At 35.8% G+C, this 55254-nt stretch overlaps 1 protein-coding gene across 2 annotated transcripts; it reads left to right on the top strand.

Moving 5' to 3' along the window:
• Window positions 1–19162: 19162 nt before the first annotated feature.
• Window positions 19163–45726, top strand: LOC149786811 (uncharacterized). Of its 2 annotated transcripts, none has more exons than XM_089978264.1 (10): window positions 19163–19236; window positions 22314–22555; window positions 23133–23236; window positions 27308–27406; window positions 30706–30847; window positions 33430–33551; window positions 34648–34773; window positions 40295–40354; window positions 41633–41699; window positions 44865–45726. In XM_089978264.1, exons 2-10 carry the CDS (start codon window positions 22325–22327, stop codon window positions 44973–44975), a joined length of 1062 nt encoding a protein of 353 aa, XP_089834390.1. In that variant the 5' UTR covers window positions 19163–19236; window positions 22314–22324; the 3' UTR covers window positions 44976–45726. The 2 variants fall into 2 exon arrangements, with proteins under 2 accessions (XP_089834390.1, XP_089834389.1); XM_089978263.1 differs by having other exon boundaries at window positions 33391–33551; window positions 44865–45722.
• Window positions 45727–55254: the final 9528 nt, after the last annotated feature.

The following is a 55254-nucleotide window of genomic DNA, read 5'->3' as shown; positions in this document are numbered from 1 at the left end:
ACTATATGAATCATATGTACAATGTGAGCTATGCGTCCTATATAAACTATATGATTCATATGTACAATGTGAACTATCCGTCCTATATAAACTATATGAATCATATGTACAATGTGAGCTATGCGTCCTATATAAACTATATGATTCATATGTACAATGTGAACTATCCGTCCTATATAAACTATATGAATCATATGTACAATGTGAACTGTCCGTCCTATGTAAACTATATGAATCATATGTACAATGTGAGCAATGCGTCCTATATAAACTATATGAATCATATGTACAATGTGAACTATCCGTACCATATAAACTATATGAATCATATGTACAATGTGAGCTATGCGTCCTATATAAACTATATGAATAATATGTACAATGTGAACTATCCGTCCTATATAAACTATATGAATCATGTGTACAATGTGAACTATCCGTCCTATATAAACTATATGAATCATATGTACAATGTGAACTATCCGTCATATGTAAACTATATGAATCATATGTACAATGTGAACTATCCGTCCTATATAAACTATATGAATCATATGTACAATGTGAACTGTCCGTCTTATGTAAACTATATGAATCATATGTACAATGTGAGCAATGCGTCCTATATAAACTATATGAATCATATGTACAATGTGAACTATCCGTCCCATATAAACTATATGAATCATATGTACAATGTGAGCTATGCGTCCTATATAAACTATATGAATCATATGTACAATGTGAACTATCCGTCCTATATAAACTATATGAATCATGTGTACAATGTGAACTATCCGTCGTATATAAACTATATGAATCATGTGTACAATGTGAACTATCCGTCCTATGTAAACTATATGAATCATATGTACAATGTGAACTATCCGTCCTATATAAACTATATGAATCATATGTACAATGTGAACTGTCCGTCCTATGTAAACTATATGAATCATATGTACAATGTGAACTATCCGTCCTATATAAACTATATGAATCATATGTACAATGTGAGCAATGCGTCCTATGTAAACTATATGAATCATATGTACAATGTGAACTATCCGCCCTATGTAAACTTTATGAATCATATGTACAATGTGAACTATCCGTCCTATGTAAACTTTATGAATCATATGTACAATGTGAACTATCCGTCCTATGTAAACTATATGAATCATGTGTACAGTGTGAACTGTCCGTCCTATGTAAACTATATGAATCATGTGTACAATGTGGACTATCCGTCCTATATAAACTATATGAATCATATGTACAATCTGAATTATTCGTCCTATATAAACTATATGAATCATATGTACAATGTGAACTATCCGTCCCATATAAACTATATGAATCATATGTACAATCTGAATTATCCGTCCTATATAAATTATATGAATCATGTGTACAGTGTGGACTATCCGTCCTATATAAACTATATGAACCATATGTACAATGTGAGCAATGCGTCCTATATAAACTATATGAATCATATATGTACAATGTGAGCAATGCGTCCTATATAAACTATATGAATCATATGTACAATGTGAACTATCCGTCCTATATAAACTATATGAATCATATGTACAATGTGAACTATTCGTCCTATATAAACTATATGAACCATATGTACAATGTGAGCAATGCGTCCTATATAAACTATATGAATCATATGTACAATGTGGACTGTCCGTCCTATATAAACTATATGAATCATATGTACAATCTGAATTATCCGTCCTATATAAACTATATGAATCATGTGTACAATGTGAACTATCCGTCCTATATAAACTATATGAATCATATGTAGAATGTGAACTATCCGTCCTATATAAACTATATGAATCATGTGTACAATGTGAACTATCCGTCCTATATAAACTATATGAATCATATGTACAATCTGAACTATCCGTCCTATATAAACTATATGAACCATATGTACAATGTGAGCAATGCGTCCTATATAAACTATATGAATCATATGTACAATGTGAACTATCCGTCCTATATAAACTATATGAACCATATGTACAATGTGAACTCTCCGTCCTATATAAACTATATGAATCATATGTACAATCTGAATTATCCGTCCTATATAAACTATATGAATCATGTGTACAATGTGAACTATCCGTCCTATATAAACTATATGAATCATATGTACAATGTGAACTATCCGTCCTATATAAACTATATGAATCATGTGTACAAGGTGAACTATCCGTCCTATATAAACTATATGAATCATATGTACAATGTGAACTATCCGTCCTATATAAACTATATGAATCATATGTACAATGTGAACTGTCCGTCCTATGTAAACTATATGAACCATGTGTACAATGTGAACTATCCGTCCTATATAAACTATATGAATCATATGTACAGTGTGAACTGTTTGAAACTATAGCACCGATAACAAACGGTTCCAATCATATGTGACAGCTGAGAGAAGACGGAGCGAGAGAGCAAAAAGAGAAGATAAGACAAATATGTAGCAATGTAAAGAATGTACATGCAATAAGAGAAAGAGCAAAGGCTACAGTTTAGCTTGCTAGTACATTAAGAGGGTAATCAATGTAAATTTTCTAAACGAGGTTAAATTTTGTTCTTTCTATGAGCACCGGAGCACTAAAGTACGTATACAATTATGTCAAATTTAATTCAGAGGAGAATCGGATTGAAGAACATCGAAAGAATAAAGCAACATTCTTTAAAAGTAAAGATTAGTTAACAAGATCAACAGTCGATTTAATGCGTGACTGTAATCGTTCTGGTAGACCTGACTGAATGGGTAAATCTAGTCATCCTATTTCAATTGTAACCAATGAGATATGTCGGTAAAAATAGGCATTGAAAAAATGCAAGCATAATGGCAAACACATACATGTACATACCTTTCACAGTAGATATGGTATGTCATGAGTGTCCACTGAAAATATAACCTGTAACAAGTGTAATAAAAGGGCAATATCACATCTGAATTACGATTACTACATATTATTTGCCAATGTTAAATGTTTTGTCCGATACGTCTCCAGTGCCGCTGAAAACAATTTCTCCAAATGGATACCAGCGTCAAACAGTTACCAAATGCGTATCTTGATCCTTGTCCACGAAAACAATTCCAGTATACCCTGGTATTACAAAGGTACTCCTAAGCATATACATGTATCATAGGCTAATTCTTCACATACATAATATTAGAAATATTCAAACATCACACTCTTGAATTTAACAGTGATGATTCATTTAACTAATTCACAACTCAGCGTCATGTGTCCTTTAATCAGACCAGTCCAATGGTCTGCATGGTGTGCAATGTATAGATATGGAATAAGTTATTAGCATTTGTCAGATTAAAGCATTCTAGAATTAGTTAATCTGTTTAAAATGTTCATAATTACTTTCAAATTAGAAAACTTATATCTGAATGTTCAATACATTTATCAGAAGATCATTCATTTTAATTCTAATATTCTTAGCATAAACAATAAACAAATTTATATTATATGTAAGACCTTTAATATTCGAGCACATCATTAATAAAGACACCTAAAAGAGAAGAATTTAACCTTTATTGATGTTTTTAAAAAAATAGTACAAAATAGAAATCAAAATATATAATGGTGAGATAAATAGACAGGAAAGATGTGACTCAGACAAATGGTGGAATAGAGAATGGTGGGAACGATATTGTCCTGAACATGATATCTATTAAACAAGAACTAGAGAATTAATATGTTGTATGCAAGATAACAACGAATTAACAAAAGAAGGAACAGCAAAGATTAATCAATTATTGTGGGATATCTATTCTGCTGCTGGAGTTCCTAATTTGTCAAGTCTAATACAATTCACTATACTGTACAAGATACAGTTAACAGTTAATATATTCCTTAATAATGAGCAAGCAATGTTATGATTCAGGTGAAAGCATGGTGAGTACATTTCAGCAATATTAAATGGCCCCATAACTTAAACTATAAGTAGTTAGTGTATCGTGCTCTTGCCTAGCGATATGATTATGTGGTTATTGTATCGTGCTCCTACCTAGTGATATCATTATTTGGTTTTTTGTATCGTGTTCTTGCCTAGCGATATCATTAAGTGGTTATTGTATCGCGCTCCTACCTAGTGATATCATTATGTGGTTATTGTATCGTGCTCCTACCTAGTGATGTCATTATCTGGTTAGTGTATCGTGTTCCTATCTAGTGATATCATTATGTGGTTATTTTATCGTGCTCTTGCCTAGCGATATCATTAAGTGGTTATTGTATCGTGATCCTACCTAACGATATCATTAAGTGGTTATTGTATCGTGCTCCTACCTAGTGATATCATTATTTGGTTATTGTATCGTGCTCTTGCATAGTGATATCATTAAGTGGTTATTGTATCGTGCTCTTACCTAGTGATATCATAATGTGGTTATTGTATCGTGCTCCTTCCTAGTGATATCATTAAGTGGTTATTGTATCGTGCTCCTACCTAGTGATATCATTAAGTGGTTATTGTCTCGTGCTCTTGCCTATCGATATCATTAAGTGGTAATTGTATCGTGCTCCTACCTAACGATATCATTATGTGGTTATTGTATCGTGCTCTTGCCTAGTGATATCATTAAGTGGTTATTGTATCGTGCTCCTACCTAGTGATATCATTATGTGGTTATTGTATCGTGCTCCTATCTAGTGATATCATTAAGTGGTAATTGTATCGTGCTCCTACCTAGTGATGTCATTATCTGGTTAGTGTATCGTGTTCCTACCTAGTGATATCATTATGTGGTTATTTTATCGTGCTCTTGCCTACCGATATCATTAAGTGGTTATTATATCGTGCTCCTACCTAGTGATATCATTATGTGGTTATTGTATCGTGCTCTTGCATAGTGATATCATTAAGTGGTTATTGTATCGTGCTCTTGCATAGTGATATCATTAAGTGGTTATTGTATCGTGCTCTTGCATAGTGATATCATTAAGTGGTTATTGTATCGTGCTCTTACCTAGTGATATCATAATGTGGTTATTGTATCGTGCTCCTTCCTAGTGATATCATTAAGTGGTTATTGTATCGTGCTCCTACCTAGTGATATCATTAAGTGGTTATTGTCTTGTGCTCTTGCCTATCGATATCATTAAGTGGTAATTGTATCGTGCTCCTACCTAACGATATCATTAAGTGGTTATTGTATCGTGCTCTTATCTAACGATATTATTAAGTGGTTATTGTATCGTGCTCTTGCCTAGTGATATCATTATGTGGTTATTGTATCGTGCTCCTAATTAGTGATATTATTAAGTGGTTACTGTATCTTGCTCTTGCCTAGCGATATCATTAAGTGGTTATTGTATCTTGTTCTTGCCTAGTGATATCATTATGAAAATTGGTAGTGTTTTTAAGGTACAATAACAATAAGGAAAACTCATCAGATAGTTCCGCTTTAAGATTAAATAACATAAATACTGATGCAGCGAGAGAATTTGTTAGGAATTGCTGATAAAAAGGTGTAATAATTCGTAAAAAGGTTGAAAATGAACCAAAACCGAACGTCAGTAAGGATTATGTAGACAGCATGACAGGATTTGTAATAGTCTAATATGGTAAGAACTCACGTTAAACCAGATATACCAGATTTAAGCCAGAATAAATATCACGTGATACAAAAGCAATTGCTTTAAACAATTTACGAATCAACTTGCCTGACTCCCGGGACAAGCTCATGTTCGGTTCGGCAAGCTCAAATTTGCAAGCCACTAGCCCGCGGGCAAGTGCCTACAATTCAGAGAGAGATACAAGATACAAGAATTTTTATTGAACATCTATATCTGGGTAAAATATAGCAACTCTGCACGAGCTAATTTACTGACAAGGGGTCCCATTCAGATTATAATGGTTTGCGTTTTCGCCACAATACATATATCAACACTTTTATTTAGCGTTTACATATATAATTTATTCTTCTTCTGCATAAAACTGGCTACAGTTTATTTGATATATTGTATGTGTCATGTATATATTGTAGTCAATGTCAATGTCAGTCATTTCCGCACGAAGAAGACGCGATAAAACAAATATTTACTATTTAAAGCAAGTTTTGATAAATAAGGGATCAATACTTATAATTTAACTATTCGGTTACATTGAAATCGTAATATTTCTAGGGATTCTCCGACTTTCATGGTATAAGTCAACGTCAGGCAGTTTGTCAGAGATTTTCAACGATTGTTTTGATGCACGTTGCCGTTTTTGTAGCGAATAGGTGCTACTTGCTAAAAGTACAAATCGTGAAATGTCCTTTATATATCCCATATTTGTCTTATTGATTTACTCATCTTGGAATATTATATTTTGGGACAAGCTCAAGTTTTCGAAAGGCAAGTTTAATTTTTTAGTCAGCTTGGCCCTTGCAATCTGACTTTTATAAGATCTGTAAATCCCTTGCTTATATGGGTTATGATCGTAATAGAAGCTGGGGTGCTTAGAGTTGTTAAATAAGGAGACCTCTTCATATATCGAGATTTCAAAGGTATACTAAGGGAAATACACTAAGATCAATTTCGTTTAGTAGCAATAATCACAACCTTAATGCCTTTGGCAAATGCCATATAAAGCGTTTGATCTCGTTTACCAACAATAACCACACCCTTAATGCTATGGCAGATACCATACAGAGAGTTTGATCTCGTTTAGCAACAAAAACCACACACTTAATGCCTATGGCAAATACCATACTGAGCGTTCCATCTCCTTTATCAACAATAATCACAACCTTAATGCCTATGGCAAATACCATATAAAGCGTTCGATCTCGATTAGCAACAATAACCACACCCTTAATGGCTATGGAAAATACCACATAAAGCGTTCGATCTCGATTAGCAACAAAAACCACACCCTTAATGCCTATAGAAAATACCACATAAAGCGTTCGATCTCGTTAACAACAATAACCACACACTTAATGCCTATGGCAAATGCCATACGGAGCGTTCGATCTCCTTTACCAACAATAATCACACACTTAATGCCTATGGCAATTACCATATAAAGCGTTCGATCTCGTTTACCAACAATAACCACACCCTTAATGCCTATGGCAAATATCACATAAAGCGTTCGATCTCGTTAACAACAATAACTACACACTTAATGCCTATGGCAATTGCCATATAAAGCGTTCGATCTCGTTTACCAACAATAACCACACCCTTAATGCCTATGGCAAATACCATATAAAGCGTTCGATCTCGATAACAACAATATTCACACCCTTAATGCCTATGGCAAATACCATATAAAGCGTTCGATCTCGATAACAACAACAATCACACCCTTAATGCCTATGGCAAATGCCATATGAAGCGTTCGATCTCGATAACAACAATAATCACACTCTTAATGCCTATGGCAAATAACATATAAAGCGTTCGATCTCGATAACAACAATAATCACACCCTTAATGCCTATGGCAAATGCCATATGAAGCGTTCTATCTCGATAACAACAATAACCACACACTTAATGCCTATGGCAAATACCATACGGAGCGTTCCATCTCCTTTATCAACAATAATCACAACCTTAATGCCTATGGCAAATACCATATAAAGCGTTCGATCTCGATTAGCAACAATAACCACACCCTTAATGCCTATAGAAAATACCACATAAAGCGTTCGATCTCGATTAGCAACAAAAACCACACCCTTAATGCCTATAGAAAATACCACATAAAGCGTTCGATCTCGTTAACAACAATAACCACACACTTAATGCCTATGGCAAATACCATACGGAGCGTTCGATCTCCTTTACCAACAATGATCACACACTTAATGCCTATGGCAATTACCATATAAAGCGTTCGATCTCGTTTACCAACAATAACCACACCCTTAATGTATATGGCAAATACCACATAAAGCGTTCGATCTCGTTAACAACAATGACTACACACTTAATGCCTATGGCAATTGCCATATAAAGCGTTCGATCTCGTTTACCAACAATAACCACACCCTTAATGCCTATGGCAAATACCATATAAAGCGTTCGATCTTGTTTAGTAGTAATAATCAGACCCTTAATGCCTATGGCAAATACCATATAAAGTGTTCGATCTCGATGACAACAATAATCACACCCTTAATGCCTATGGCAAATGCCATATGAAGCGTTCGATCTCGATAACAACAATAATCACACCCTTAATGTCTATGGCAAATAACATATAAAGCGTTCGATCTCGATAACAACAATAATCACACCCTTAATGCCTATGGCAAATGCCATACAGAGAGTTCGATCTCGATAACAACAATAACCACACCCATAATGCCTATGATAAATAACACATAAATCGTGTATGTCTACACCTAAGTCCCCCTTCTTCTAATGCTTTTCGGTGACCCCTGTTTTAGCACCGCTTTTAAAACTTCATGCAAATAATTATCCTACTTTTAAGCATTGTGATAAAACATAGTAATAGAACATAGTAATAGAACATAATAGAACATAGTAACAGAACATCGTAATGGAACATAGTAATAGAACATAATAATAGAACATAGCAACTGAACATAGTAATAGAACATAGTAATAGAACAAAAAAAATAGAATATTTTAATTGAGTGTAGAATTAAAACATAGTAATAGAACATAGTAATAGAACATAATAATAGAACATAGTAATTGAACATAGTAATAGAACATTGTAATAGAGCATAGTAATAGAACAAAGTAATAGAACATAGTAATATAACATAGTAATGGAACATAGTAATATAACATAGTAATAGAACATAATAATAGAACAGCAATAGAACATAGTAATGGAACAAAATAATAGAACATAGCAATAGAAAAAGTAATAGAACATAGTAATAGAACATAGTAATGGAACATAGTAATAGAACATAGTAATGGAACATAGTAATAGAACATAGTAATAAAACATAGTAATGGAACAAAGAAATAGAACATAATAACAGAACATAGTAATAGAACAAAAAGTTACAAAAACTAGACTTAAATTGCGCATATTTTAATGAATTTTAATTTTAAAAACCATTTTCCTTAATAGTAGGAGTGCGACAAAAAAGTGATATCTTTTGAAGAAAAAAACAAACAAATTTAAATCAACAGCAAATAAGCTTCAGTGTATATTTTAGTTAAAACACACCATTCTGGTGGCCGATCGCTCAGGTGGCCTAGTGGTTTGAGCGTCCGCCTTGGATGCGGGAGTTCGCGGGTTCGAATCCGAGTAATATCAGAGACTTATAAAAATGGTACTAACAGCTCCCTCGCTATGCGTTCAGCATTAAGAGGTTAGTATCAAGACTGGTCTATAGAAGACGTGCAAACGATGAGAGAAACATTTGACATCACCGATGGAAAAGTGACTATACATATGGCATATCTTGTACTTCCATGGGAAGAAGACGATTAATGCACTTGATCTGCGTACCGATAAGTGTACCTAGGGAGTGCGTGATGGGAAATATCTACGCTGGGACACAAATGGTAACTGACCAGATTTTTAACAACGTGTGTGACGGATATAGAGAGAAACATGAACTTTGTACTCTTTGATTGGTTGTTACTTGTTTTGTTCTAGTTTTTCTTATAATGAACATCAAATGTAAATACGTGCATATGAAGTGATTTTAGAATGGAGTGAACTTTAATTTTAAACAGTAGTTTACTAGAACCAAGAACTAAATAACTCGTAAATAGGTTTGTTTCATGTCCAAATGTTAATGTATTAAATGGATAGTGCTTAGGTGCCAAAGCACAGGCCAGAGAGCCCCTATATATACTTGAATAAATGTTTTGAACCCATCTTGTTTTTTGAGTCTCTATTCTATCTGTGAGTCTTTCTTTAGAACATTTCTGTCCTGTTTTCTGTGTGTTTGGATGTGTATTTATTTGTTCTGTATGTCTATGTTTGTCCCTATCAACCTTTTGTCCCTACAAATACATTTCACCCTATAAAAAGTTTTGATCCTATAAACCCTATAACGCCACCCAATGTTTAATTCCCATTCACCTCCACATGACATTCCCATGTTAAATTCCCATTGGCGCCATTAAGGGTTGCTTTTGTAGATCTTGAAGAAAATAACTGGGTGAAGGAGTGGTCACTGATGTGGTGGTGGCTGAGACTGTGTTGAAGGGCATGATGGTCACTTCTTTTAATAGTCGAGACTTGCGAAGAGTCGATCCAAGAATCAAAACTGGGAGGATATCCTTTCCAACGTACTTTGACTTCTTTGACACGGCGTTTTCCTACTTTACGGGTTCTTCGATCGAAAATGCTTTCGCTGTGGCACACTTCTTCTTCTTGTTTGGTCACGCGTTGTAACTCAGGCAAGTACAACGTTCCTTTTAACACATCCCGGTTCATGTATTCCAATTATTTAAAGGCAGGATGACGGCCACGTACTCGTCCAGTAACACGAAACAAATCGGTGGTCCAGTTGGGTAAGTAACCTTTGTCGAAAGTGCGTTTGGTTTTGCAAATGCGCACCCAATCTCCTGCTGACAACACTCCACCTTTCTTGGGGACAGCAACAGTCGGGAATGTACCAGACAGACGCTCAAAGATGGTTACTTCGTTGTCAGAAGTCACTTCTTGGGGAAAATCCGATGTTCCGATGGTAAGATTGGTTGTACGCTTAAATCAAGTGCGGGAAGACGTCGATGTACTTGAAAGTGTGTTGAGGCGTAAAATATTTCCACATGCGTTCTATAAATGTGCGTTGAAAACGTTCCACGATACTGGCTTTGGTTTCGGGATTCTCGCTGGTGAAAAAATGAATGTCTCGTTTCTTTAATTCATTTTGGAAAGCTTGGTTCAGAAATTCGGTGCCTTTATCGGTTTGCCATCGAAGGAGGTGGAGACAGCTTTGTTTCAGCACCAGTTTAAGGTTTGCACTAACTCAGTGCTCGATTTGGAAGTCAATGGCACGACCCAGGCAAATTTGTCAAAGACGTCGATGACACAAAACAAATATTTTTAGCCACGATTGTAGATAGCCAAATGAGAGAAATCGTATAAATCGGCTCGTCATTGATGATGGATGCCCTCCATTTGGGTACGACTTCTGGAACATTTTCGTCGAATGGATTTGGGTCAGGTGTACGTGGCTTGTTCTTGTAACCATCGTAGCACTTGAGGTAAACGGACACTTCTGAGTCGGGTTTTTGACAGCACGATACATTTTTTGAACCCTCCGTAACCCGCAGAATGGGATGGATTGTAATAAATACTGGCTAACACCTTCTCCGTCAGGAATATTTTAATAAGTCACCCACTCTTCACTGATGCTACTCTGAATAAGGTGAGATGGTGGTTTGGAAACGGCTTTACGTGTCCAATGTGCCAAGGGAGTAGAAGTCGAGGGTAGTCGTTGCGGGGGTGCCAGTGGTAATGGGATGGCTTTGGTCTTCCTTTCTTTTTTCACTTCTGGTTTCCCTTCTTTCTTTTAGACTTCTGTTGAAGGAGGAGTGCACATCATCTTTTTAACCCAAGCTTTAAGTTCTTCTCGTTAGGGTCTGGGGGAAGGGTTCATAAAGGACGCTGCAATCTTACTCGGCATGGGAGCTGATAACGGTGTTTGAAAAAATTCTCGTGCCTCTTCTTCCTCAGGGGTTGTGAACTGGTCTTGACACCACTGCTCTTTTCTTCTGGGTACCTTTGGGTCGGGGAGTGGCTTTTTTCTTGTGAATGGCATTGTGGACACTGGGATCCCATTTTAAGAGGGAGCGAATGATGACACCTCCGAAAGTAATGCTACCTCCGGGTTTCAAAATGATTTGCCTTTTTGGTTTGAGTGTTGACGCAGGGATCAGCCAGTTGCGTCAAGGCTACTTTGTTGTTGTCAAAAAATCGTTTGGTTTGATGAGGGATGTGAATGATGTCTTGCAGCAATTGACTCACTGTTACCATAAACCATATTAAGACTTGTTTGAGACTGGCTTCTAAGACACGAGCACGTATTTCTGGATTTTTTTTTTCGCGACCGATGCCGTACAAGGTACGAATCCATTTGACGGGAAGATGAGACTGAAGAGACGTCATGTTGGCGAGGTGTGAGACAGCCCAAAAGTGTCAGAGATTTTTATTGATTTTTTCAAGTCGACGGGGATGTGTAATTGGGGGAAGTAAATTTACGAATTAATATGCGTGAGGAGTTTGAGTGGCATCGTCGTACGCGTGAGTCTGCCAATGAGTTCCTAACTGTTTGGCTAACACTTTCACTTGCGATTTATCTCTTGGGATTTTAAACAAGACCATGTAATAAGTATTGAGACTGATCGTGCCATGGGCTTTTACTTTGTTGAAACAAATTTTGGGTGATGTAAATGACACTGCCATTACGATGATACCCTTTGCGCGTAAACCACAGCTTAATTCCTTCTTCGTCTTCTCCTAACATGTTGTCGAAGATGACCAGTTGAGTTTGACTGGGGTCAGACACGATCCCATCGTCTTCGCTAGGAATGCCTTCCACAAACACGATAGAATCGCCTTGACTTTCTCGCAAGAGACTGTACGCCGATTGCCACTCTTTGTAATACCACACGATACGTTGAGGTGGACGAGCGATCAAATGATCTTTATGTTCGATCAAACGTTTGACAAATTTGGTTTTGCCTGAATCGCTCGGTCCAGCAATTAACATGTTAAAGGGATGGCGAAGATATAAGACCTCCCAACTGGCACAATCTAACTTTTGTTCTGACTTTGAAAGTGGAGGAAGAGGGAGCAGAAAGAGCAGAGGTAGCCACAGTGCAGGGAATGTCACTTTTGAAACGAAAACAAACAAGACAAGATTTTTTATAAAATTGTTCAGGACACGTTTATTTCAAAAACATTTTTAAAATGGAACACGAAAGACAAAAATACATAAAAGCGAGAGGGTTAAGTCATCGATAAAATACACATAAAAACGAACAAACTGGAATATAAACAAATCACTGTACAACATTTTTGTTGTTTTGTCCTAACTTAAAAAATAGAAGTCTGTCTATGAGCTCTTCGTTTCTCTGCCGTGTAAGTGTGTGTGTGTGTGTGTGTGTGTGTGTGTGTAATGTTTGCGTTTGTGTGCATGCGGATACGTTTGTTTGTGTGTGTATTGTTTTTTATGAGTCCGCGTACGTTTGTGTGTGTATGTGTGCTTGTATGCGTGTTTGTATGTTTCTTTGTGTTTGTATTTGTGTTTGCATTCGTGCGCATACGTTAGTTTGTGTATGTAAGTGTGAGTGCGCGCGCGTACGTTTGTGTGGATGTGTATTTGTGTTTGTATGTTTACGAATACGTTTCTCTTGACAAAAAAATCATCCTTTAACAAAAGAGTGTATGTTTATATGTGTTTTTGTATGCACGCGTTCGTTTGATTGTGTGTATTTTGTTTGTGTGTGTATTTTTTTTGTGTGCGCACGTACGTTTGTTTGTATGGGATTATGTGTTTGTTTTTTTTGTCCTAAAAGAATTTTTCCCTTAACAAAAAAGTGTGTGTGTATGTGTGTGCTTGTTTGCACACGTGTGTGTGTGTGTGTGTGTGTGTCTTTTGTTTGTGTGCGCGCGCACGTTTGTATGTGTTTGTGTGTTTGTTTTTTCCCTTTAAAAAAACCTTGTCCCTGCTCAATGTGTTTGTTTTGTGTGAATGTGGAGTAGTGTGACTATAACCACTAACTCTTTTGCTGATGTGATTGTAGGTAATGGTGTGTTTTGTAGATATAAAAAAAACATCCTTCTCCACAATGTATTGATAGTAAATAAAGTGGATTTTGTTAGTATATGTGTGTTGTTTTGTATAAATATTTATTTTAGATTAGCACTCTCATCACTATGGATTGCTTTGTAGGTGATTCTATGTCTATAATATGTCCCACTCCACCAGGCGTTAGATATATTTTTTCCGCTGTGTCTGTTTGGCCTTATTGAGGTCAGCTACTTGCAACATTGTTGCCAGTGTCCAGTACCGTGACGTCATCATTCCTTTTGTCCCTATACAAGCCCAATAGTTTTGTCCCTATACAGGCCCAATATTCCAATGTTAATGTCCCACTGTCTCTAAAGTGCCGGTCCTGTATCCCCCATTTTAAATTCCCATTGTTCCAAAAGTTGCCCATGAACTTTCTGGCTGGGATTTCCATTGCCCGTGCATCGCCGTGAAAAGCTATAACGCTTGTCGGGATGAGACATATAACTTTACATAACGCCTGGCGGACATTGTTGTCAATGTCCAGTACCGTGACGTAATCATTTATATTGTCCCCATACAGATCCAATAGTTGTTGTCCCTATACATGCCCAATAATCCAATGTTAAATTCCCATTGTCCCCAAAGTGCCGTTCCTGTATTCCCCATGTTTACCGGTAATTCCCGTTGGCCCAATACAATCCTAATCCATTGTTGCTATACATTCCTATGTTCAGTTCCCCTTGTCCCTATACAGATCCAGTCCATTCAATTTCCCTTTTCCGTATACAGACCCAACCAAGGTTAAACTTTCCTTGTCCGTATAAAGTCCCAATCAATTCCCTTGGCCGTATACAGGCCCACTCTGTTTGTCCATATACAGGCCCAATATTCCCCATGTCAAATTCCCCTTGTCGCCAGAGTGGCCCAGAGGTTTTGTATGGATATTCCCATTGTCGCTAGGGTGGCCATCTTTACTACTCGCAGATATGGAACTTTCTAGATTAAAGGAGAGACAACTGAGTAGTTTCAGTGAGATGGAGAAACATAATATCCACCTTTGGGTTTTTGTATTACTTAAGACTTTGCTGGATATTTTAAAAGAAAACAACAAAGGGATATATTTATATTAAGAATCATATTACTTTGGGAAAAGACGAGATAAAAGATAATGTTGAATATATAATATATAACGATAATAATGTTTGTTTGAATTGTCTATCCTGATGGCTAAAAAGATGGCAGATTTAAAATATACAAGACGTTTTAATGCCAATAAACATCTTCAGGAATAAATATGCAGACTGGCACATATATTTAGACATAAATAGACTGTTCCAGCCAAACACTAGCATCCACGTTTGGAAATCCTAAAGCCAGAAAATATAGCATCACAAAATTTGGTGGAGCACATATAAATGACAAGCATACGAATTTCTAATTTTTAAAATTACGTAGAAAAATATATCAGGAACGGAATGTTTCATAAAGCTAAATAATTCATCTCTGTCTCCTGCGTTTCTTTAATGCCGTAAATATAATTTGCCAAAAATGGCCATTTGGAAATAGAGCAGGAAGCCTTTAGAAACGTTAATGATACGTATATAAAGATAAATTTTACTCGATGTCTAACGACGTTCCACAAGAATATGATTAACAACATACAACCTTTCATATTATCAGCTTGAGACGACAATATAACGATAAAAAGTTATTAATGTGGTGGTTAAACTATGTTTCCAGCTGTATATGATCCCTGCAATGCACTCCGCTACGTGACTAACTAACAGGGAGACACAGGTCGTACTAAGTAGGTATCGGCTTTGGATATTGACGATGCGGATACAGGCATACGTTGAAAAATAAGACGAAGAAATGCTAGGAGATTAGGGACACCAAATTTTACATTTGGAAGACAAAATATATTGATTTTATGTTTGCCGGTTTTAACGGTACTTTAAACACATTATTGGCTATATTGTGACAAGGAAATGAGAGCTAAGTGCCTTTCCCAAAATAACAGCAAAGGCTGCCGACCCACGTTGGCCTGGGCGGGTATCGAACCCGTTACCCTTGGAGTCAGACGCTCTTCCAACTGCGCTACCGTGACTCTATGAAGAAAAACAGATCAATATCAGATATATAAATATAACACTTGAACGAATTTAATTCAAAACAAACACATTCAACAATTTTATAATACACAAAATGTCCTGAAATCTTACCCAGTAAAAGAGAAATATGTGTATTTTATCTGTAATCCGATTTATATAGGTGAGTCTGACACATATCAAAGCTGCAAATATACGAACAACAACTTTTTTGAACAATCAGCATAGATAACGTTACCGTAATGGCCATACATAAATGTATGCTTATCGATTTGGAATAAATAAAAAGTCACTGCCATTTATGTTATAAATGAAAAATAGACCATAAATTCACTAGTAAAGATTTACCTAAAATATGATGAGTATTTATCAATTTGAATGCCATCTTAAGAATACTTACCTTTGTCATAAATCACTGTACATGGTAAATAAAATTCACACACTGACTATATTGTGTTTTAGGAGTCACTGAAACAGGTGAAACATCTGGCCTGACAAAATGTTTCCAAGTGCATAAGAGGTTCAAGCATCATGCGAACTTGATTTTGTATTTGAACATTCATTTGAACTCCTGATTTACGTATTTCAACACCTGGACATGTGCAAGGCGGTGGTAGAGTATAAAAAGAATTTTTAAAAGTCCTGCCATGTTTTCACTATGTTAGTTCATTAAACACAAATTATACCGTTTCGGTTTTCCATAAACTGCATACCCAAAGGTGAAATCAAATTAACAATATCTAAATATAGCGAATAAATGTAACAGTACTGTCCATTACGTATATATTTTCGAGTATACATGACAAATGTTTTCATATAGTCTATTTGAGAAAATAGCTTTGAAAAAAGCAATAATTCATATGCACATTTAAATCAAAATACTAGACAAATCCGTAAAGTATTTATAAAAATATCAAAAACATATGATTGCATGATCGACCTTTATGGAGAGCGTGATACATTATCTTATTCCAAGTAACGAATAAGTACTAAATTAATTATTTTTCGGAATTGTAAAACTCGAGACACTTCACTTATCAAATTTCAGTTACTATTCAATTGCCAGAATACAATTTCGCAGTAATTATCTAAACCTTCATTGTTTTGGTTTGTTTACGATAAGCATGCTCCCTGTTTTCAACGAAGATGAACCAAACTCATTTTGTTTGCTCTTTCACGTATATATTCAGTGAGCTATACAACAAATGTTTCTCCTAAACAGGAGGGGTGACCATTTCTTTGGATTTGTTGTAATATAAAAAAAAAATTCTGTCAAAATATCAAGTAAGTAAATGGACACGTTTTACTCATCGGTCACAGAAGAAAATGAAATTCGCGTTCAAAAAAATGTGTTTATTGAAGTCATTTTCCTCTCGAAAATTCTTAGATTGCTTAGTATTCTGGACTCATTAAAATCTAATGTATGACTGATAGAATGACCGATTAAAAGTGCATGCTGAGCACGAGGACCTTTTTGCAATCGACCTTGATTTAACTCTTTGGAAAGGCTCCATAAAGATGGTGTTTGCTTGTCTTCATAGGAAATGTTCGAGGAACGAATAAAGCAACGCAGAATATTTTAGTATGTTCTCACCTTTGATCTCATTGTCCAAGCTGAACGCTGACGCGGCCTTGACCTACAACTGGTACATGTTCGAGTGTTCACCCAACTTTAACCCCTCAGCGGTCTTATGTAGTAACCTTAACTTACCATTATGATTCTGTATACCGGGATGTCTACGGTTTAGGAGCGCTGCATTTTTCTAACACTCGTCTATTTTACGATCGACTCTGATATCTCTCTTTCTTTTAACATTAAATTTGATTTATTTTACATTACATGCTCATTGACTATTGTGCGAAATGAACTCTGAGATGAGGTTAGTGGAAGAAAAATCACTCCGGAAGGGTTTTCAATTCTGATCAGTCACTAAAACGGCCAACTACATGTTTTATATCACTGAAATGGCTCCTTACAAACTGCAACCTTGTTCATTTTTCTCCAAACCGTTCTCTTATATTTCGTTTTTGAGAAGGTCCGTGAAAGTACAATAATAATCTGAGGATCGCGAATTTGATACACGCCAAGGACAGACCGGGTCCACTGCCTCTGTGTGTTCTTAGGAAAGACATTCTGTTCCCATTTTATATACATGATATGACCAACAGTTTGCTCAAAATGCTGTTAAAAACCAGCCAACCATTATATCTGAATCAGGCGTTCTCCAACAAAAAAAAAACGTTTACCATGCTACAATACCGGTGCACGAGTTTTAATTAGAAACAAAATACTGTAAGAAACGCATGAGCGAACTTCGAGAATTGTCGCAATCAAAATATCGCCCTTCCCTTTTCGTCAATTCAAAAGAGACTCGGAAAGTAGAAGGGTGATTTACATCAAATCGATGACAAACTTTTCCGGAAATATATCTGCCTAAATTAAAAGAAGTGGCTACTGTTTGTTACGACAGAAGCCGGTATAACAGACTTAATGTTCGCAGAAATAGTTTTAAGTTGCCTGAAGTTCCATTCGGATCAGAGGAACATGACCATATAGTGTTCCCATCGAGAATTGTCGTTCTTTGCGCGTTATCGTAACACCATGTTATGTATCCGATGCGAAGATGATTATTACCCTTGCTGTTGTAATAATCGTTCAAGGTTTATATCAAATTTATGTATTCATTTTTTAGTTTTAATTATATATTTTCTTTTACAAATGACCAAAAATTACCGATGCTAACAAAGATTTCTATTTTTATGAGGCATAACAAAACATCTGCTTGTACAATCAAAATAGCAAGTATGCCAGAATCTACAAGTGCTCCAGACTGCTCTCAAGATGTTATTGGTAATTCATAGCCAGTGCCTGCATGTCAGTTTAAACCCGGGGTTAGCTCCGTTTTGAGCTGTCACTTTAGTCATTATGGGAATTGAATTTGGCAAAAGCAACCAAAAAGATGATGGATTAGCAAGTAACAGTGTTATACATGCTGACTCAAGGTTTAACATTTCCATATTTATTGTCACTTTTTGCGATTTCTTTTAAACTTTGAATAAAATTATCGGGATTGAGAAATCTGCTTCAGGTGGTCTTTGGAGCCAGGTGAGACCACCCCTTGAGAGCAGTTTGCTAGCGGCTGATATGAATCAATATAACTTGTATATGCCCATAAACTTACAAATATTACACCTACGCTGCTAGTGCCAAGGCGCGAATTCGACAGCCGTAGTTCCTTACATGACAGTTTTTCACACTAAGCTGAATTGGGTGTATTTATATGACGTAATGAACGTCAGAGGGCGTGACGTCACTTGGCCCAAACATTATGATATTCCTCAAATGATTTCAGATTGCAGCTGAACCGATATCCAAAAACATGTGAGTATTTAAAATATTTATCAATTAAGTCTGACTTACTTTGAGTGGTCTTGTTTTCTTTTGGTATCATTCTTCTTGACGTTGATAATGGCTATCAAAGTTATTATAATTATGCAGTATGCTAAAGGATAACACTTGAAGAAAGAAAAGATAAATTAAGGCATTTTTGCGTCACTAGATCCACAATAATCCTATTTATTACTTAGTAATTTATTCAGTATTTTTTACATAATAAACGTTAAAATAATCAAATTTACATACCTGAATTCAGTTTAGAAAATCTATTGGTCGCCGAGTAGTGGACTTTATCGGATATTCGAGAGACATCATCTGTGCAAAGTTTTGGAACATAAAATTAATATGGAGAACTACGCAGACCAAGCAGCTATTTGATATACCTATGTAAGTCTTGTATCCTGCTTTATTTCCTTCTCCACGAAATACACGTAGTGAAGAAATAAGATACAGACTATAAATTTATACAGATTTCCATACAATATACCTTATGCCTAATACTAAATTATAAGGTTGAAAGGCTGGGCCAATTTACGAGGTCTTCTTTCAAAATTTACTTTAAATATTGATTGACTAAGTGTGAAAATAAAAAATATCCACAAAATTATGTTAAATTGATATTCTACAGAAGATCGTAGTTCGTCTGTCGTCATTTTCGGACCAGGTGGTCCATAAAGCTGGTTAATATTGTAACGCTTACTACAGCATCTAAGAGCGAATTCCAGTCAAATGCTTGATCGTGGCATCACTAACCTAGGATATTATAACTTTTCACCGAACTGATATGAGATCAATTGTGCACCAGTTATTGGCTAAACTTCGATCCCAGGGTTTAAAAAGTGGCATTCCATGTCCACGATTCCTGTCTTTGTGTAGCTGATCTTCGCCTTTGTAACTGTTTTATACGAATGTCAGAACCTTAGTTAAAATTTCTCTCCTTTCCCCATCTCACTTGAGTAAATTCCCTCTGTGCCAGCAAAAACGCCACGGAACCTGCTTGCTAATGATAGGATGTTGTTCACATACTTTTGTAAACACACCAGAAGGTCGTGGGTTCGATCCCTCGACGAGTCATACCAAAGACTTACAAAAATGGTACTAACAGCTGCCTCGCTTGGTGTTCAGCATTAGGAAGTTAGAGGTAGGACTGGTCGGCCTGATGTCAGGATAATGTGACTGGGTGGGACATCCTGCTACATGTCTGCGGCATGATGCCCCATTGCTAGACATCACTATAAACTGCCTCACTGTAGACATCGTAGCGATACGACTGACAAATTGTTAAAGCTACGTTAAAAATCCAAATCACACACACACACAACAAAATCATTTAGTATAATTTTTCTTCACAGTTCTAGCTACATATGCCATCTCTACACTTCAGATCGTTAACTCTATACTTTGCTTTCATTCTGTTGGATACAGATTTACTGAACGCCTTTGGGGTTTGTCCTGCAATTCTCAGCATTATATATTTCTTAGTTATTATGCAGTTGCTTTGTAATATTTTATTTCTTTTTGCGACATATTTATAATAGCTCTTGGCATCCTGCAATCCCAGACAGTTCGCTCAAGCACTGAGTTCAATCTAACTTTTGTCTATTCCTTCCTTTGTCATGTACACATGTTTCGATTGTTTGCGAATACACTTCTTTGCTGCTACCATTGGTATGAGAGTGTCGATCTTCTGACCGTAGTATTCCGAGTTGAACGTATATATTCTGTTTAGTAGTTAGAGCTTAGTGTCTGTACTATGTCTGTCCAGTCAGTGCTTAGTGTATATAATCTATAGTAATTACAGCTTAGTGTCTATACTATGTATGTAGCAGTCAGTGTATATGATCTATAGTAATTAGAGTTTAGTGTTTATACTCTTTCTGTAGCAGTCAGTGCTTAATGTATATAGTCTTCAGTAATTACACGCTTAATGTCTATACTATGTCTGTAGCAGTCAGTGTATATAATCTATAGTAATTACAGCTTAATGTCTGTACTATGTCTGTAGCAGTCAGTGTATATAATCTATAGTAATTACAGCTTAGTGCCTATACTCTGTAGCAGTCAGTGCTTAGTGTATATAATATATAATAATTACAGCTTAATGTCTATATTCTGTCTGAAGCAGTCAGTGTATATAATCTATAGTAATTACAGCTTAGTGCCTATACTCTGTAGCAGTCAGTGTATATAATCTATAGTAATTAGAGTTAAGTGTATATAGTGTGTCTGTAGCAATCAGTGCTAAGTGTATATAATCTATAGCAATTACTGTGTCTATATTCTGTCTGTAGCAGTCAGTGTATATAATCTATAGTAATTACAGCTTAGTGCATATACTCTGTCTGTAGCAGTCAGTGTATATAATCTATAGTAATTAGAGTTTAGTGTCTATAGTATGTCTGTAGCAGTCAGTGTATATAATCTATAGTAATTACAGCTTAATGTCTATATTCTGTCTGTAGCAGTCAGTGTATATAATCTATAGTAATTACAGCTTAGTGCCTATACTCTGTAGCAGTCAGTGCTTAGTGTATATAATATATAGTAATTACAGCACAGTGTCTATATTCTGTCTGTAGCAGTCAGTGTATATAATCTATAGTAATTACAACTTAGTGCCTATGCTCTGTCTGTAGTAGTCAGTGCTTAGTGTATATAATCTATAGTAATTACAGCTTAATGTCTATATTCTGTCTGTAGCAGTGTATATAATATATAGTAATTACAGCTTAGTCCTATACTCTGTGGCAGTCAGTGCTTAGTGTATATAATCTATAGTAATTACAGCTTAGTGTCTATATTCTGTCTGTAAAAGTTATTTGTGGTCCAAATCCATGTCTGGAACGATTTTGGATAACAATAGTTATCGCAAGCTTTCATTTCCAGAAAGGATTTAACCTCAGACAGCCCCGATAGAAAGCGAGTTTAAAATGTTTTCATTGCGCTTTACAGAATCGTATCTGCGGTTAAGATATATATATATATATATATATATATATATATATATATATATATATATATATATATATATATATATATATACGATTATCAACTATATTTAGAAAAATAAAGCATGGCGGACGGAGAACACTTTACAGAAAAATCGAATAGAGGACTGCCGGAGAACTCCAAAAGGAAAAATGGCCACACTAACGGTTTGGGTGACGTTGGAGTCCTCGACCAAAGAAACGACGTAACCCGGGAGAAAACAACTATTATATACAACCGATCCAGAGGGTTTGACCCTCAGTACTTCCGCCTGGGAGAGGTCATATATAAAGGAATGTTTTCCCATGTGTGTAAGGTGAGTATAGTTTTCGTGTCAAAAGGCTGAAGATCTAAATGATGCCTTTGGAGGAATTGTGATAACCTGATTCTTAAATCGATAATGTAAATAAAAGTAAAAATGATATTGAGATTTGTCTCTCTGACCCATTAAAAAATGGCGATGTTTATTTACCTTTATAGAAATTCTTTATTTTTCTTCTCTTCTCTTCTCATCTTTACATCTCCATCCTTTCTTGTCCCCCCCCCCCCCTTCAGAAAGTGAAGCTTGTTCAGGATGGAAAAGATTAATCGATGTTTATACATAAAAAAAGGATCAAATTTTAATTGAAAATGTGAATACAGCGATAGTGTGGTACGATCTGTAAGACTACCATATACTGTACCTTGGGGGGGGGGGGTCTGTTCAGCAAATGGAATGTAAATAGCCCTAATGTTAGACTTTTAGCTCAGTTAGTCGACAATTTGTGATAAGTTCCACGATGTTTCTGAGGTAAAGAGTGTTAACAAAGTAATTTATCATCAGTTAATGTTTATATATATATATTGCTTGTGTCATAAAACACGGATTTTAAAATAGGCCTTTTTCAAAACAGAGTTACCACAAACATGAAGTCATAGCAGCATGGATCTGTCCCCGCCGCCATGTACCTCAAGACTTCAGCAATCTTCTACGGCTCCGTTCACCCTTCCTCTCTAGGTAATATGTATAACAAGTACGTGCACGAGCATGTGCGTGCGCGTGCGACTTGCAACACATTGCTTTATAAATTTGCATGATATATAAGTATCATTATGAAGCATGTTCCTATACTTAATTACTGCAAATGAATGTAACGAAACTTTTTTAAAAAATATGGAATGAAAATAAAAGTATAAACTAGCATGGAAAATATTTGTTTGTATTGCTAGTTAATATATTTTCTGTAAGTGAAAATTCTTAATGCAGTAGTTATTGGCATTATATATGTTATTTTTCACCTCTCGTAATTTTTTTTATATATTGAATGTACAATCAAGAAATTATTGTTAAAGCTTTTAAGCAATGGATTTGCACCTTTGGACTTTCTGGACCACTGTGTACATGTAATTGTAATTACAATTAGGTATTAATACATGAGTGCATGTCCTAATTTTTGAAGCTTTCCCTCTACATACATACATACATCCACGCACGCACGCACTCACACACGCACGCACACACACAGAAACATACATACATACATACATACCCAGTCTTAATTATGGAAGTTATCGTTACTCTCTGGATTATAACTGCGATTGCGATATCGTGTTAAATTGACTTGTTTCAGTCGCATGTGGGCAACTTAAAATTAACAGTGTAATTTTGCCAAATTAAAATACCATGATTTGCCAAAATGTAAAAGTTCAAAGAATACAGTTTTCTACTTTGTTCAGACATAACAATTGTACTCTGTGATTTCGATTTAACTAATGCAAACGTAGGCGAATAGATATTTTGGTTACATTATGTTTGTAATTAGTCTTTTTTGTTCTTTTTTGTTTTTGTTTCTGTCGTCCGCCTCAAAAAGGGATCCTTAGATCTCGGTAGTGCTTATCATGTGGCTGTACCCAGCTTTGCAACATTGTGACAAGATACGAAATGGGAGTATTTCGCTTAAATGTTATTCTGGAGGGGTCTAAGAATTTCACTAAGGTCATATATATAGTATCTGACCTAGAAGTTGGGAATAAGCAATTCACATGACAAATGGCAATACACAACTGGGTATAAGTAATTCACATGACAAATGACAATTCACAGCTGGGTATAAGTAATTCACATGACAAATGGCAATACACAGCTGGGTATAAGTAATTCACGTGACAAATGGCAATACACAACGGGGAAAATAAAACGATGGGCAACTTTCGCTTCAAACGTTATTCTGCAGATATCTCCTTTTTGACCCTAATATATTAAATTATTGTATTACGTATACAAATGAGTTATTGTGTTTCTTAATCCGCATTACCCCCTCCCCCCGGATAGATTTTAACAAAACAATGTTCATTCTCTTCAGCAGGAGTTATTTGCTTGACTTAAGGGTGGTAATTGCAACAACAAACGCGCTGTTTGTGAACAATCGTCAGAATGGACAGAAATGGCATCTAATATTCTTGTGCGTTATTCTTTGCACTTCAGTAAACTAACATGTAAAAATAATATACTCGTGAACTACCAGTGACAATTATGAGGAAGTCTATTTCATATGCAAAGTCATTTACAATTTCACCCCACCCCACCCACCCACCCCACCCTTAACTACTACCTTCTCGATTGTGAAACTTATTTCAATCTCGACTAAACTGCCTTCATAGATGACTTATCTTTGTATATATAATTCACAATACCTTGTAATTCTTAATAATTATCACAGCATACTTAATTTTTTTTAATTATTATTCGTTTGTTGGTTTGGGTTCATTTCTGAGTCCTTTAAATTCATTTCGTCAATTTTCACAGAGTTTAATAGAAAACACGCATGTTAATAAATAGGTACTACTTTTACATGCTGAGAATGATAAGTCATTTTTGGGACAAAACGTCTAATGAACCACAACTCCATTTTCATAATATTATTATTTTGATTTGACCGTAACTGCACTTGAAAATAAGTGAAACGTTAACTATTTATCTGCACTTAAATTTATCCACTACTTTTAATGGACAATAATGCCACGACATATTTATTCAAATGGGACAAGTAACGGAAGAAGTCTTTTTGAATGTTTTCTTATATAAAAAAAATAAAAATGCCCTTATGCTATCACGACATCATAAATAGTTGTTTACAATATGATGGCTTCTCTGGAAAATGTGTCTATTGTCCTTCAGTGAATTTGCCTTGAATCCTCTGTGTCTAAAGATCGAACATGGATGTGTCTGTTTAAACACATTTTCGACTATTTCATATCTAAAGCCTCTTTACTGAGTGCTCTTTGAAAACATCCGTATCATAGTTTACATATTGTTGATCTTAAAGGTAGAAAAAGCTTGCGCAAGGATTATTTGCCCCATATCTATTTGCAGAAATGACGTATCACTGGACCAAAGAACTCGTTAACGTTGAGTTCTAATTATATGGAATTTGAAATGTCCCAAACGAACTGAATGATGACTTCATGTTTGGGAGAATTACACAAGTACATTGTATAAAGTTACACATGTCTTTTGTTCCGATTCGGCGGGAAAAATGAGTTTATTATGGCGCAGAGATACGTCGAGGCCGTCAAGCCGAGAGGTATTAATACTCCATATTATGTGAATTATTTCCTATGTTCCTCTACTCTTTCTAAAATACTATGATATTTCCCGCTGAATTTAAAACAAATTAGGATTCCACCCATCGGAGAATATTGCCATGCTGAACTCAGAGAAAACATCTAAACAGTTATGGTCTGTATATCTGACAGATGATAAGTATTCGTGCCAGACACAATATGAACCATTTAATATTAAACTATTCTTTATTAAATATACAGAACTACCTACATGTTTTGTTCTGAGCAGGCGGAAAGAACGAGGTTGATTTTGCGGAGGAATTCGTTGATGCTGTTAGACTGAAACGTATTCATCAGCCATACAAAAGGCGTTTTTTCTTCTCCCCAACTCAGAACAAAACGGTAGTGCGATATTACATTTATTAATGTCACATCTATTAAGCCTTTTAAATATGTGAATGCAATTTAAAATGAATTGGGATTTTTTAATGCTCGATTCAGAATTAGTGACAAACCGACGTCTAAGGAGACACTAAAGTAGTTCCATTCTGGTGGTGTGATACGGAAATACAGACAGAACATCTGTATCGAATGCCAGATTAATTGTGTAATATTGCCTGGGTATGTAGGGCATACACAAATCTATATACGTGTTTTTTCAGAGTCCGCTGTATGAACAGTTTGACATGGAGTGGAATATGTCGAGGTTGTGAGGTCGATGCGTATTTATAAACCATATCTAACAAGTTCTTTCACCGTCTCGGAACAAAACACGAATGTGGTATTTTATTTATAACATACCACATCATTTACTCTTTCTAAATACACGTAGATTTACATCGTGAATGAAATGAATCGTATTCTTTAATGTTTCTTTCGATGCGTCTAAAATATCCAAATATGTTTAACCTGGGCGTTTTGTACGAAAATACCGATTGAACATCGATACCTACGCCAGATCATCCATGTCAGATTAAATAGGTATATCATAATATTAGTTATTACATAACTATTTCATCTTACATTGTTCAGCCATATTGCTATATCATACACCAAAAGTAGAACTATTTAGGTGCTTTCTCTTACGTCCCCTCTTTGATATATGTAGGCTCATTGAAATTAACTTGTATAAATCCCAGTTCTTTTTCAGAGTGTACCAGCATTGTAAAGAAATATTTAGAAAGCGTAACAGTTAGGGTAAGGAATAAATTACAAAACTGCATTCGTGTTTACTTATAAATCGAAGGAAATAAAACAAAAACATACTATTTCATGCTGCGCACAAGGACATCTCTGCCTGTCGACCCAGAGACCTAGACCCACTCGTACACTTGTGCTCAGACTCGTTCTTTCCGCTGACTCAGACCAAGCATGTATATAATTGTTGTGTATTTATCTGCTAATGATAATGGTTTGTCATTTTAGGCCATTACTAGCTAATTATGAATTGAGGTAGCAAATTTGTCATGTGTTCATCACGATGTTTCGTTCATTGAGCTATTAAGCCAAGTTTGTTTACCTTCAGGATCATACTGTGTATGGAGGGCGGGAAGAACCTTTCGGTCATCACGAAGTATCTGCCTCTCGGTGATCTGGGTTCGATTATTCAACGTGATGCAGACAGGTGAAATCTTATTACATTCAAACCTGCATGATACCGCACAGGGGCCATACAATACACATACAACGACGCTAAATACACTGGTGTAGATATTACCCACATATTAAATGGAATTACATTATACCCAGTACCAATAAAACTCTTGACCTTTCTTTTAAAAAACAGTAAAACCATGCATGAATACATATGATGAACCTATGATAAAGCCTTGGGTGAACTACAGCTTAAATAATCCTCTTCTGATTGGAGTCCATACACAAAATCGAACATTCAGAAAGAGAAAACAGCAATGAACAGCTGGATTGGTCAAAATTTATTACTCACAAACTGCAATTGCAACAAACATGCAAAGCAAAGTGAGTTGGCATTCCCTTTAAGACAGATGTTTAGATGGTAAAGTAGTTATGTTCTACAAAACTGTGAACAAACTCGAGAATATTTCCCATGTATGAATCGAACAGGATGACCGCAAAATCGGATGTCCTAGATGTCCTTAACGAACCGAGTAATCAGCTAGGAATCCGGTCCTAGATGTCCTTAACGAACCGTGTAATCGGCTAGGACTCCGGTCTCTTGCTAAATAAAGTATACATAACATTCAATCTCTGAAAACATTAATTAATAAATCACTTAAAGAGGCAATATCTAAAAACTTATAAATAACATAACGTAGGAAGCACACCCTAAACACCTCGACTAGTAATACCATAATAACCTTGAAAATCTCTCTTCAAAACATGATTTCTACTAAGAACCTCTATAAACAGCATAGAACATCCCCCCCCCCCTTTTAGAACATTTTGAAGAAGAAAAAAAAAATCGAAAAAAATAATCGCAAGAAACACGAGGCAAATGCAACAAGAAACCAGCGATGTAAAGCAAGCAGGACCGTTCCCGAGCTCTCCTTCCCACTAATGACAGCCAGCCATTCAACTGTAAGGGACCTTTATGGACCCACAGATTGAGGCCAAACTATCAGGGTTCCTTGAATCCATAAAAGCCTGGGGGAGGTGGCACCATTCCCTTCCCCAGGAACAACTAGCAGGCTGCGGTGCAGTCAGAAAAAAAAAGTGGCACATGCACAATTGTGCGCACGCCACTATAATTAAACTCAACAACAACAACATGACCAGAGGAAAGCAACATCTTTCGCTTGTGAAGCTTCACACGTGTAAAAGACTCCCATAAAATGTTGCTGTTTTTCGCCTGATAGAACACATTTTAAATTAGCAGTTCACGCATATGATTATAAAATGCCCTAAGAAAACACTGTCTTTGCTCTAGTTTCTTATCTTGCCTTCTATTGTAGTATTAACATTACTATGCATTTTGCTGTCACTGCTTGGACTTTACATTTGTTTCCACTAATAAACGTGATATTTTTATCGTGTGGCGTTTTTTGTACACAATATGAAGCATATCCGACAATCTTTTCATTAATTAACAGACTTGCGTCTAACATTAAACTAACTTTTCAGCAAACCATCCCACCCATAACAAACCACCCCACCCCTCCTTTTTATAAGTTTACTGCAATTTCAAGCGAATGTATCGATTGGACATAAAGTTATCAGCAAGAATTGTTGATTTGGGATAAACTAATACGATGAAATACATTAGCGGTTTGACATTTTGCAAACTATTTTACCCTGTCTGACCGTAATATTAAGTCCGATTGAGCGATGCGACACACCTGGAGTCTCACTTTCTTGTCAACCTAGTAAAAACAGATTAGCTGAGCAAAGAAGCAAAAGGTGAGGAGTCAGATATCTACGGCAAACAATAACTTCCATGCCTCAGGTGTAATGCAGTTCCATTCATTGCTTAAGCCACAAAGTACTTGTTTTTTTTGCAGCAAATATTATTCTTTCGGCACTCAGAATCGAGTATCCCATTGCATGATTGTAAATCTTAATTTTTCACGTGTGAAATTATAAAGACATATATTTCATGCGAAAATGTAGGAACTGAAAAAAATAGGAAAAATACAAAACGTGATATTTTAACGAGTGGCAAAGCCACAATTAAAATATATCGTTTGATGGTACTATATCTTAAACGTGTCGAGAAAAGAAATTTTTCCTTTCATTATATGCCAAACTTGCTCCAGAATCAAAGTTTAGAAGATTAAGCTCACCCTTAGGCATAACACGTTCCTCCCCACCCTTTTTTGTAAATTCATCTCACTTTCATACGTTAATCATATAAATATTCGTAATCTAAGAAAGCGGTAGGATTATGTTAACTTAATCTGCGTCCGTAAATTACATTTGTTTCATTCTGAAAACTATTTAACCCTATCTGAAAACAATGCAAGTCCGATTTAGCAATGCATCGCTGCGGGTTTATCGTTGTCAAAGAAGTAAGTGAAATAACTTCAGAGAGATGCAGTCGGTGTCTGGTTAAATTTCTTTACCAAAGATTAATTTATAAGTCTGTAGTGTAAGTCAGTATCTTTTTATTGATTTTAGCTCACAAAGTACTCATTTTATGTTTCTACAGGTACAACGTTTGTGGTCATACACAATGACGTATTGCACGGCATGAGTGGAAACTTTACATTTTCACATGTGAAAATATAGGAATGAAGAAAAAAATGTAAAACTTATTTCGCATATAAGTTTCTACATTTCACACTTTGGTAAATAATAATTGTTTTAAGCAAGTTTTAAACAAAAGATGAAATATGTAAGGAATTAAGGCAAACAAAAAAAAATCTTGTCATTATACACCAAACTCTATATTGAATCAAAACTTAGAAGATTAGGCACAAACACTCTTATCAAACCACACCCACCCCAATTTTCGGACATTCGCATAATTTTATACCCTATTCATGGGTTGACCAAATAAATATCAGCCATTCAGATATCGGTAGGAATGGGATGACCTAATAAGTTGCATTTGTCAAATTTTGCAAACTATCTGACCCTGTCTGACGGACAAGCAAGTCCAATTCAGCGGGTTTATCACTGTTGTCAAGATAGTAAAAGGAAAATTACTTTGTAGGAAAGTGAAGAGCGTCAAGTCAGATTTTTTTCACCAAATATATTGTTCGTGTCTGAAAGGTAACGCAGCTTCCATTTATCAGTGGCAGTTCACAAAGTACTCATATTTCTTCGCTGCATGTACGCTTCTGTTGGTAACACACAATTAAGCGTCGAATGGCATTACGAAAAATTATGTATTTTCACAGGTAAAAATATAGGGATATATTTTCCACATGTAAAAATATGGGAATATAATAGATATGAAATTTATGTCTCGAATAATGCTCCATATTTTACGCTTATTTATTTTAGGCGCCTCTTTGGAGAGGTCCATTCTCAGTTCCTAGTGGCAGGTCTCTTGGTAGCACTGGAGTATCTTCATAGTAACCACGTGGTACATGGCAACATAAAACCGTCCAAGATTCTGATAGACAAAGCCGGCTATCCTGTTCTGGTAACGATTTTCAATTTTTTGTTGTTGAGTTTAATTATAGTAGCGTTCGCACAATTGTGCATGTGCCACTTTTTTCTGACTCCATCGCAGCCTGCTAGTTGTTCCTGGGGAAGGGAATGGTGCCACCTCCCCCAGGCTTTTATGGATTTAAGGAACCCTGATAGTTTTCAATGACGATAAAACTTTGTATAGGTTCATCATATACTATAATTTTTCTTTTACTTTTTCTTTAATTAAAGTCAGGAATTGCGGATACCTAGTAAACACGACTATTCAATTTTCAATATATTTTTATAATTAATATATAAAGGATATTAAACACTTAAAATGAAATTTACGAAATCTTTTGCGAACCATGGTGAGCAAATGAGAGGCTACTGAACGACTTGGACAAAATTTAATTTTGGAATTAACAGCAATGCAACGTTCTATTTGTTGTACAATAGAATGTGCATATTTTATTGGACCAAACTTTAAAACTTTAAAATAGTCTAGTGTACTGAATTTGAACAGCCGTAAAATCGCCCGATCTCTTGCTCTTTTTCCTCACTTGACGTAATTACGTTATTTGTGGAGTCATGAAGTGTTGTTTATAGGATGGATACAAGTTGTGCCCAAGTCCGGTGGGCAATGACAGCTATTCTTGTGTTAACAAGAAGAGAAAAAGAACCAAACACTTGCATTTGCAATTTAACGGGGGTTTTTTTTTTTGGGGGGGGGGGAGGGTAACAAGGCGCGCGCCCTATATGTTGATTGTACTTAAACCGTTTCCGGGGACGGCGCGCGATTCTGATCGGTTGACATAAAACAGTCCATGTACATGATCAACTTACAAACAGACCCTCGAAGATCAACTGTGAAAGTGAATCGTGTAAACGTATAATATGCCATTTATGAGGAATACAACAGCTTTTGTTGTTGTTGTTGAGTTTAATTATAATGGCGTGCTCACAATTGTGCATGTGCCACTTTTTTCTGACTGCACTGCAGCCTGCTAGTTGTTCCTGGGGAAGGGAATGGTGCCACCTCCCCCAGGCTTTTATGGGTTCAAGGAACCCTGATAGTTTGGCCTCAATCTGTGGGTCCATAAAGATCCCTTACACTTGAATGGTTGGCTGTCATTAGTGGGAAGGAGAGCTCGGGAACGGTTCTAATTGCTTCACATCGCTGGTTTCTTGTTGCATTTGCCTGGTGTACACCAGCTACCAGAATGTTTGGCAATACAGTATGTGACACTACACACATTTGCAGCACCGACGTTAGCAAAAGTTGGACCCAATTTTGATCATTTTGGAGGCCCCCTGTATTTACGAGCGGGGCCCACTGTGAGAACGGCATTTGGAAATAAACTTTTAAACAAATTTTATGTGATATTGAACTCAATTTGTTCTACATTGCTTTAAAATTACTCTCTCTCTCTCTCTCTCTCTCTCTCGATCGATCGATCGATCATGTTTTTAAAAATTACTAACGCGTGGGACCTCTGTGACCGCGGAGCCAGATTGAGCCAAATCGGTCTAATCTGCCTAAGGCCGGCCCTGCACATTTCAAACCCTATTGTAATTGATACACAAATAACAATACACACCTCTTATTATGGAGCAGCAAATTTCACTTTTTTATTTTTCGCTACTTATATCACTTAGACTAAATCCACTTCATTGGTTCAAGAGAAATTATCTTTTTTATCTACTCGGAAAGTTTCTTTCCTGTCCATTTGGAGAATACAAGAGGATTGTTTCTTTTCCGCCAATGCATACGCATGATGCGGAATGTCAGTTGTTTTGGGTGGGGCCCAAAGTACGATGAATAACAACATAACTGGAAACCAATGCCGCATGCAATTCGATATTGATACCTGGATATGACTATATTCATACACTTGTCCAACAATGTTGTGCACTCATTTGAATATAAAATGTGTGTTAATATTAACGTAAATAACATGTTAGTTATCAGAAAAAGTTAAATAATTGTATTTTTTCCTTGGTTTTATCGTGAAATATTTTGAACAATATGACTATTAAATTACTTTTGTCTAAAACCAAGGAAGTTACTCATTCCTTTTATTCATAACTTCCGTGATCGTGAATTATTCAACATAATCGCAACTGAGACATCTTTTATCAGCTGATCATCTTGTACTCCATAAGCCGGGGTCTAACCTTTTTGTATTTTTCAATGTGTAGTGAGTAGAAGAATTGCCTTTGTTCGTTGTTTGAACGTTGTATTTTCAGGAAGGCACTGATTAAAATCCTTTTGGTTGGCACATCTCAGTATCATTTCACTATGGGATTTCTTTTATGAATACATCTGTAACACAATATTATTTTAACACTGAAAACAGCAATCACACGATACTGTTATAATAATTTAGATAAATAATCATTGCACTGTGTTGAGATTCGCAATACAGGATTTTCTGACATGTATGAACTTAAGCGAAACAAAGTGTACTTCCTGATTTTAATATATATATATATATATATATATATATATATATATATATATATATATATATATATATATATATATATATATAGACGGGTTATATTACCGGACACTGTAAAGATTTCAAACAGGACGGGACAAACCGCAGCACCCTGCAGTATTGCCCACCAGAACGGATCCGTTATAATACGATGGACTATCCTGGAGACATCTTCAGCGTCGGCTGCGTGGCTTACGAGATTATCACTGGAATGTAAGTAATCGATTTTTAATGTTATGCAGGTTTTGTACGGGAAATATTTCTCAACCCACGTCTTTATAACACGCAAAGGTTTTTTTAGGGGAGAGACATACATAAAAAGTGCATTACAGACATCGTCTGTTAGTAAATACTTGAGAATTATTTTCATTTTATTTGGTCTACTTCTGACCCAGAAAGGCATAATTTTGTTGTTGTAGCTGATATTGTTGTTGTTTTAAAAAGCAAAAAGATTCACCATTTCCTGGAATTGTAGAGAATTGTTTATTATTTAGCCGTGAACATTTTCTGCCGTGCTATAAGAATTGTTTGAATCAGTGCAATTACTGTGGAGTTTCTTTGTTACAGTGCATCCTTCGCTTCAGACCATACAGCTATTTAACATTTATAGGTTAACAACATGACTCATGGAAAAAGAAAACCATTACCATTTTGGAAAATAACAACATGACTCATGGAAAAAGAAAACCATTACCATTTTGGAAAATAACAACATGACTCATGGAAAAAGAAAACCATTACCATTTTGGAAAATAACAACATGACTCATGGAAAAAGAAAACCATTACCATTTTGGAAAATAACAACATGACTCATGGAAAAAGAAAACCATTACCATTTTGGAAAATAACAACATGACTCATGGAAAAAGAAAACCATTATCATTTTGGAAAATAACAACATGACTCATGGAAAAAGAAAACCATTACCATTTTGGAAAATAACAACATGACTCATGGTAAAAGAAAACCATTACCATTTTGGAAAATAACAACATGACTCATGGAAAAAGAAAACCATTACCATTTTGGAAAATAACAACATGACTCATGGAAAAAGAAAACCATTACCATTTTGGAAAATAACAACATGACTCATGGAAAAAGAAAACCATTACCATTTTGGAAAATATTCATGCGGTTGAGTATAAGTGTTAGTTACCACACAACAACTTTTGGATAGAATTTCCACTACTTACTGTCAAAGAGAGGGAATGAAAACACAGCTATCGGATTTTGTCGTCATTGTCATTGATTTCGTCCTCCTCTATATTTTCATTATTATTATTATTATTATTATTATTATTTAGTACTCCCTTTGATGGAGGATCAAATACAGAGACGAGGAAACGTATTCTGGACCGAAAGTTGAAGCCAAAATATGATGTAGAACTGTTTTCCTTTGCCGGAGAGCTTTTTATTAATAAATGCCTGAGGTAAGTTAATGGCCGATCACTTGACTAACATTAGCACATGAACAGTTGGCCAGGTTATGAATAAATTCATGAGTCTTTACGGACCCTGGGCCCGAGTGGTCTAAAATTCTCGCCTTTACTGATCACTGTCATCTCACCTCTGTCTGGCTGGGTTTGAGTCCAGGGTTATGCCACTGTGGATCTGAGAAATCTGCCAGTAGCTTCACGTGGATTGGTGATTCTTACTGGGGTTTACCGGGGCACTTATGTACAAATTATACTGGCCGCCATGTATAGCCTTTTCTTGCGCTGAGAAATGGCTTTAAACCGAACAGAACAATAACAACAACCATGAGTCTTTTGTGTGTCCTTGGATGTGCATTCGACCTTTTGACTGAAGCGTGAAAACATGCGGCCACACATAGCTAAAGAACGTGGATGTTGTTACTTACATCTGATGTTTGTATTAAAATGTGTGAATGTTGTCAATGATGGGACCTACAAAAGATAATCTTACTTGAGGCCGTTATCCGTAACCTCGCCATTATTTTGTGAGTGAGCTCTAAATTTTGTTCTCATTAAAGCATGATTCTTTTACTAAGAAAAAAAACTATGTGGCAGGATTTGTTCTAACATTTAAATCCCATCTGGGTTTCCATTTTTCCATGGCAACATACCGAGTCAACTATCCGCTTCTTTGGAAAGGACAGGTGCAGCATGTCAATACTAATGCGTAAGCATTGCTGTGAAATGACCTTGAGGCCAGGGTAGAAATGTTAAACAAGTCTGACGTTGAATGAATTGTCCTTGCGTCATAGTATTATAATAAAATCCATCAAAAGGGGTTTAGGAAGTATACGTTATGGGGAAACTTGAAATAAAACCTGACACGGAATACATTGTCCTGACTTCAAAATGATTCATCCCAAGTATGAAGAAAATCCATCAGGGCAAAGGAAAAAACTCAGATCTTTCTAATTGTTGATGTTGTGGTTGCAACGCCATTTATCAGTACGTGTTAGGCTATACATGGCGCCCAGTATCTCTGGTGGAGAAAGAACCCGGAAAAGCCCCAGGAACAAACACAGGCCCAACAGAAGCTACTCGCAAGCTTTCTCACATACCCGCGTTGGCCGAGCCCAAGATTCGAACTCACATATATAGAAGGACATTGACAGAGGTGAGATGTCAATGATATGCAAAAGTAAGCGCTTTAGACCACTCGGTCCCCGGGGACCCTAAGAAAACCTTAAACAAATTATTTTATAACGGACATTGAATTCAGGGTTATAGGAGAAAGCTAGCATGTCGATGAGTGAACTATCTTTGCTTAATAATGATCCATGACATGGGCAATCTAAGCAACAAGAAATACTTGAACCCAAACCTAAGTTAAAGGGGTGAGATAACATATCGTAGAATGATTTGATCTAGTTTCACTAAAATGCTTAATCCCCCCCCCCGCCTCCAATTTAGATTACGCATTTCTTGCTAATATTTCCGATTATTTCGATTTTTAAGGGGTAGATACAATACTAATGATAAATAGTAACTCTTAAATTCAGAATTTGCATACATAGCAGTATAGGAAATCCCTAATAATTTTCAGAATGAAAACATGATTAATTTCATGAAAATGCATGATATTATTAGTGTTTGTAATCCTTAATGCATGATTAGTGTGAAATCACTTTTGATTGTCTAGAAGTGTTAACTCCATCTCAGACTTGTGCTCAACGTTCTTTGACGATGTGATTGATAGTTGCATTGAATCGTGAACCGTCATTCATAATTCTTGGGCGATGTGGTTGATAGTTGCATTGAACCGTGAACCATCGTTCATAACACTTGGGCGATGTGATTGATAGTTGCATTGAATCGTGAACCATCGTTCATAACACTTGGGCGATGTGATTGATAGTTGCATTGAATCGTGAACCATCGTTCACAACACTTGGGCGATGTGATTGATAGTTGCATTGAATCGTGAACCATCGTTCATAACACTTGGGCGATGCTGCTGTAGAACATCTGAGAATATACTGAACTCCATGATTCTGGAAAAGTTCACAGAATGTATGTACTAGTTTAAGCATTCGTAACCTGTATGCAAGAATCTGTTTTCCAAACATTACCAGTACTGCTGAAAAAGAGAAAACAGTAAAGTTTGCAACGATTTAAGAATAAAATATTGCAAGCAAATTCCATCATAGAGATAATAACGAAATAAGCAAGCATTTTGGACATATAATGACACTGCTTATTGGAAATTTATATTAGAATTATGCTTCCCCACCCCTTCTCTTCCGGTAAATTTTAATCTATATATATATATATATATATATATATATATATATATATATATATATATATATATATATATATACTAAACCTAACATGGCTTTTAAAGTGTTGGTATAAAGCAAATTGATATACCAAAAATTATTGGTATATCAAATTGTCATCCGCCCATGGCGCAATGAAACTATATATAAACATTCTTTCAACACTGCAATGAAGAATTTCCACTCATTAATCATTAATGACGTATAGTCCCCGTTTTTTAAATGAATTTAACATGGTACCCAATTTCATCGCAATTCTTTCTTTTTTTCCGTTCCCCTCTCCCCTCTCATGCATAAGTGGCAACATACGCAGAAATATGAAGTGAGAGAGAAAAATAATTTGGGTTGGATGAAAACCTTAAAACTGAACTTGCACCAAGGGACCTACAATAATATGGTTTGTTGTAACGGTGTGTTTACACTTTCCTTGCGATCGTTCTACATTGTTCATAGTATCAATGGCCCGTCGACACTGTAAGTTAAATATGTCGGTTACGAGGCACACATACTGTAACGTGGTCAGTAGTAATGTTAATTAAAGCATAATAATAACTTAGATCGACTGTACATATAGTAAAATCTTTTAATGACCTCTTTTGGGTCGTAACTGTTTCTTAGTTTCTATTCCACGCTAATATCCATACGCCAGTACGTAAATGCCTGAACGTGTTCCAGTGGCCTACATTCTTCATAAAAACAATCTTTCATGTTTAAATCATAAGTGTGTCTTATATTTATTTAATTAATGTGAATAAAAATATACACTTAAAAAGAAAACAGTCAACTTACTAATTTGCAAACGTGATTATGAACAACAAGAAAAGGCAAAAAACTACATATAGCGGACACACTCTCAGGGATTAGAGGAGTTCATTTACTCGGTCAATACACAGTTGCCCGCAAATCTTAACTTCGTTCACAGGGTAAAGATGTGAATTTATATGTGATAAAAGTAAAATATATGTATAGCATGTACGTTGTATCAATGATATACCACTCGTTTCCTCGTTTCCTTTTTATTAAAAATGTATGCATGTTTTATATATTTGATTTAATTTATATCTGATTTAATTGTTTGTAAGTTTTAAAATCTTTTTATTTTTTTTAATTTCATTATATGTCAAAATAATGTGATTTTGTTTACTAGGAACTCGATAGTTACCCGAAAATAGTTTGACCTTGACTGATTCATTTGTAAAAACAAAGCTGACCTAGTTCCCGACTTTAATTCAAAATAAATAACAGTCACGTGAACAAGTTCTTTTTTATTGTGGGAATAATAAGGGTGAGATCGAGGATGTACTGGATACGTGACCCTCGACTTGTAACTAGTTTTTAGTGAAATAAACAACTTTTTTAAATGTTATTCTTAGACTAAAATTATTGGTTTTTGTCAGGGCCAAGTTGAGAGTATATGATGTAAACATCACGTGACCCTCATCCGGGCATCAGTTTTGCGCAGTATTCATGTTTTAAACCATTGTTTAAGAGAAATAATCTCAGTCTGGGCTTGAAACATTTGATGTTAAATAGTTTTCTTCTGTTGTAACTAGTTTATTAGTTATATGTTAATGTTTCTTCGGATTATTTGGATTCTGAAAGATTGGTCCGTTTCTCTGGAAATATTTGAATGTTCATACAGAATTCTTGAACAAAGACATTCCTTACAAAATTTTATTCTGATTTCTAACACCGGAGTGGGTTTTTGTGTTTCTACAAGGAACTGTAAACAACAGCACTGTACAGGATAAAGCATACGTCATCGCCTTCCATCTTGGACTCTTCGTCAGGACTCGAACTTGAATTCATTAAAACATTTCATTATTGGGACTTCTAAAATTGTATTCGTGCATTATTCTTGGATTATTTTTTCATCTGATTTTTAAAACCGTAAGTTCTTATTTGTTCATTTTTTTTACAATATCTTTCCAGGGAAATAAATTGTTTTTAAAAAAAATTCAAAGCTTGTTGTTTTCACTCTTTCTTGTGTTACTATTTGTTAACATACATCTCGTGGTATATCATTGACACAGCGTACAACATACATATATATTACTGTAGAAGCCACCACATAAAAAACCATAACATATCATTCAATTTTATAAAAGTATTAATAAATAATTCACTTACGAAGCACCTATAAAAAACTAAGGAAACCGCAAAATCGGATGCCCTAGATGTCCTTAACGAACCGAGTAATCAGCTAGGATTCCTGTCCTCGATGTCCTTAACGAACCGTGTAATCGGCTAGGACTCCGGTCTCTTGCTAAATAAAGTATAAATAACATTCAATCTCTAAAAACATCAATTAATAAATAACTTAAAGAGGTAATATCTAAAAACTTATAAATAACATAACGTAGGAAACACACCCTAAACACCTCGACTAGTAATACCATAATAAATCTTGAAAATCTCTCTTCATACATGATATCTACTAAGAACCTCTATAAACAGCATAGAACATCCCCCCTCCTTTTAGAACATTTTGAAGAGAAAAAAAAAAAAATCTCGAAAAAAACAAAAAAAAAAAAAGGCAAATGCAACAAGAAACCAGCGATGTAAAGCAAGCAGGACCGTTCCCGAGCTCTCCTTCCCACTAATGACAGCCAACCATTCAACTGTAGGAACCTTTATGGACCCACAGATTGAGGCCAAACTATCAGGGTTCCTTGAATCCATAAAAGCCTGGGGGAGGTGGCACCATCCCTTCCCCAGGAACAACTAGCAGGCTGCGGTGCAGTCAGAAAAAAGTGGCACATGCACAATTGTGCGAACGCTACTATAATTAAACTCAACAACAAATACATATATATATATATATATATATATATATATATATATATATATATATATATATATATATATATATATATATATATATATATATATATATATAAGTTTACGGCTTTGTACAAAATTGGTAATGTGATATTACATATACAAGTACTCTCATATGATCAGAGAAATAATAAATAAGTTAAAATAAATTGGTAACGTTATGTCTGGTTCACATTTTATAACATATTAAGAAAACATTTGTGGATAAGGATGGGGGTGGCGAAACGCCAAAAGAAAAATCAATACCCATAGGAAAGCGTTCAACAATACATTTTCACAACATTCGTAAAATTGAAGCTGATGCATTTATAACAGAGATTTCATACATCATCTACTAGCATTTATATTTTTCACAGAAAATGTGCCCCCGACCGGTTTCGCATCGGACTAGACATGAAGAATGTCTGCAGGGAGGAGTAAGTATTTCTGTCGAGTAAAGAACACAAGATAACCTCGGTTTTCAGTTGTTTCTTTGAAAAAAGTGAATTCACTACTAACAGAACAAGCGTGGCAATACCCCATGGAGTAATTTTTAGTAAGAAAAGAAGAAGCATGAACATAGCCTATGTAATTATTTTAGTAATAAAACAATAAGTGTGACCATAGTCTATAGAGTAATTTTCAGCAATAAGTTAACAAGCAATCCCATGGATACGTTTTTAGAAATAGAAGAACGAGTATGCCATAAACCATGGAGTAATTGTCAGTAAGCATAAGCGTGACCATAGCCTATAGAGTAAATTTTGGTAATAATCGAATGAGCGTGACGATAGCCCATGGAGCAATTTTCAATAATAGAATAATAGGCGTGACTATAGCCCATAGAGTAATCTTCAGCAGAAGAAATGGTTCGATTTGTCGTTGTTAACAGCACTGTATTCCCGCCATATCCACCAAACAGTTCGCTATTGATAAAGTTTTATTATAATTTATTTTGTGACGTGATATTAGTAGAGTTATACAATGATCTTTTCTCATTTAGTCGTCGTAATTTTTAACTGTTTGCATGACTGAGTGCTTTATTTCAGCATTGCTCCAAAGTGTTAAAGAAAACGTGCACAATATGTGTGCAGTGGCGTACTAAGAGCGAATTGTATCCGGGACGACGATGTTGGCCCAAGGGGGTTTTGGCGCCCCAAAACCTCTGGCGCTCGGGACATAAGCGCTGTCCGCCCCTGTCTCCCCTTCTTAGTACGCTACTGTGTGTGTGCGTGGAAAGTAGGCTGTGTAATCTATGGACATTTATGTAAAATAAAAAACACTTATTAATAAATCCTCATTTTTGCACGAAATAATGTTTCTATTTTGATATCCGATTATTTGTACCCTAGACCAATGCGATCGGGTTACACAGGGAACGAATGTGCGCCTGGTAATATTCAGTTGGAAGTTTATAAATTTTAAATTTGATAAACCAAGAAAACCAAACGATACCAAAGATGGGTGCCTTGGACACCAATAAAGTGGAAATGTAATGAAATGTAATTAATTATTTACATTGAATTTGTTTTTGTAAAATCAAAAGTATTATAATATCGGTGAAAAAGCCAACATAAGCCCAAACCTATAGCAAAAGAGCTACTCTCGGAACTCTTGAAAGAACACCCTTCCATGCTATTTTTTTCTTTTCTTCAGAGGTAATTTTAATACTGTTAATTTATAATGTATATTCCTTTTGTCTGCTCTGTTCTCAGATGGTTCAGCTGCCTTCCCGTGCATGCGGTTAAAAGACAAAGGTATCCGTCCCCCATACTGCACGTGGTAAGTACTTAATGCATCGTCCGATAATATCACGTGATACCGATTCTAATCAAAGAAAGTCACGTGTGCTTTTCTCTTATCAATCATTATATAATGTCTTTTTTTGTTGAATCTAGCAGCAGTGGGTGTGAGAGAGGTAGTTATTGGGAGCCGAGCTAAGTATATCCGTCCTCCAGGCTGATTCACCACTTAAAAAACAAAAACAACCCCGACTAACAAACGACAAGCTTTCATTTTTAAATGTCACGCCAATGTTTCCAATGGTAAAGCAAAACATTAGGTATGTTCATAAAGTAGATTCTTTCTTTGAAATGTATTAAAAATGCATGTCCAAAACCACAAGATATATGCCACTTTGGAACATTTTTTTTTTTTTTTTTTTTTTGTTAGCTAGTGAAATGCCGCATCGCGTGTTTCACGTGCGTTTGGAATAGATATCGAGTCGGACAGACAACACACAGCTTAGTATGAATTTCCAGCTAGACTTTTAATGGTCTTCTTATGGTCTTGGGCTTTTCCACTGGCTTTTATTTCGTTTTCGTTTGTCACTTCCTTGATTGCAACGGAATCCGACGGGTGAGCCTTGTGCTGTGCGATGAAGTCCGTATTTCATCTTTCATCGACCGCTTCTTCCAAGAATCGCTGATTATATTTAGACTTGCTTCAGCCAAGACAAATTTCATCGTGGTTTTAGCATTAATGTATAGCTGCTGGATACTAAAAATTCCGGCTACATAAATCAGACCACAATTTAAATAATGATGTGATCTCAAGGCAATCGCAATGGGGTCAGCAATATTCCATACCCACCACAAAGGTACCCAGAGACACAGCTTTCAGCGTAGTGTCAACATCAAGCACTTCTCAATGCAGGTGCATACATTTTGAAAAGAGTGCGCCACTGTTCAGCCTCTGGTCGTAAACCGGTTTGAGTTGAAGTTTAATGACGTCAGCAGTGTGGTCAAGAGCACTGATAACGGACAAACCTCACCATAAATGGCACCTGCTGCTGGATGTATTTGGCAGAAATTAAACAGACGGCAGAACCTGAAAAAATCTTACAAGATGTTGCTATCAAATGGCTCGTGGCAGATTCACCTGCTCTTTTAGTGTCCATAGGCGTTGTTCGGGCTGCCAACACGAAACTGCTGAGTGTCTTTTGGCTCGTAGACCCAAAGCACGTCGATGCTTCAGGCGATGTAGCGGTTATTTTGCTGTTGTTTACGGTTTAGCTCGTCATTGACCTTCTGCATCCTGGACGAGTTATAACGAAATCACGGGCCTTTTCTTGCTGCTTACATGTGAAAGCTTATTCTGGAAAGCCTTGCAGATTTCTTGCTCTATAGTACGTGCTTCATCTCATTATCTCCAGCTGGTGGCACAGCGAAACGCTCTAGTTGAGACAGGTACTTCAGTTTGGACGTTGCCAAATAACCGAAGTTGGACTACTGATGGTAGTCGACAATAATCCAAAATGTTCAGGTCTTGTATAGTACGATCCTGGGAGCTGTGTACACTAATTGCATAACCAAAACGCGAGTCTGTGTTGTTTGCGAAAAGTAAAGCGCTCTTAGGGGCTACAGTGGAAACTTTGATATCTAGTTTAGCATGAGCTCTCGCTACTCACTTGTCCATTGAACTGTAGCAAAGACATTTTGGCGACAGCTGTCATGTGAGTGGTAGATGTGATATGAAATGCATCATTTCTTGTAGGTCTCTATGGGCCTTGTCCTTGGCACTGTAATCAACCTTTATCTCTTCGTAGCTGCCGTTGCATTCTGCTAGAAAGAACAGCCAGTCATGTGGCAGATCACCAGCCCAAGCCACTTGATAAAGGTGTTGACAATGTGGCTACGGAATGTGCACATCTCGACCAAATTAATAATACATCAAATGTGTTTCTAACTTATTAATTTTATTTTTATTCCTTTTGGCCATTCCAGCGGAAACAAAGTGGTAGGTTCTTGTGCTGATATCACCACCGTGCCAACTAAAGGTGATGTTCTACCTTTTGAATGTCAAAGGGGACTTCGGGTTCCTCGATTTCAATAGTGCCAATGACTCAACTTCCTGATGCAGGGCCTTCTCGTTCTATGCAAAAAAGTCCACAAACGGTTGAGATGCTATTGGAGTTGCTGCAGTACTACGTGGCAAAAGGGTTAAGGGGGCCATAACCCTTAATACACTTATACCGTACTTCATAAAATCAGTTCAACTGCCCGTAATTAGAGTGTGTGTGACATTATTAAGTTATATAACTCTTGTTACCACTCTGTGCTTCCTAGTGTGATCCAAGTGAAAGCATTTTTCTCCAAGGCATATATCCTGATCATTAGATACACCCTAGAGACCAGGCCAACATTGGTGTGTAGGGGGTGGGGGGTGGGGATGAAGGGTGTTACTTATATCTCGATGCTAATCAAAAGATGAACATATTTTTCGAACATGCCTTGTTTAAGTCTTACGGTTGGTAGCCGTGGCGGGCCGTTTTAAAAATAGGGGCTGATGGATTGTTGGTCCTTTTGTGCTCCTAAAAGGGGTTGGATATAGAAGATGGCTGTCTCAGCTCACAATACCTTCCGCTCTTGGAAATCATACTGGCGTAAATAAAGATACAAAAATAAAAATCAATAAACAAAGAAATACGATATATAAAAATGATATAAAACATCTTTGGGTAAGAAGTGCGTAGTATAATGTATTTTTGTAAATCTGCTGAATCATTTTATTTGTGGTTATTATTTCAATCTTAATGGACGCTGAAATTACTTCTTTTTCCCCATCTTTCAATTTACTAATGTTAGCAATAGTCTCAGAAACATCGTATATGCTCTCTCTCTCTCTCTCTCTCTCTCTCTGTATATATATATATATATATGTGTGTGTGTGTGTGTGTGTGTGTGTGTGTGTGCAAAGTTGGCACTCCAACACACAGAAAGGTCAGTTTATTTTGCTAAACTATAGATGGACATGCGGCATCACAGACTGCTAATATTCCTGACGGATGAAATGAAGTAATAATGAAAGTTTACCCTTCTTTGTCCTATATAAATTATAAGAGCAATCAAATGGAACAGACATCGATACAACGCGTGTCCTAAAATTGTAATAGGTCAGTATCATGATAACAGATGTGGTTGGTTTAAAGTCAAAATTCTATTTCAGCTGAATATGGTCACCAAGATAGACACAATGGAAGAGCAGGAAGAAAAACTAATCCATTACAATTGGGGTCATGTGATGGACGCGATGTCGCCCTATAGGGCCACTATGTAGACAGACGATGCGGTCTAGTGGAATCATTAGTATGACCCAGTAAATGCATCCATATTCACGTTTAGAACGCATTCATACATACATCTTTAGCGGTATACTTTGAAAAGTTATTCAGTTTATGTCAAAATGCACTGAATATATTTCCTAATATCTTAAATACAATTTAATGAGTTCATATGCAGTGTCAACTCACCTCTAAAAACCTTTACTTTAATCTATATGAAGGAGTTAAAAAACAAATTTTTATTGATGATTAAAATGAAGAAAAAAAAACGAAGATATTTTATACCCATATGGATAATAAGTAGATGTGCAGATGCTGGGAAATGGGTACGCTGAGCTAATTATGACGCTTGTATCGTAATAAGTTGTTATGACTTTATATGGAGCTATTATTGTAAAGAAGATGTCTTCGCTGATTTTCCAGAAAGGAGGGCACAAATTCCGGCATACTAATTTGGAAATGAAACTAGACATGACGAGACCACACTTAATCTCAATGAACTAAATAGGAAATATTACGGTATCAAGACTGCCCAGCAGCTGTTTAGACTACCATATTTATTGAACATGATATTTTGATAAAATGTTTTTCATTTAGTATTGTTTACACGAATATCAAGTCATCAACTATCAAAGAAATAGTCACAGTTTTAAGTCGATATACATTTATTTTATCCAAAATGATATCAACTGATGATTTATTATATAAATCGTATTTTATAAGCTAGACTTTTCGGAGATTTGTTTTTTATATTATAATCATTTTAAGAGAATTTTTATTTATAATTTAGATAACTATATATTTTGCTAAAACTGTCTTTAAATTTATAACATTTTTGATCTTCTCTTTCATGTACCTCCGAATCTTTTAACTAATAAAAGCCACTAAATAATATTTTATGTGTCCTTGACTTCAGTGAATTGACTTCATTTGCAGAATTAAAACTGTTATTTCTTACCTTGTTTTTTTCCGAACAATATCTTTGAACTCAGCCAATTGTTGGCGACCAAATGAGAGAAGGTGACACAAGTGATACGAGAAACGATTGTAAAATAAATTGTGCATTTTATTAGCAGAAATGCAAATGTAAGCGAGTGATGATTCGACAAAATAGAATCAGCTGAAGAACATTGTTCCTCCATTCAGTATTAGCTTTCTCTCTCTCTCTCTCTCTCTCTCTCTCGTTTATATAGGTTATGACACAAAGGTGGCAGTTAATGGTTATATGTTGACATATTTCCGTAACGATAAGTGGAACAGAATTATAGAGTCAAAAACATTTTGGATGCCGAGATTTAACAAAGGCGAAATGGAATTTCGAAATAGAAAACAACATTTTTACAAAGGGCTACCTTTCCAGTTCTGTAAAGCGCTCATAGCTTAAAAATGTCCCTACTGAAACAAAAATAGTATAAAACGAAAGAAAGAAAACATTATGTTGACTTTCGCTACACCTAAACCAAATTGGAAAACAAATATAAGCTGGAATACGAGAACTTGTACAAGATTAAAGGAACAGAAACTCACATCTGTTGATGCGATCATGTTTACATTCTTTGAAGTTTCATTGAAGAAGTTGCTGCAGAGAATTACACAAACAATCGAATGGACATTTTTCCTGGACACAATTTATACCATGAGCAACTTAACGCATTTATAAAATCTTCAATCACTACAAATTACCACAACAATAACCAAAACTAATTGATATGGGGACACTTTTGACAAGTCCTGGATTTTTGTTGTTGTTGAGTTTAATTATAGTGGCGTGCGCACAACTGTGTATGTACCACTTTTTTCTGACTGAACAGCAGCCTGCTAGTTGTTCCTGGGGAAGGGGATGGTGCCACCTCCCCCAGGCTTTTATGGATTCAAGGAACCCTGATAGTTTGGCCTCAATCTGTGGGTCCATAAAGGTCCCTACAGTTGAATGGTTGCCTGTCATTAGTGGGAAGGAGAGCTCGGGAACGGTCCTGCTTGCTTTACATCGCTGGTTTCTTGTTACATTTGCCTGGTGTTACTTGCGATTTTTTTTTCTTTTTTTTTTTTTCAAAATGTTCTGAAAGGAGGGGGGAATGTTCTATGCTGTTTATAGAGGTTCTTAGTAGAAATCATGTATGAAGAGAGATTTTCAAGGTTATTATGGTATTACTAGTCGAGGTGTTTAGGGTGTGTTTCCTACGTTATGTTATTTATAAGTTTTTAGATATTACCTCTTTAAGTTATTCATTAATTAATGTTTTTAGAGATTGAATGTTATTTATACTTTCTTTAGCAAAAGACCGGAGTCCTAGCCGGTTACACGGTTCGTTAAGGACATCTAGTACCGGAATCCTAGCTGATTATTCAGTTCGTTAAGGACATCTAGGGCATCCGATTTTGCGGTTTCCTTATTTTTTTATAGGTGCTTCGTAAGTGAATTATTTATTAATACTTTTATAAAATTGAATGATATGTTATGGGTTTTTATGTGGTGGCTTCTAAATTTATTTAGCTAGTTACTGGGTCTTTTGGTTTTGTGGGGATAATAATTATATTTTGTTCCTAAGTCCTGCTGAGTCAATGAATTGATTTATATTTTTATATGCTGATTGTTTATTTTTATTAGAGTCCATAAGTAACTCTGGGTATGTGTGTGGTGATCCAGTCTCTTTCTGGATAAAGAAATAATCAATGCATATTTCAGATTTGGGTAGATTCGACGAGTTTAGTGGTAATTTAAATTTGACGTTGGAAATAAATTGTACATCATACAGAATTCGGATCCACGGAGCAAAATCAGCATTTGTAATTGTTATTTTCAAAAAAGTCATAAAAGAAATAGGAAAATAAAATACAAACTATCCGAGATGCAAAGATGTTGTACAAAATGCAGACTCAGACTCAAGTGCTGAAAGTAGTCTAATGTATGGAAGCTTCAATGAGCTACAAATGTGTCACACTAATACGTACAACCATTAAACATTTTTAGGCGATACATATCACAATTTGACAATGATAACTCGACAAAAAATGTAGATTACACTGTGGCATGATATTTGGCAACTTCACTTAAACTAGCCACTTTGGATGACAGAAGTTAGAAGGCAAATTGTATTAATGTATTTTGTTATAAAGGAATATGCTTGAATTAAAACAGTATTCAAAGTTCGGCCTTATCTTCAAATGAGCAAATATGTGTCTGAATGTAAAATACCAATAACTGATGATGCTGTTTTAATACATAATAACAATCACATAAATACGAAGCAGTTTAATATTTTTTTCAATAGTTTAAAATTTTCACTTGTTCGTGACATTGCAGCTCAAGAGTAGATACTGTTGAGTATTGGATAAGATAGTATTATTGTTCTCCGGCTATAATATTTAGACTAACTTTCGGCAAATAGTTCTTTAAATTGGAGATGAACAAAGCACAGCTTCACCTGCGCAGGAACCAGTTTTTGGACGTACAACGGACATATACAAATTTTAGATGTATAACGGACATAACGGACATATACAAATTTTGCAACACTGAAAAACAAAATAGTCGACGAATTAATTAATTAATTATACTGATGCCAATGGTTATAGAAGCTACGGTACGGATGCACAAACGAATAGGTATCTCTCTCGGCCGCACAAAGTAATACCAGCATAATTGCTAAGCTGTACTCGGTAGCCATCGAAGATAAAATAATTTCAATAGCGGAGATCAAGCTGGTCAAAATGAAGAAGAAAATCGATGACTATGCGCACAAAACACATCACCTAGAACAAGTAATTGATTTACATTCAGTCAAAATCAAGTACACGAAGTCGTGACAAAGTATGCGTACTTGAGACCATGCTTGCCTATCACAGCTCCACACCGTCTAAGCCCATTCTTCCAGGCAGACTAACGAGGTGGAAATCAGGCCCACTGTCAGCCCGGACAAAGAGAAGAAAGTACACCACTAACTTCATGGGATAATAAAACTTGAATATTTGATGGATAAAAAACAGAAAAACCTTGCAAAATTTTTATACTGCATTATTGTTTTCAATACAATAACACATACAGACCTTATGGGAAGACAAGGAAAACATATAGCATACACATATTTTGAAAAACAGGGTGTCACTTCTAGGTCTCTAACCAGCCATATATGCTGGGACGGGGCCAAGGAGTGTCGACTAAACAAAGGCGGATGCACGCTTGTGCAACAACAACAAAAACAAATCGCAATGGGGAAGAGTTCATGGAATCTTAGAAGGGTTTAGGGGTTGGGCTCATGATAGCTATATGGTTCCTTAAACTCCTTTTATAACAACCACTACATATTTTAATTACTGATCTGATCACACAGTTGTACGATCTAAACTTCCTTGTCTTCACTTGAGTCTGAATAATAATGAACTATCTCAATTGTCACCTTGGATGATGTTAATTAAAAAAAGAGAGTCCACAATGAGCATCTAGAATGTTTGCGAATAGTTTGAAATCCCTTCTACTTCCTCAACATTTTGGCCCAAAGAGTGAACCAGAGATCAAAATAAAATCATTGTCATAAAACACTTGTGTGTTCATTAGTACTTTCAAGACTATTGTAACTCAGTTCTGTCTGGTTCATCTTAATATCTACTCCAGAAACTTAAAAAAGTTCAAAATACAGCTGCTCTGATCATACTTAGAGTACCTCGATCAGAGCACACCTCCCCGCTGCTCTGTACCCTACACTGGCTATCCATTCGATCCAGAATCAAACACCAAATTTGTTCTCTGTGCTACGTTTCACTGTCGGACTCTAGTCCAACATACCTATCCGACCTCACCCATGTGTACACACTAGCAAGATACTTACGCTCCTCTTATGACAATCGTATACTCATTATTCCCACTATGAAAACAAAGTCATATGGACAGCGTTCTTTTGCATACCAGGGCCCAGCAACGTGGAATGAATTGCCCACTGAACTTAGACACAAAGACACAGTGATCACATTCAAGAGGACTCTCAAAACTCACTTATTTCGACTGCAGGAACAAACTTAAAGACCTAATAATGTTTCCTACCTGAAATATTCTCAGCATGTTTTTTTTATTTTTTTAATGTTTTTCTAATTTCATGGTGTTTGTTTTTTGTAATAATATTATGATATGTTTTTTTTTTTTATCTTATATGTGTTGTCTAATGTTGTAAAGCGCTTAGAGCTTCTAAAGATTAGGCGCTATTCAAAGTCCTCATCATTATTATTATTATGATTCTCTTCATCAGCAGCAACCGTGTCACAACATTTGGCACAAAAGCATCGCATTGCCAGTCTAACAAGTGAAGAATGTGCGCAGTGCACCATACAATTTGTATTTGTTATTTACATTCCTGACATTTTGTCCAACAGTTGCATCCGTCCGTCCGTCGCGGATTATGTTTCTACTAGAGACCGTTTAAAAGATTTCATGTGGTGGAAACCATATTTATTATGAGGCTTGAATTAAAAGAGGTTTCACTTCGTCCTGGCATCATGACTTTTGTTAAAAGCTTTGTAAGTCTTGATTGATTGAAGCTACATTTAGTTTAAGGCTTATTATGTCGAGAAAATCCAGGTCAAGTTCAGTTTTCCCGTTGTCCCTGTCAAAATTTATTCAGTAATGATTATGCTTTACTTAGAACTATCCCTTGCAGTTGGAACGTGTTATATTTAAAATTGGCAGGGGCATTCATGTCGTACAGACACATTCTTTGTTTCAGTTAAATTTATATGAAATAAATATTGGGGGGTTGGGTTAAAATATTCAAGTTACATGAAATAACATTTTGCTAAATAGTTTTAGCGTCATAGTATACCCCTCTTATATTTAATAACTGACACGAGTTACAATCCAAGCCCACTGTATTTCTGTTTTGGCCGAGAGGGAGGGGTATGGCTCCTTTATCTTCATGTATAGATTTCGTTTAGCACACTCGAAGTTCTAAACTTTATTTTAATGTTATCTTTAGGGTATGTCTGGTAAATACCGTGTTTTTCATTTGTTTTAAAAAAAATTAATTCGTATTTTTAAAGCCTATATACTAACTGGACGAATGTTCAGTTTTTATTTTATTTTGTCTGTTCACTAGCCAATAAGAATTCATACAACTCTATTGTATAAAATGTATGCCATCTTTTAAAAATTATTTTTCTCTTCTTTTCACTTAATACTTTTACATTATTATTTTTGTTACAACTCTAACATACGCTGCACATTTATATATAAATATATAAATAAGCAGCAGAGAGGGCGAACAGACCCAAGAATTCCGACAAAAAAATAAACAAAAAAATAAAATCATCTCGTAGAAAGGTCCAGAGTTTTACAAATAAACGTTTCCTTGAGATGTTTTATTTTTGTTGAAACCAACCCCATCAATGACACCCCAGTTCGAAAAGGTAGCTGAAAAATAAAGTACTCTACGTGTTTATTTATTTTTTGTTTAATTTCCACGGACGACCAACATTGGTAGGCGCCCTCTCTGCTGCTCATCAGAAACGTTAAAAGATTTTATCAAGACCCACACGATATCTTGTTCTTGGATCATGTAAATTTATTGTTATAAATCCATGCGGAGTAGCTTGCGCTCGTGAGAAGAAATTTCTGAATTTAATTATATCCATGTCACCACCACACCAAGTTTGATGAATATTTCTAAGTGTGTGTGTGTCTACACCATTAAACACAACTAAAATATTGCAGTTGTCTCTGATCACTTTTGGTATTTGTGTATATCGTTGAGTAACATAGATCACATCTGTATTTTTATGTCTACCTCGAGAAAATATTCTGGCTGGATTTGTTTGTTTATCTAGCATCACATCATCATACACAACTAAATTATTAATAAATCCATCTAAAACATCAACGGACGGTGCTTCATCAATATCGGTTATAAACTCTATAACATCATTACCTTCATCCAGTAATCGCGCGTTTTCATTGAAATCTTTAAGTACATCATAACATCGTTGATCATCAGCGGATGGTGCTACTAAATATAATTTATCCCATTTCAACCATCTCATTATCAGATTAAGTAATAACTGCGTCTTACCCGATCCAGATGGTCCTATGATAATCATTCTGATGGAATTAGGTAGCGCAGGATGATGCTTAACAGGTTCTCGTTTTCTTGTCGCTGAGAAATCAATTATATCCATATATATTATAACATGAATTTATATTGCTTACGCTGTAGAGTTAAAACTCCAACTACTGATTTAGCTACGGTTACAACAAAAAATAAAAAATAGCGTATGGTGGAAAATGTTCTGTGTTCGGTAGAAAGAAATTTTCGTTTTTACCTAATAAGCGCGGTGGTGATATTGCTAAAATGATGTCAAAGTTTCCAGGTGCTCCATGGGCTAAATACAGCGGAGAAAAACATCTACCAGGATATAATTATTGCGGTCCTGGTACCAGACTTGATATCAGACTTGATAATCAAGATCAACCAAAACCAGGTGAGGAACCAGTAAACGCTATTGATCGAGCTTGTCACGCTCATGATGTAGCTTATAAAAGTGAAAATCTACAAGACAAGCATATTGCAGATGTGAAATTAATTTACGCGTTAAATTCTATAAAAAAAATAAAAATGTCAAGAAAAATTAGCTAATTGGTTAGTAAGATCCGCGATGAAAAGTAAACTCGTATTAGGGTTTGGTAATATATAATGGAATCGATTTATTATTCACCAAGAGGATACTGGAGAGGCAAAGCAGCAGTTGGTAAACTTGCTGTTGCAGCAGCGGTTAAACATTCTACTGCTAAAACGTGGTTATCTAAACAAGCAATATGGCAAATTTATCTACCACCACCGAAACGAATTCAGTACGCGTATTTCGATGTCAGTGTTCCTAATGAAGTTCATCAAGCTGATATTCTGTTTTTACCGCATGATACTGTGCGTGGAAAAACATACAAATACGCGCTAACCGTTGTTGATGTTGCAAGTAGGTATAAAGAGGCAGAGCCGCTATCAACGAAAACATCATCTGAAATAGCCGATGCGTTTGAACGAATTTATCAACGAGGTGGTGGGCCACAAAGTGGTCTGCGATGGCCACAATTATTACAGGTTGATCCTGGCAAGGAATTTCTTGGTCCAGTATCATCGTTGATGAAACAACATAATACCAAAATACGACGAGGTCATACTGCAATTCACCGTGATCAGGCAATCGTTGAGCGATTTAATCGAACACTTGCTGAGCGGTTATTTGGATATCAATACGCGAGGGAATTTATTCAAGATAAACGATCTCGCTAATGGGTTGCAAGATTACCAAGCGTGATAGCTGCATTAAATAATGAGATTACACGAATAACCAACATGAAACCCATTAACGCAATTACAAAAAAAAAATATACCAACACAACGAAAAGGTACTGAAAAACAAAAAATATTGGGTGATGTTACAGTTAGATATTTATATGAACCGGGTGAACTTGAAGGTGGTAGCGCGAGAGCGACTGATCCTATTTGGAGCGTTACCACACACAAAATATCCACCGTGACAAGATCCTCAGGTAGATCTACAATCTACAGATTAGATTCGGCTGCTCCTCAGCGTGGATTTACACGTGAACAACTACAAATAATTCCCACGGATACACAACTACCACCGCGGTCACTTAACTAGCACTAGCACCCCGACGTCGATTACACTCAAGACATGTCAACATCACATTTTCTCGTGTATGACCGCGACTATTATCTTTTCTGTCTAATGTAAATTGTCTTGAATCATTACTCGAATACCTCCACAGCATTATGCAATTGCAACTTGCGCAATGATTATTCTGCTCCTGTTTTAACTCAATAATAAATTCAGCATCAAGATCAAAGTCGCGTTTATTTTTTTATCAGATTGTTTGTATCCGATTAATTTTTTTCTTATTATATCATCATCGATGATGTTAAATTTATCAACGATTTCAGGAATTATAATTCTACGTAATTGAGATATTTTTCTGACGCTCGATACCGCTAAATAAACTAAATTTGACCACTCGATGTGATCGTCTACAATCCAGACTCGTGTGTCAGAAATAGTTAATCCCTGAGACGAGTGGATCGTCATAGCGTATCCCAACACCCATGGAGATTTGTCAGCGTGTAATGCATCTTCTACTACACTGATATCAACAGCGACAATATCATTTAATACGAGATTCTGTTTTTCAGTCTGCCCTGGAATATCAACATTAATATTCTGTTTTCGTGTATCTGATGGTCTATATTTTTCTTTATGTAGTTGAAATAACTGCTTTTGTAAAGCGTCTTTGATTATTTTTCTGCTTGCTACGATCAAATCGGTGGGTCTCCATAAATTTAAAAAATCACTCATTGAGGTCTCTGAGATTACTCCACGTATTATTTCACACTGAATTTTGTTTGATTGTAATCTGATTAATTTTTTAAATTCCTTTAAATTTTCATCGACAGCTCTATGATCATCATCTATTTCTTCGTAATAATCAACGAATTTTTTTAACCAATCATGTGAAGATGGTCCAACAAAAGGCGGCGGTTGACCATGATCACCATACATTATTATAGCGGTATTTTTCGTCAACAACCAATCAAGAAACGTTTTTAATGTATCCAATGACACCGTACATATCTCGTCCCAAATAATTATTTTAGGTATATATTTTTCTCCCATTCGTTCAGGAGTCCATGTATCCCCGCGCCATCGAAAGAAACTATGATACGTACACGATTGTACTTGCCGTTGTTTCATCTCACGTGCAAGTCTATGTGTGGGTGTCAGCACGATCATATCTGAATTTCTAAAAACATTAATTGCTCGAGTCGTTTTGCCGCATCCACCAGGTCCATTGAGATATACTGTCTTATATCTAGTTATTGGATCACTCACTGACGGCGCTTTCGACATTTCTGATATTTTATTACCCTTACGATAAAAATCTCTCATTGGAACATCTGCTGATTCTGTATAATTGTGTAATAATTCTTTTTTTATTCTCCACGAACCCCATCGTTCATCATTACTTGTAAATTTCATAACAGATTCTAAATATTTACTCGAAATATAAAACGAATCTGTTGCGACTCTGATTGCGGTCTCAGGAAATCTATTAATCATCGATAATAAATTTATAGAAACATAAGCCAACATAGAAGATCTTAGATGAGTATACTGTCGGGAGACATCATTTATGTAACTAACGATCGTACCCAATTTTGTTCCGTCGGATAAATAAACACTTTCTCGATTTACAAATATATTTCTCGCTGTTGTATCAGC

Source organism: Sinohyriopsis cumingii, chromosome 12, assembly GCF_028554795.1.
Source record: "Sinohyriopsis cumingii isolate HCF-2022 chromosome 12, ASM2855479v2, whole genome shotgun sequence".
NCBI classification, from domain to species: domain Eukaryota; kingdom Metazoa; phylum Mollusca; class Bivalvia; order Unionida; family Unionidae; genus Sinohyriopsis; species Sinohyriopsis cumingii.
This window is presented reverse-complemented; position numbering and strand designations above follow the sequence as displayed.

Bases quoted from the DNA above. Each gene is read 5' to 3' on its own strand.
- LOC149786811 (XM_089978263.1), top strand. From the start codon at position 22,325: ATGGCGGACGGAGAACACTTTACAGAAAAATCGAATAGAGGACTGCCG. The intron at 27,407-30,705 runs GTGAAATCTTAT...TATTTATTTTAG, and splicing joins ATTCAACGTGATGCAGACAG to GCGCCTCTTTGGAGAGGTCC. The intron at 41,700-44,864 runs GTAAGTACTTAA...ATTCTATTTCAG, and splicing joins CGTCCCCCATACTGCACGTG to CTGAATATGGTCACCAAGAT.